Here is a 72,089-nt window from a genome sequence, read left to right as displayed (position 1 = left end):
ATGTTATAATAAAATTTCGGTTTTTCGAAAATGTATGTACATATGTAATTGAATAGACTAGGGCAACAGAGTGTTGTGTCAACTAGATGTGTGGGGTCTTCTTAGCCTATCCCCAACATTGAATGAATGGGTTGTCTGCCATAGATATGGTCTACTGTGCTTGTTGTGGGCATTCATAATAAAATAAAAAATTAAAAGGTATTTGAAAAATAATGTTTTAATATAAGTTTAATTTGAAAAGGTTGCAGGAGTGACAATGTGTTTTATCATAGGTCAACTCGGTTTCTAGTCGTGCGTATCCTTTTCTCCTTTTATGTCGATGAACTAAGAAAATTATAAATATTATAATTTTATTTATGTAGTTATTTATGTAGTATATGGTTTAGTGATAGTCACAAATTTAATGCGTAAGCCTAAAAAAGTTTTATATTTAAGTTTTGTAGATTTCGCTTTGTAGCAAGTGCGAGTTCTATAATTAACTTTCAAGTCAAATATGCAAATGTAAAGATTCGAATAAAGAAAATTATTGATAAGGAAAGTAGGTTAGGGTTTCGACAGAGCAGATTGTGAAAGCAATCTATAAGCATAAATAATGACATTTTTGACACCGGTAGTTTATAAGTCTTAATTTTATCTAAACTTAAGGAGCGATACTATTGATATAAAAGAAGTCATTTTATACAAATTTAATGTGCTTTTAAAGTTAGTGGTAAAATTAACTTTTTACCAAAATAAAACCAACCTTTTTAAATAAAAATTAACAAAACAACTTAAATTTAAAACACAAATGAGTGACTTAGGACAAAATATTAATATGTTGACTATTTATATGTAATTACCTCAATATATTATATCTATGTATATGTGTTTGTAAACTTTATATAAAACATAAAAATATGTCTATATATGATAAAATCGAAAAGATTTCATAACTTTAATTTATTTATGTGATTTGTCGGGATTTTCTTTTAAACATAAATTTGGTAGACTTTATACTTTTTTGTTGTCTGCGAAAAAGAAAAGGTAAGCGGGTCACCCATTGACGAGCCGTAAAAAAGTATATTGTGAAAAACTTTATGTTTTTATCAGGTATATTAATTATATTACTTATTTTATTTTTTGTAATGAAACTACGCTAGTTTAAAATTGTAGAGTGATAGATAATAATTAATATATTTATTTATACGCTTAGTATGTTAACTTTATTTGTATCAAATCTCATCTTTAGTAATTTTTTAATACATTTTGAAAAATTATTAACTTGTTTTCACTATACTCATTTTTAACAAACTTTTTTTTATGTTACTTGTTTAACCTCTTATATACAAATTAATTATAGCTCATGTTAATTTACATGTAATTAAAAGTATAATGTATATAACAATATAACTATACATATTACAATATTTTATAAGCTAATGTTTTCAACCTTATTATAAGCAAAATTTTGGCATTTCTACATGTGAAAAGCCAGGTTTTCTTACCACTTATTAAAGTAGCATATATATTTACAAGCAAAGGTGGAGGATGAGGAATGGGCAAATCTTATCACCCCCACACCCAATCAATCCACTGAAACGAATCCATGCCAGTGGGATTTTTAAATTGTAAGTTTGATAAATGTGAGATAAAAATTAAGTTTGTACCAATTACCAAATGCAAGGCCACGTCTTATGGAAGATCTGAAATGTGAGACATGAGTTCGTATCATAGGCGTCACATAGATATTTGAAATGTATAAGATATGTGTTTGTAGTATAGGCGTCACATAGATATGTGAGACTTTCATATTTTACATTAAGTTACTTGTGTTCTAACAATTTGAGATGTGATAATGAGATCAATTGAAGATATATATATTATTAATATATATTTTTTAAAAATTAAAAAACTACATATAGGTTAAGCACGGACACCCCTCACGCCTGATCAGTTCTCCATGCCACCGCCCCCATGGCGCCCTTGACGTCGCGATGTGTCACACGTCAACCATCGATGTGGCACTTCCTCGCACCCTCTTACAGTCTTCATAACACATGACCTAATAATAATAAAACAATAACCTGACAATATGACATGACACGACACAAATCAAATATAGATATGCATGGTGGAGTTTTGTAAGAATGATTAGGAAGAGCTTGACATAATAATATGTTTATATTTTCAGATGACGTGAGTAAACCTCTCTAGTTTATTTCTAAAAATATGTTATCACTTGTCAAGGGTGGACCCACCCTTGTAGTACGAGGGTCAGTCTTCCCCTATGAAAAAAAGTTAGTACTATTGAAGAGGTAGGTCCCAGCAGAGACCAGTTGGTCCCGCAAGACTCACCTTGAATAGGGACGTCTGCGCAAAGGCCATCTGCTCCCGCAGGACCCACCATGCTCATAGAATCTTACGCGCAGTACGCAAGCTGTACACGCAGGGAAAGCCTCCCAATGGTGAAGTACCCCGCCTGTTCCCGCAGTTGCGGATACAAGCCATCAGGGAAGGCTACCCGCAGACAGCAGGGCTACACGCACAAGGTAATAGCTACTTCAGTAGTCACATGAAGGAATGAGCAAGGCGGGAACAATCCCGCCAAAATGAGCCAGTCCGTATGATTCTGAAAGATCTTTTGTACTATACCTACCAAGGTATGGATAGGACAGACGATCTGACCAGAACAACCCATGAGCCAATCACAGGGTGACAGCTCACCGACAACAGTACGAGGAGGAGCACCCTCTAGTACTGTTTGTCACTATTAGCCGCTGCCTACTCACCAACTCTTACTGACGGGCGTGCTTAGCCTACAGTTGGTAGAATAGTGTTACTGTTGGCCGTAACCTATTCACCAACCAGCATGGCCTGCGTATAATCCACAGTAGGTGGGACGTGCATAATCTACAGTTGGTGGAATAGTGCAGCCGACTTTGTTACTGTTGGCCGTAACTTATCCACCAACCAGTATGGCCTGTGCATAATCCACTGTTGGTAGAACAGGAATACTATTCAGCCGGCTGTACCTGCTTGGAAACCTACCTTCGGCTATAAATACTCCAACACCTTGGAATGGTAAGGACATCATCTGCTATCCAGTTATCTAGCAATCTCTTAATATACACTTATATTCAGAGCAATCTAGTCTGATTCTCACGCCGGAGGGTGGTCACAAGGAGGAACCCCCCCCCCTTCTCAGTGACGAGCTTACGGTGTTTGTTTTGCAGGTCTCCTGAAGAACAGCCTTCTCAGCTAGATCTCATCCGTGGGAAACATTACTTAACCCCCAGATTATCTATAATCTGTCCAGGGTTCACTTAGTGTTTCTTCATTGGCGCCATCCGTGCATAAAAGCTAGAACTATTTTAGTTTTCACAATTTCTGAAGAAATGGTTAACGTTACTCCGGTCCAAAGGCCAGTAACCGACCAAGAAACCCCGGTAACAACCCCAGCAACTGGGGGGAACACCGGCGGTTATACAATCCTTACGAACACTACCCCGACTACCCAAGCCGGGGCAAGTGCAGTAAATATTCCACTGGGGTTCACCTACACCCAGTTGGAAAAACGAACAAGGGCCCCTCGCCAAACACTAGATCAAGTGAAGGCGTGGGCCGAAGCACGGCAAAGAGAATTCCAAGCCGAATTGGATGAACGCTTGCGTTCAGCTCAACAGGCTGACGAATTCGGCAGTACTCGCCAACACCTCAATATGAGCAGTGACTGCGAGTACTCAGACGACGAGTTGGAATCCGATACCGACGCAAACCCTCGCCATAAGGCGAAAGGGAAGCGTAAGGAAACGGAAGTCCAACCAAAAAGGAATTTTGGGGAAGCTTTTAAACCAATCGCGGAGAGAAACCCGCGTGACTTCTCCAAAACCTTTAGACCAACTGCTACAAATGCAGGAAAGTCAAAATTCGCAAGGGACATTGCGGAAGCAATCGCCCCGAGAAGTGCCAAACAGATGTCCAACATTGGCACTTATGATGGTCTATCCGACCCAGACGACCATTTGAACAGGTTCATTGCGGGGGCTACCGTCAGCAACTGGACGGAACCCACGTGGTGCTACATGTTCCAAATGACTCTGGTCGGAGCGGCCAGGGCATGGTTCGATCGTTTACCGATCCACCACATATATGACTGGGCGGACTTTCAGAACAAGTTCAGCCAGCACTTTAGCCAACAGAGGAAGTACACTGAAGAGCAGTGGACGATCCTCAACTGCGTGAGAGAGGAGGATGAATCTTTACTAGACTTCATCACCCGCTTCAACTCCAAAAAGCTAAGTCTCGGCAACATAAGTGAGGATCTGGTTCGCGCCGCCTTCATCCAAGGCGCCGAATACCCAGAACTTATCCGCACATTGACGGGTAAGGACGGCATGCCATCCACATGGGATGCCATCATGACGGCAGCCAAGCGCTTTGCCGAGACGGAGAAGCAGCTGGGAAGAGATCTTCCCCAGAGTACACACCTCTACACGCAGAGGACAAGGGAGAACAACGTTATGACCGCCCGGCAGAACAAAAAGAGGCGGCTAGGTATTTGGCAGTCAAGGGTAAACTTTGACACCTCATCCAGCTCTCGCCCTCTTGTTGGCGGAAGGGACAACACACACCCTTCAAACCGAAAACACCGGTGGACGCCACTCACCAAGAGCGTCACGGAGATATTTGCCACGGAAAAATTTCCAGGGCCAAAAGCCCCATTGATCCGGCAGAAACCTAATGCGGATCAAAGCAAGTCCTGTGATTTCCACGGGACAAAGGGTCATGGTACTGAAGAGTGCACATCCTTGAAAGACATTGTTGAAGCATTTGTCAAGGATGGAAGACTTGCACATCTCGTGGCATCAATCAGGAAGGGAGGAAGGAATGACAAGCGGTACAGAGGTAACGGACGAAAGCCCGTCGACATCAGCATCAACATGGTTCATGGCAAGGTCGGAGGAAGAAAAAGACGAGTGACAGAACCATGCGCGTGGAAGGAAGCTGAGGTGCGCTTCCCGCGAGTGCCAGGAGGCCCCAGCAAAGAAGGCCCCATCGTCATCAAAAGCCAGCTGGGGCATTACATCACTTCCCGCACTCTTGTTGACAACGGCGCTTCGTCGACAGTGATGTACAGGCAGTTCTTTGACAAGCTGGATGATGAAGACAAAGAACGCTTGGAAACGGTCTACGCTTCAATGGAAGGGTTTGACGGCAGCACAACCATCACCGAACCGGAAAAATGGGCCTTCAATGGCAAATACCCCGACCAGGCCGTTACCATTGGACCAACAATCGTTGATCCCACCCGCACCCTACTCAAACGCTTACTGCAGAAAAACGCTGACATCTTTGCGTGGGCACCAGCTGACATGACTGGTGTACCCCGAAGTAAGGCGGAGCATAAGCTCAAGTGCGATCCGGCTGTTACGCCAGTCGTACAAAAGCGCAGAGTAATGGGGCCTGAACAAACTAACGCGTGTAGAACCCAAGTCAAGGAACTCCTTGACGCAGGCATCATACGCGTTAGTAGATATCAAACATGGGTTGCAAATCCCGTAATGGTACCGAAGAATGACAAACAATGGCGCATGTGCATAGATTTCAAATATTTGAACAAAGCATGCCCCAAAGATTGTTATCCGTTACCAGAAATTGATCTTAAGGTGGATTCGTTGGCACCATTTCGCCTTAAATGCTTCTTGGATGCGTATAAGGGGTACCATCAAATCCACATGGCCGTAGATGACCAGGACAAAACCGCATTTCGGACGCCCGATGGTACATTTTGTTATAAAATGATGCCATTCGGACTTAAGAATGCAGGGTCCACGTACCAACGACTGATGGACAAAGAGTTTCATGCCCAAATCGGGAGAAACTTGGAAGTCTATATGGATGATTTGGTCATCAAAAGCCCCGAGCCAGAAGCGATGTTGAAAGACATTGAAGAAACTTTCAACACGCTCAGAAAGATAAACATGAAGCTCAACCCGAGCAAGTGTTCATTTGGGATGGAAGAAGGGAAGTTCTTGGGAGTCATTGTTACTAAAGATGGCTTCAGAGCGAACCCTGAAAAGGTCGAAGCCATTGTTAAAATGGAATCACCTACCACCATCAAGCAGGCTCAGACACTGAATGGACGACTAGTCGCACTTAATCGCTTTTTGGCAAACCATGCGGATAAGTCGTTTCCTTTCGTGTCAACATTGAGAAACTGCTTAAAGAAAACGCACTTCCGCTGGACACCAGAAGCGGAAGCAGCTTTTCAGGAGATTCGGCCACGCCTGATCGAACTCCCAACACTTACAGCACCACAAGCGGGAGAGGAGTTAATCCTATACATTTCCGCAACAGATAGAGCAACCGGGGCAGTCCTGCTAATAGAACGAAAAGGCATCCAGATGCCAATCTATTATGTTAGCCGTGTACTAACAGACGTAGAAACCCGGTACTCTACCCTCGAAAAATTGGTCTTAGCACTTATACACGCTTCACGCAGGTTAAGACGATATTTCCAGGGCCACCCAATCACCATTCTCACCAACTTCAAACTCTCAAACGTTCTAGGCAAACCCGAATTATCGGGACGTCTAGCCAAATGGGCAATTGAATTGGGAGAATATGCAATTAAATACAAGCCAAGACCAGCCATAAAAGGCCAGGTCCTGGCCGATTTTATTGCAGAAGTCCCCGCTTCGCGGGAGAAAGAGTGCCAGGAGGAGGCTCAACCCTCCCCAGCACAGGACATCAATGATGTCTGGCGACTCTACACTGATGGAGCAGCCAGTAACGAGGGTTCAGGCGCAGGGTTAAAATTAACCAACCCAGCAGGCCAAGAATATACTTACGCTATTCGGTTGGATTTTCCAAGTACGAATAACGAAGCCGAATATGAAGCATTCTTGGCCGGATTGAGAATTGCGCGTAAGATGGGAGTGAAAAACTTGGAAGCCCACGTGGATTCCATGCTGGTGGCCAACCAAATAAATTGGACGTACACGGCTGTAAACGACACAATGGCCCTGTACCTCGCCCATGCAAAAACCCTTATGCGTAATTTTAATGATTGTAAAGTCATACACGTCAAGCGCAGCGAAAACAAATCTGCGGATGCGTTAAGCAAGCTTGCATCACTAGCCTTCACCCATTTGGGAAAGGACATCCGCATCGAACTCCTCGAAGCACCATCAGTCCCGCACAAGGAAATTTGTGTCATCCAAACCGGTACAGAAACGTGGATGACACCAATAATAAATTACCTTGCAGCAGGAACACTACCAGAGTCAAAAACACAGGCAAGAAAACTACGCTGTAAAGCACTGAATTATCAACTCGTCAATGACATCCTTTACAGACGTAACTTTCTTGGCCCACTCTTAAGATGCGTGGACAACCAAGATGCTGACTACCTCCTAAGGGAAGTACACGAGGGCATCTGTGGGGTACACGCAGGTCCCCGCGCTGTTGTAGCCAAGCTAAACAACGCGGGATACTTTTGGCCGGGGATGCATACGGATGCACTGGCATACATCAGAAAATGCAGGTCTTGCCAGCTTTACGCACCCAACACGCACCGCCCGAAGAATGAACTTGTTCCAGTCACTTCTTCATGGCCATTTCAGAAATGGGCCATCGATGTGACAGGCCCATTTCCTACAGCAGCAGGAAATGTTCAGTTCCTAGTGGTAGCCATCGACTACTTCACCAAGTGGATAGAAGCAAAACCTTTAGCCCAAACAACCGCGAAACATATCAAAAAATTTATTTGGGAATTTATTATTTGTCGTTTTGGACTTCCACAGAATTTGGTGAGTGATAACGGCACCAACTTTGCTGACAAAAAGCTACAACAGTGGCTAAAAGAACTTCAAATCACCCACACCTTTACCTCAGTGGCACACCCGCAAGGTAATGGTGAGGTGGAAAGAGCAAATAAGAGCATTGTCGAAGGCATCAAGAAGAGACTATCGGAACACAGATCCGGCTGGGTGGACGAGCTTCCGCACGTCCTTTGGGCAAACAGAACGCTGAAGAAGGCCAGTACGGGAGAAACCCCGTTCAGCCTCACTTATGGCACTGAAGCCATAGTCCCGGTCGAAATTGGTCTGCCCTCACCAAGGGTCTTGAGTCAGCCAGAAGACAATGATGCAGAAAGACGGTTGGATCTTATGCTAACCGAGGAACGCAGAGACTTAGCCGCAGTGCGTGAAGAGAACTACAAACGACAAATGCAAAAGTACTACAACACGCGGGTAAAACTCTGCAACTTCAATATAGGAGACTACATACTGCGTAACAACGAGGCTTCAAACCAAGAGCGCCCGGGAAAGCTGGCCCCGGTCTGGGAAGGGCCATACATTATCAAAGAAATCCTGGGAAAGGGCGCATACCGGCTCGAAAGGCTCGATGGCACTCCCATCCCAAGAACATGGAATGGAGCTCAATTACGCAAATGTTATATGTAGATCAATTCCAAAACTTGTACAGAAAAGGCCTAGAGCCACTTCTAATGGAAATGATTCTCCTTTCATAATGTGTTTACCTTTATACTTATGAACTTCCCACTGATACCGGTATTCAACGCATAAACGGGAAGAAGTAAGTCGTTACGTGTGGAAGGCGGAAAAAACCCGCATAAACACAACGTTAATAAGGGAAACCTACACGCAGGTATGATGAAAGTAAAGTTTAGCCATCCTTGTAAGTGCAAGTGACGGTCTTACCCGCACAATCACAAACAAGGAAGCAAAACTTCAACCTATCATCTACCACGTTCAAAGGTTATCCTAAAAAAAAAAAAAAAAAAAAAAGATAAGGAAAACCTACACGCAGGTCAGATATGGGTAAAGTTTAGCCATCCTACTAAGTGCAAGTGACGGTCATACCCGCACAATCACGAAGGAGGAAGCAAAACTTCACACCGATTATCTACCACGTTCAAAGGTTAACTTATCCTCAAAGATGAGGAAAACCTACACGCAGGTCAGATATGGGTAAAGTTTAGCCATCCTACTAAGTGCAAGTGACGGTCATACCCGCACAATCACGAAGGAGGAAGCAAAACTTCACACCGATTATCTACCACGTTCAAAGGTTAACTTATCCTCAAAGATGAGGAAAACCTACACGCAGGTCAGATATGGGTAAAGTTTAGCCATCCTACCAAGTGCAAGTGACGGTCATACCCGCACAATCACGAAGGAGGAAGCAAAACTTCACACCTATCTACCACGTTCAAAGGTTAACTTATCCTAAACACTTGGAAAATTGCTAATTTAAACTAAAGAATGCAAGTCATATAAAGTTTATAAAGCAAGGAATCCAATGAATCAAGCGGTCTTAGCCGCACAAAGATTTACATTTCATAAATATTCGTTACAATGGCTGGGTGACTACCCGCCTACAAGAAAGTAAATCTATACAAACTAAATCTATCCTAGCAGCGGGAAGGGATCTTCAGGATCAGGCTTCAGGGCCACTTCCACTTGGACCAGCGCCGTCAGTAGAGCGTGGCTGTTCAAGGAAAGCCTTAAGGATAGGCAGCCCATCATCAGCAGCAGCAATTTCATTCACCTTCTCCACCACCGGATGCGGGAAGGCGGCGTATTGATTTACTGCTTGGTCATATATGGCTTCGGTATCTACATTGTACAAAGGGAAGTTGGATGGCGGGACGCCTTTCTCAACAAACCCTAGACCAAGCAGGAAGCCGACCCGTTCCCCATCCTCGTGAGAAGCGTTGAGGGCTGCGCTCATTGCATCGTCGTAGGATGTCTCTGAGAAGACCCGATGCACAACCTACATAAGAAAATATACAAGTGTCAGCACCCTATCTACAAAGAAAAGCGTGAAGACATGAAGATAGACTTACCTGAGACAACGCTTCTCGAAGAAGCCATTCCTTGGCAACCAGAGCTTCTTGAAGGGCGGCTTGAGCTTGGGTGCAGGCGCGTTCGGCTTCGGTTTTGTTAAGATTGGCAAGTAGAACTTCCTTTGCGGCAGCCTCTTCGACGCCCTTAAGCTTCCGCTCGGTATGGTCAAGCACGCCCCTCTGGTCCAAGATCTCCTGGAGCTTCTTGGCATCTTCCATCGCCAAGGCATCATGAGCACGCTGGAGAGCCTCTAATTTGGCCTTGAGCTCCTCATTCTCCACACGCAAAGGCTCAGCAACGGCTTCAGCCTTGGTGGCCCTCTCGGTTGCGTTCCTCGCAGTCTCCTTAGCCAGCCGAAGCTGTTCGTTAACAGCTTGGGCAGCCTTGGAGCGGGCCTCGAGTCGCGCTTGAACCTCAACCTCGAGGGCCTTGAAGGCCTTCTCCTTCTCCGCAGCAGCTGCGGACAGCTTTTGGTTCTCCTCCCGAAGAGCCCGCGCTAGGGATACTTCCTTGGCGCGAGCTACTTTCAACTTGTCGTTTTCACGACAAAGCAGCTCGACGCGCGGCTGCATCCGGGCTTGGAGAACTCGAAGCTCGTTGGTTAGCCTACCCTCCTGGTAGCTAGCCATGGCTTCCCCCAACGCACCATGGGGAGCAGCGTGGCGAGCCCATTCCACGCACTCCACAGGGGTACGAAGGGTTGTTCCTCGGCGTATGTTCCATCGCGGAACATACACTTCATTGGAATCCGAAACTGCAGAAAACAAAAAGCAGTTAGGAAAAGATGATAAAATATATAAGTGAAAAAGGGCCAAAGGAACCCTACGCACCTGTAGGGTCAATTACAGGCCGATAGCCGCCGAACCCATCACCTGAACCCAATGGAAATCCATCCAAGAGGTCAGGCAGATGGGAAGGTGGTGGAAAGATGCGAGAAGCCCCACGCGTACCTGAGGGACCGGCCGTCGTTGCCGGGGGCATGGTAGCAGCCGCCGCGGTCGCTGCCGCAGAATCCGCGGCAAAAGTAACCGCCGGCTCTGTGAAGGATGCTGTAAAAATCGCACTCACAGCCGGCGGTGACGTCATCTCGGCTGGAACAGTCGGCTCAGAATGAGCAACTGAACTAGCGGAAGCAGGCGCAGGCGCCTGGGTCGACGCCTCAGGTAGGCTGACCAAGCCTACCGTCATTGGCGGAGAGGTAGTACTCGGCCCCTCACCCTGGAATGCGCCAACATCCACACCTGCGTAAAGAAGAAAAGTGTTAAAAAGACTTGAAGATTAAACTACGAAGATAAAAGCTAAGAGAGTTGTACTTACGGGTTTTCTTGAGCTTGAACGTACGGACGGGCGGGGACGAACCTGATGGAGCCGGTCTCTTGATGCCGGTCACCGTCGTCGTCATTGGTTCTCCGGAGGTAACAGTCGTAGCCTCCGGAACAGTGGTCTTCTCACCACCGGGGTTCCCCGCCACCTCTTCACTATCTGACTCAGTGTCAGATAAGAGCACTGGATCGGCTGTGGAGGCCGCCTTCTCCTTCCCTTTCCCGCCGGCAGCCCTCTTCTTCCGCACTAACGGAGGACCATCTGCGGATTCCTCAGAAGAAGACAGGGTGTAAGGAATTCCAGCAGCGGGTACAGCACTGAGGGGTGGAGGAGAGAATAACGCCTTACCTGGCCGCCGGTGGCTCAGGATCTCGTGGCCCAGCGGATAGACCTCCACAAACCGATCCGCTGTTTGCTCCAGGATGGGCAACTCGTTCTCGTCAAGAGCACGAGTACCCACCCGCACAGGATCGTCAGCTTCCCGCGGGTACAGGAGCGACTCCAAATTGTTCCCCTCTGAAAGAAAAGAAACAGTTAGAAGACAAACTCATATCAGCAAGAAAGACAAGACATACCATAAGGAGTAGAGTTCAAACCGTATTCGAGAAGGATGGGAACCTGAGACGCCTCCTTCCATACCCGGCTCATCCCCAGCATCACCATCCCGGACTCCGCAAACCGGTAAACCGGAGATTGGACCCGGGATATCTTTGCAAACCATTCCGCCTCCTGGTAGTTGGTGGCGTGGTGGCTCGGAATTGCTTGGCCATTTTTAAACTTCATGGCAATGGGGATGGCGCGGGCAGAAATGTAGAAGAACTCCCGCTTCCACGATCGGAGACTGCGCTCGGTCGCGCAAATCTTCAAACCCTTGATCCGGGTTGTCAGGGTGTACCACCCCTGGATGCACCTCCAAGTATAGAAGGTCATCAGGCGGTCCACATAGGGCTCAATGCCCAGAATCCGGCACACCCACTCGAAATGGCGAATCTTGGCGATCGCCATGGGGTGCAACTCGGTCAGATGAACACCGTGCCTCTCAAGGACACGGTAAACAAACTTTGTCAATGGGAACCTAAGATTCCCATAGACAAAGAATGCTGCATAAACCCCGATCTTGCCTCTGGGGGCATCGTACACGGTCTGATGGGGTTCAGGAAACTCAGGCTCGAAAGGATCGAGCATGAACTTCCTAACAACATACCGGTACTGATCGCCGGGCAGAGCACACTGGCACTCACCAGCAGTACTCCTGTCATCGGTGGTAGACTCGAGATCATGTGAAGACATCTTGCAGAAAGAAAGCGATTTCGGGAAAATGCTTGCCTGAAAAGGGGAGTATTTGCCGGAAATCGCTAAGAAGAAGAAGAGAAGGGTGAAGGTGTGAATTAAAAAGGACCATCTCCCCCTTTATATACTAATCGCAATTAATGCGGTGAATTTAATGCGGAGGAGAGAGAAATCGAGGGTGCAATGAAACTATGACGCGTGGCAAAAAACAAGCTGGCAACAGCTGTAAAAATGACGCGTGCCAGAAATTTCGCGGCCACGCGCCCGAAAAATCGCGCCCACGCGCCTGAAAAAGCGTCTGGAATGACCATGTACTGTCACGTCACCATAACTTCCTGCACGTCCTGACACAGTCAGAAGAAACCGTCGCACGACGTTTCAGATGTTTGGACTGTTCTTATCCTCACCAACCTTTCGAATTTCAAAATTCAAAATTCAAAAAGATTCAAAAGTATGCGGGAAAATACCCCTTACCTTGGCAACCAAGTAACCATAAGACGGATGCGGGTACAGTGTTAAGGCAAAACCCTTCACATACCTAGCACCCGCAGGGAATTGAAGCCAAGAATACCCCGGCAACAAAGTAACTATAAGGCGGGTGCGGGTACAGTGTTAAGGCAAAACCCTTCACATACCTAGCACCCGCAGGGAATTGACGCCAGGGGTACCTTGAAAGTAAAGTAACCGTAAGACGAGCGCGGGTACAGTGTTAAGGCAAAACCCTTCACATACCTAGCGCTCCGCAGGGAATTGAAACCAAGAAGGATCTTCTGGGCAATGCTTGCGGAAACGGAAATAACATCCCCGCATAGCGGGAACGTCGAGAACTACATTGTTTGAGGCTCCAGGATGGAATTGGTGGTTTAAACATAATTGATCACTATGTTCAAAACCACTAAAACCTCAAGGAGAATCCACACAAGTGAGACTCAACGCTCCTGACTTGCGAGAAGGTTACATACCTACCCGCATCATACCCAAAGATCAAGCAAAAAAATCGGGAATTTTTGCAAGTGACATTAGGAAACCCGCGGGAAGAATCCCCACGGAGAACCTTAAAACTAAAAACCATTTTCAAAACCCCTTGCTTAAAGTCCAAAAGTTCACCTCACTTTATTAAACATTCATGAGAAGAACATTGGACTGGGGGGACTTGAAGAGGTAGGTCCCAGCAGAGACCAGTTGGTCCCGCAAGACTCACCTTGAATAGGGACGTCTGCGCAAAGGCCATCTGCTCCCGCAGGACCCACCATGCTCATAGAATCTTACGCGCAGTACGCAAGCTGTACACGCAGGGAAAGCCTCCCAATGGTGAAGTACCCCGCCTGTTCCCGCAGTTGCGGATACAAGCCATCAGGGAAGGCTACCCGCAGACAGCAGGGCTACACGCACAAGGCAATAGCTACTTCAGTAGTCACATGAAGGAATGAGCAAGGCGGGAACAATCCCGCCAAAATGAGCCAGTCCGTATGATTCTGAAAGATCTTTTGTACTATACCTACCAAGGTATGGATAGGACAGACGATCTGACCAGAACAACCCATGAGCCAATCACAGGGTGACAGCTCACCGACAACAGTACGAGGAGGAGCACCCTCTAGTACTGTTTGTCACTATTAGCCGCTGCCTACTCACCAACTCTTACTGACGGGCGTGCGTAGCCTACAGTTGGTAGAATAGTGTTACTGTTGGCCGTAACCTATTCACCAACCAGCATGGCCTGCGTATAATCCACAGTAGGTGGGACGTGCATAATCTACAGTTGGTGGAATAGTGCAGCCGACTTTGTTACTGTTGGCCGTAACTTATCCACCAACCAGTATGGCCTGTGCATAATCCACTGTTGGTAGAACAGGAATACTATTCAGCCAGCTGTACCTACTTGGAAACCTACCTTCGGCTATAAATACTCCAACACCTTGGAATGGTAAGGACATCATCTGCTATCCAGTTATCTAGCAATCTCTTAATATACACTTATATTCAGAGCAATCTAGTCTGATTCTCACGCCGGAGGGTGGTCACAAGGAGGAACCCCCCCCCCTTCTCAGTGACGAGCTTACGGTGTTTGTTTTGCAGGTCTCCTGAAGAACAGCCTTCTCAGCTAGATCTCATCCGTGGGAAACATTACTTAATCCCCAGATTATCTATAATCTGTCCAGGGTTCACTTAGTGTTTCTTCAACTATTATAATATAAAAATCTCAATTGACCCTTATGAGTTTACGGAGATTATTAACTGAGAAAGTTTTCCAGATCCGCCATTGTGTATGATATGGGACATTTCAGCCAACCTTCACTCCAAGCTACTCTAGATCATTCAAAACATCAACCCACTATTCTGCTAAAGCTTCTTTCTCTTTGATCGACCAACGTTGAGCGTCATTCGTTTGCTTAAATTTCCAAACGGATCGTGACGGTCCTTGGGCTTCGGCCACCCAAACTATCACTCCAATATAATGAGGATATTTTTATTTTTTACTCCAATATAATGAGGATTTTTTTTTTCTTTTTTGCAATTTAAAAATCAATATGATTATTATTATTTCTTTTTTGTCCTGTGTACACTTTTGGCAAAGTTCCCTTTATATTAAATTGGGTTGTTGTTCTTATCTTTAGAAAAGGTGGATCCCGCAAGATCAAACATCGTGGGCCTTATGTTTTTCTAAGGCTTAGACTGCAAAATCTTTTGGTAAAACTGAGATCGGATCAATTTCCCATCACTAAACCTTTTTCATATTATATGTAATCAATTAGTCACCATAATAAATTAAAAGGATATTGATTTTAAATAATTCAAATTATGATATATTGAAGAATAATAGTTAAAATTTTATTCTTAGCTGGTGACAGTTCCAACTAAAGATGCATTGTTTACAACGGTTTGTGACTAACAAAAGACTAATTCCGTTAGTTGTAGATCGTCTGAAAAATGCTTTTTGACCAGAAAACACACTTTTTGCCAAAAAAACTCAACCTTAAACTATCACCGCCACCAACTGACTCACCACCAACCACTCATCACAGCATGAGTACCACCAACCGATTCCGACGGTGGTCCTAAGGTTCCGGTTACCTTAATAACCAGGACTTTTAATAAAAAAAAAATAGATTCCTAATGATTCGATCTAAGGTTATAAAGACGTTTTAGACGAAAAAGTTGAGTTTCCGGCAAAAGGTGAGTTTTATGGCCAAAAACGTTTTTCTGGCAACCTGCAATTAACGGAGTCAGTTATCTGTTAGTCGCGGACCGTTATGAGTAATGTACTTTTAGTTGGGACTGTCACCAGCCAAGAGTAAGGTTATGACTATTATTTGCCATTAAGACATAGTTGGAATTATTTAAAACCAATATTTCTATTTTAAATTCATCTTCATTCACAGAAGTTTTACTAAATAAAATATACTTACACATGAGATGATAATAATAACTAGCCGAGCTACTTGAGCTCAGATCGGTAAAAAGCTCGAACCGAGCCCTAGCCTCAAATAAAGTTCGTTTAGGCTCGTTGAGCCTTATCGAACCTTATGTATTTTTAAGTTTTAATTCTGACCTATGTGCATTAATTTCACACTACACAGCCGAGCTAGAGGCGAGCTTTGGCTCCTTTAAGGTACTACACGAGATCGAGCCAAACATTGGCTCGTTTAAAGTTTTTCTCAAAGTAGATAAAAATAATTTAAAACGTATATAAATTAATTAATGAATATTAAACAAGTCGAGCCTGTGATAACGTAAGTCAAAACGAGCGGAGCTAGAGTCTCCTCGAGTTGGACTCGTCTCGTTTATTCATTTATATCAGAATATATACTTCATCTGATTCATTAATTGGGATAAATGCAAACCAATTAACTACAAATAAAGAAAACAAAAAAAAAGTATATTGATTACCTTTGAAACAAAGCGTCCCAAACTAATAATTTTGAAACAAAACTATATGCATACTACATTGTCCACCACTAACTTAAAAGAAGGATTCCAACTTTTGGTTTTGGTGAAATGATAATTTGTTTGTGTGTGTGTGGAGGGGGGATTGGTGGCTCAATAAATGAAGACAAGGATGTTTGTGATATTTGCTTCGATCTTGAGGGCGTTCGGGTTTTATCATTAGTGGGCCTTCGGGTGGATGAGTTTTCTTCAAAATTGGAGATAAATTGGAGGCACTTACAGCTAGGTTTGGCCAGCTGGCGGTGGCCTTTTGCCATCAAGTCACCCCGTATAAAGTATTTAGGTAATTTTTGTTTGTTGGCCGTTAAAAAAAATTATATGTCATTTATTTCTTTACAACAAAATAAATATGTAATATTGATTTTTAAAGAGCAATAGTAAATTCTTTAAAAAGATTGAAAAGACATCTCAATGAACTCAGCCATCCACTGTTCACTCTATAGGTTGTCTGCTATGCTGCAATGGGCCCATTTTAATTTGTGATAAACAACAATATATAGGTTTTATACATTTTTTAATTAAAAATAACTGAAAAAAATCTTTTTATGCATGTTTTGATGTTACTAAAACTATGTATTGTGGAACGTCATGAAGATGGAGGCACCAAAAATCCAGTCATTCATCAAAAGCCGACCCCAACCCACAACACACAAACATCTTGATGGCACATTGGTGTCTTTACCCCCTCCCCGTTATCTTGATGATGCCCATAAGGGCTTAAACGGTGGGGTTCATCCCCACAAGTCTTTTTAAAAAAATATATATATTTATTTAAATATAGTTAACCAAAAACGTTTAAATTAACAGGTGGCTAATTGTTACCTTATTGTCTGCGTGTCAATAACATCACGCGATAACTAGTGCTAGTTATCTTACAACACAAAGTTTAAACTCTAAAGAAACAAACTACTATTATGTATTCTTAAATTGAGAAATATAAATTTTATCCAATTTCTTAAAATATTTTAGGGGTACAAAAATGATAGTGTTGCTATTTCTAATAGCTTAATTCTGAATAAACAATATTATCTTGCTGCTGATTTACAAAAACTACCCATTTTATTTACTCAAGTTGCAACTTCTTTAATACAAATACATAAAGCAGAAATATTCTTTACTAAATTTATATATTCTTACTTGAATAAAGAGCTTATAATCTCGTGTAGATATTCTTGTAGTTTTATAACTATACAAATGATGTCATATAGATATAGATTACATTCATGATATGGTACTAAGATTAATCTATTTACCCTGAATGGTTATGCTTAACGTGACTTATTTTAATTATTTTTAGTTTATTATTATTAGTTTTACTTTTTGGATGGCAGTATTATTATATTTTATTTTTAAAACAACCAAATGATTTACAATGAAGTGACAGGTAAGCGGGCAACAAGCTGCGCCGCAACTCCCTTTTGGATAGCAAATCCAATATCACTTTAGTTGTATAATAATGTGACAAGATCAAATGATGCAGCGGTTTATAGTTCTTGTTCTTCAGTTTATCCAAGTCGTGACTTGACAGTTGTGAGTTAATGGTATCCTTAGTTCTTTATTACTCATCATTTTCTATAAGAGAATGCATTTGCTAATTATGTACCTGTCAATTCCTGACACGACCCGAAACCCGACATGAAAAAATATAGGTTTTGGGTTGGCTGACACGACCCGTTTTCTTAAATAGGTCAACCCGACCCATCTAAAAAATGGGTCAACCCGAACCCGACATGTCAAAAAATGGGTTGACATGTTAACTTGTTTATAGAAGTTAATATTTTGATTTTAGAGATAAGAAGTGTTAAATTTTAAAGTTAAATACTTTAATTTATAATTTTTCATATATCTATTAATTTTTATAAATTAAATTAATTACTTTTTAAATATTTTATCCACTCTTCACTTCCATTATTTATATTTTATTAGTCTTAACCATCTATTCTCTTATTATTTCCACTCGTTTATTCTTATCTTAAGCAAAATATGTGAACCTAAGTTTGTTAATTGGAAATGAAAGATAAATTGACAAAAACAATTAGATCTATCACAAAATTGTTAAAAATGCTTTATATGAATAAGAGTAATTGATTGTCTAGGTTAATATTAAGCCACTAGATATTAATTATATTCGTAAATGAACGTAAAATGGGTTGACCCGAAACACAACCCGAACACGACATGAATTTAAATGGGTCGACACGACCCGACACGAATAAATATATGGGTTGGGTTAGGGTTGAAGAACCTCGACACGCCAACCCACCAACCCAAAACCTATTAACCCGATAACCCGCCAACCGGACACGATTGACACCCCTATGTGTAAGATGCGGAATAAACAAATTTGTTGACACATATTTTAAGTTATGACAAAGTCAACAATATTTACAATTTCTTTTTTTTTCTAAGTTAATATTTGATGAAAGTAAAATTAAGTCATTTCATTTGGTTTATTTTCTTATTATAAAATTTAAACAATAATAAACTTATTTTTGTAATCACCCAAATTGAAGATAAAGTTCATAAGTAGATATGGGCCTGATATCAAGATGTTTTGGAAGTATTTTATAGGCTTTTAAAAAGACTTAGGCTTCAAGGCCTTTGGAAACAATACTAGTTTTTACTGGGCCTGTTTTGATTTCACTTCTACACTTCTACTACCTAATCTTTAATAACTTGGTTTTTACTGGGCCTGTTTACAAATGGGCCATGACCATATCACATACAAGTATACAACATTACAACCTAAATTGCTATTTGCACATTTCATATTTTACCCAAACACTGTATTTTAGGGGTTTACCCTGCTTGCGGTGCGCGCATATAATGAATATGTGTGTGAGCCCTCGGGTGGGCAAAAGTAAAATTGCACTAATTTTGACGTTATTTTACTAATCTCGTGAAAATAACGTTAAAAGTGGCGGAAGGTTAATCAGGCATCATGTGGTGGCGTTGATAGCCGAAAGACAAGGGCACATGCACCAATCAGCCGGTGTCCCGATGATTGAGTGCTATGTGCCTTATGTCCAAAGCTTGATGCAAAACTACTATCAAGCCGGGGGTCTCACCGGAAGCAGCCTCTCTATCCCTATGGGATAGAGGTAAGGCTGTCTACATCTTACCCTCCTCAAACCCTACCATAGCATTGCTATTGGTGAGATATACTGAGTACGATGATGATGATGATGATGACTGTATTTTAGGGGTGAAAGAAACACATTGGTTTCTTAATCGAAACCGGTTATTTAGGTCCCAGTATTTAACGTTTAAAAATATATTGGTTATATAGATGTCGGGGAACGATATAAATCGAAAATATGATCGTCATTTTTTCTTTTACTCAACACTGCAGAAAATCTGACTTTTGGAGGCCTTCGCTTTAGCCTAAGTGTCTTAGGGGATTTGTAGGGTCTTAATAACATCTACTAAACGCTATCGTCTCCCTTAAACTTCACACATAATTAAACATAAAAAAAGCATGAATCACTTGAAGCAAGCTGGTCAAAGACATGTAAGTGTTATTTGTTTTCAAATTTGATAAGTTAGAGATGCTGCATGTCAATTCATAACGAATAAACCATAATTAGTGATATCTTGTGATTTTAAATACCTACAATATAACTGGATGGTTGTTTTAGCCAGCAGCCCTCCAATACATGCCCTAGATAGCAAACCAATGCATCATGTTTTCATTTATATTTTATATACGCATATCATAGATATGGAGGTCACGTATAACATGTGTTTTAGTTTGACTTAATTCAATTGGAATTTGATATGTGAAGAACCACCAAACCAAAGTAACTATGGGATTAACCCATTTGGCTAGAGTTTTACTAAAAACGATCAGATCCGTATCTTGTAAAGCGCTTATATTTTACAAAATCAACCACCGTTAGTCTCGCCACAAGAATTAGGTTTTGCCAGTGACTTAACTTTCAGCACAAAATCAGTATAACGATGTGGGAGTGAAGTAAAAATAGTAAGTTGAGTGTTAGGAGGCCATACCTTGATCGATAACCTTCTATTTGAAGCTGATGTTGATAAGCGTCACTCTCATTGTAATTGAATGGTCCAACGTTTATCACATGAATTAAGCCGTAGATATGATGGGGCATGAGATTACCTTTGAACTGCCTTCTCATCGTGTGACACTTGGACCCGAGTTTTGACGGGATTCAAACTAACGAGTTGAACCATATGTGACTCGTATATTGCTTGGGTCATTATAACTCTTCAATATAGATAATTTTTTGTAGTATAAAACATTTGTAAGATAAATATTATGTACTAGGGAATAAATGAATAATATTTATAGTTTAATGTCGCTGAGTGTAAAAAAGAGCTTTAGCTCAATTAGCGAAACCAACATAGTTTATGTAACACCCTAGGGAGTCTCACATCGGTCAATGGATAGAAGATTCTTAGTTCATAAGTAAATACCCCCCCTTTCTTAAAATTATCAACGTGTTTTGCAGTTGCGGATCTAGAAAATTTTCTCACAGGGGTCGGAAGAAAATTTTTGGGTGAGTACACAGTTATATAGTTTTCTTTTTCCAGTCCAGTTCGGTCATTCGGGCTGGGTCAAATCGGTATTACTTTCTTTCTGGTCCGGTTCGGTCGTTCCGATCAAATCGATTCGGGTTGGGTCGTATAAAAATATAACTCAACAAAATATCATTAGAAATGCATAATTAAAAGACAATATTATCTACTTTTAACAATTGTACATAAGTTTTTCTCAATGAAACAAATACAACTGTCGTTTAGATTCTCATCACTTATCGAGTTCTTTTAGCCTTACGTTATTTGTTCTTTTAGGATCTGATAAATGTTTCATCTAAAAAATATTTAGTAAACAATATCTTTATATACCAACAAATATTGTTCAAATATTATAAAAAACAAAGTTTTATAAAAAAAATTAAATTAATAGACAATATATAAACTAACGGACAAATAAATTATTTAAAAATAAAATAAAATGAAAAAGGCTCATGTTAAAGAAAAAATATAACAAAAAAGCTAATTTGTTTATACTTAGTGAGATAAATATTTGTGAGCTGTGATTTTGAGTTTGAAAAGGCCCAATACATACTAAGCCAGTATTAGGTTAAGTTGTCTTCTTCCTCTCTTATGTAGCCTCACTGTTCAGAGAACGCGAAGGCCGGAAAAACAAGGCAAAGTTTCACCTGTTGTTCCGCGGATGCTCATCACCATTATGATTTGTTAATTCCAAAGGGGTAGGTGTTAAAATTTCGCTGTGGTCGATTGGAATTTTAAAACTCTAATAGCACTAAAAAAAATTTTTCACAGGGGTCGGCCGACCCCCGTACCTGAAGGGTACCTTCGCCACTGGCGTTTTGGACTTAATGCTAGTGGACAAGTGAGAGAGCTTCACAATTAAAAGTGCTCAGGTTAGAGTAAGACTATGATAGGTGACCTCATGAAAGTCTTCGTCGAGGTAACCAAAAAACAGATATGTGAATTTCTAGATGGGTCATCAATCGGGTGCCGGGATGTTATAGTTTACCACAGTGGGCCTATAGGTAGAAAGTTTTATCCCAACTAGAGATCGTTGGCTGGGCTATCTAGCGCTGCCTGTGATCGTAAACATATGGGTCTTCTTTTGCCATCCGATTCTCCGGTATCCGGACTTTATTTTATTAGTTAAAAATAATAGTTTTGAGTTACTTTCGGTACGGTGGGAATAATGTTAAATAGTTTAATAGTTTAATTCCACCGAGTGTCACATTAGAACTGTCAAACCGTTGTATATTGACATTGGATAACGTGTAATAATAATAAGTAGGATCAATAGAGACGGCTGCATGGTTAAAGTGACAGGTGGGTCACAAAAAGATACTCAAAACAATGAGCTGTCATGTTAACAAAGGCGGCTGCCGACTTAGCAGAGGAACCGAGGCTGTGAGTTTAGCATCACTCGGCACCTCAAACAGTTGCCAGCCAAAATTTGAACAGGAAGCACTTGTTGTCTTTTCCAACTCGGATTCCTCTGAACTGTCTGCTGTTTTGTTATGGATAATGTTATTATTTTATTATAATAATAATAATGATAATAATAATAATTATTATTATTATTATTATTTAATATAATAAGTTTTTGAACTATTCTAGTTGTGTTTATTAAGGTATTTTAATCTTGAAGTAGGTAAGCTTAACTAGGCTATTATTTAATGAAAAAACATGTACTTGTAAACCTTTATTTTAGGGGAGTTAAGTAAAGTGGTGAAATGGTAAGAAAAAGACCTGATATTTTATGTGTTTTATGTGATCTAGGTTTGATTTATGTCTCTAACATTTAGTTTCATAAATAACAAGGTTATGATGGGAAATTTTAGTGTTACCATATGGGTTCAAGGCTTGCTATGAGTTGCCCGGTCCACTTTAAAAAGAATTTACATGTTGATTTAGAGGTTCTAGTTTTGTCACTTACTGTACAACCATATATATATATATATGGGAGATTTCAAATGAGAACCCCTTTGAGTTTTAAGAACTCGAAAGAACTCAGTGTAACGGTTTTTTTTTACACATGCGCTATATATCTTATTTCAAAGAACTCAGTGTCACTTACTGTACAACTATATATATATAGGGGAGATTTCAAATGAGAACACCTTTGAGTTTTAAGAACTCGAAAGAACTCAGTGTAACGGTTTTTTTTTACACATGCGCTATATATCTAGGTTACATACACGTAAAAAAATTATATAATTTTTTATGCACCGAGTCGACTTTTTACACATGTGTAACGGATGTAAAAGTTAGTGTAACCACTTACATCTTTATTTTATCTCCTAGTTTGACTTTTTTGACAGATTTAATCTCAACCACATATTCCTATCTATTTAATTAAATGTGTGGCATAGAATGGAGTTCTTAAGTTCTTAAAACTCAATATGGTTCTCAAAATATCCCTTCCCTATATATATATATATATATATATAAAAGAGCATATAAGACTTGGTAATTTTAGTGTTAAGGCTAGCTGAAATGAATTTTATTGTGCCTCAAGTAGTGCTGCTTTTACTAAATTCAAGCAACACCACTTACTTTTTATTGTGGTGTAATGGTAAAAACATGAGTTTTTCAATTGAGATCCAAGTTCAATCTCAATAGACAAATATTGGGGATAACATGGGTGACTCAACAAAAAAAGACCGTGATCTTGTGATATCCGGTTCGATTATGAGGGTGTTCGGGTTTTACCATCAGTAGGCCTTCGGATGGGTGGTGTTCTCCGGAACTCAAGATTACTTGAAGGCGCTTAAGGACTCCGTAAAACTAGGTTGGACCAGCTGACGGTGAACTTTTACCACTAGATCACTCTATACAGAATACGCAAGAACAAGATAAACTTTCCAACTCGAACTTTGGTAGTCACTGTTAGAAAGTAGAAACTTAGAATGGGACTCTTTTGTCTTTCTACTACGTGGCATGTTCTTAGTGGAACAATAATAATTTTATTTATTAATACTTAATATTCAAACAAGAATAGATAAAATAATCCTGATCACGGAGTTAAATTTTAGTCTTATTACTTTAATTATCTATACATTGTTGTTTTCGTCCCTACGAGAGAGTTTTATCTTTGAGTTGGTATCACGTCAAGATGACGTGGAATTTCTCATTAATTAAGTCAATATAAGTTAATACCTCAATTATTAAAAATATATTTTTAAAAATAGCAACATATGCACGAATTAATAAGAATCATCTAAGCTTTTAAAAATATTTTTTTAGATATATATAAATCTATACTTGAATTTGAACAAGAATAAAATGCTATTTTTATAGTATATTTTCCTAAATAATAAAGCATACAAAGATAATTTACATTTAATTAAATAAATGATTAACAATATAAAAAGTTCAACAATCGTGTTTATTCATCTTTTGTCCCTTACAACAATAACAAACTTTCATCGAGTTATAAAGTTGACACCCCTTTCTTAGAAATTGATTTGACAATATTTCACATATATATCTTTTTACATTTTTCCTAAATTAAAATCAATTGCAAAAAATATAACCAAGAAAAAAAATACATTCTCAATACACGGGTTTCTATAATAAAACTATTAAACAAAATATTTTTATTGTAACTAGTTTTAGAATATTATCATAGTTCGATTAGTTATTTTGAATATGGTGAAATCATTAAATATAGAGATTTTTACATAGTTCTCCTTCCTAAACTATGTTAATTACATATTTCTTAAAAATATAAGTTTTTAATGCAAAATGTACAATGCTCTTTAAGCATTGTTTAGGAAAATATATAATTTCAAAGTTTAGGAAGGAGAAATATGTAATGCCCTAATATATATAACAAAAACAAAATTTTAACCAGCATTATATATGATTTAATATATAAACTACCTATAGATACAGCCTAAAAAGTATATTGTACGATATTTTGATACCTAAAAACCACTTGTGTACGAAAGGTGAACGCATCAACCTCGTTTTAGGTCGCTTTTTGCCTAAAAATGTCGCCTTAAGCTCGGCTTTTAAACATTGCTCGCATTGACTAGCCTTAAGTGAAGACACCCTCCCCTTAGGTCGCCTCTCGCCTCGGATATCCTCAGGTGCGCTTTTTAAACCAGGCATGTGTTACATCACCACCCTTCTTTCACCGCCTTCTAACATGTAATACCCCTCATTAATCTTTCACCATCTCAACGTCAAAATCACCCCCCCCCTCACTCATTGATACAAAAGTTAAGAAAAAATAAAAATTAAATATATTTGCGTATCTGATTCAAAGTGACGTTTATAATATCTCAAACAATCAAACAGGGTAACAACGAATCTCATGTTCGTCCACCACCAATATTTCAACTTTTAGTTATTTTTAGCAGCTTCCAGTTTTTTTTACCATCCCCAACTCCTTAAAAGAAACCTAAACCTACACTCATCTAAAATTAAACCATATTTTATCGTCTTTCAATCTGTGGAATACCCTCATTTAAGACCAACGTCCGTGAACACTCATCCGAAGCTACAACAATACGGTGAGATAAAACTCGTTCAAGATCAAACTAGTGAATACCACATATTCGTTTAGTCTCTCATTATCACCCTAATACTTTAAAACTAAATGCTGAGAACATGAATCAAACCTCGGTAACATGGCATTTAATTCCTAACACTGTATTATTTAACCTTACTTTAATATTTTAATAATATTAAACACCTACCATTTAATAATAATAATAATAATAATAACAACCCATATTTACGGCGGTCATTCCATATATAAATACCCGCACGGATTCACCAACCTTAACGAATTCATTAATTTCAAGCAATTGAAAACCATTCTCACGAAACCCTAACCCTCAAATCCCAAATCCAATTTCTCAAATCCACCTTCAAATTCATCAAATTAACAATCACCCAACACCAATTCCATCTTCCCGAATCCAAAAACCCCAAAACCCCCAACTTTCACCCACCGAATCGATCCAATTTCAATCCAGTTTCAGTCCAATTTCAATCAATTCAACTTCAAATCACCACAATAAACACTCACCCACCACCAATTCAATCAACTAGATTCCAAAAACCCCAAAACCCCCAATTTTCACCCACCAAATCGATCCAATTTATTCGATTTCAATGTATCAGCAACCCGGAAACTGGAGTCGATACGAAAACAAGGTGTTCGAGGAGGCGTTGGTGATGTATCCGGATGACGTAATCGGCCGGTGGCAGAAGATCGCCGGAGCAGTTCCCGGTAAGACGCCGGAGCAAGTTCGGGCTCATTACGAGGTCTTGGTGCATGATTTGGTCCAGATTGATTCGGGTCGGGTTGAGCTGCCGAGTTATGTGGATGATGATGAGTCGATGGTGAGTTGGGATCCGGAGTTACGAGCGAGTCAGATATCGTTTGGGAATAATAAAGGGGGGAAGCACGGAGACGGTGAACGGAAGAAAGGGACGCCGTGGACCGAAGAAGAACATCGGTATGTATGTTACGAGCGTTTTTTTAAAATACCAATACCCGAAAATAATTGGTGCATGTATTTGTTTTTTTTGGTTTCGGTATTTTTATTACTTTTAATGTTGTACCAATACTAAAAATACTGATGATGATAGATATTGTACTGAACCGGTACAGACGGAAAATATTTATTTATTTGTTTTTTTGGTACTTGTACCATTTGGTGTCATTGGTGCTGGACTGAAAAAATCGATACCCAATTCAATATAAATTTACTCGTTTCTCGATATTCGTACTTTTGGAATGGTATTTATTTGTACTTTTGGAATGGTATTGGTCGGTACAGGTACTTGTTTTTTCATGTTTTTGGTATCGGTGCCATTTGGTTTGGGGTTTTGGTTATTTTCAATGTTACCGATACCGGTTGGTATCGAACCGGATAACTTGGTGCGGTACTCGCTATATGGTATTATTCATTTTATGTATCGGTATCATTGAAAATACTGAAACCTGACTGACTGAACACAATTGGTACTGGTATCTCGGTATAAGTTTTTATTTTCATGTTATTGGTATCAGTGCCGTTTGGTTTCGTTATTTTTGGTATTTTCATCGGTACTGGTACCGAACTAAAAAATGGGGCCGGTTTACCTTTCGGTTTCATTATTTTCGGTATTTTTATCGGTAATGGTACCGAAATGAAAAAAATCGATATTTGGTATATGGTTTTATTCATTTTCAGTAACCTATTTTTCGATCGGAAATTTATCTGTAGGCTATTTTTAATCGGACTTCAACGATACGGCAAGGGGGACTGGCGGAGCATATCACGAAACGTTGTTGTTTCTCGAACACCAACGCAAGTCGCAAGCCATGCTCAAAAGTATTTTCTCCGACAAAATTCGATGAAGAAAGATCGGAAGCGGTCGAGCATTCATGATATCACCACCACGGCTGACACAATGGCGGTGCCGCCACAGCTGCCGGCGAATTTTGGAGGAGGAGGGTCAGCAGGACATTTGGGGTATGAACAAAGCTATGGGTATACTATCTAGAGAGTACATAAGAGGGTTATTTGTAAATATTATATATATATATAGAATAATATTATTAGAATAATATTATTTGAATTTACAAGTTAACAACCCATTGCCATGTGGTTTAGGTTTAGATAATGTTTGGGTTATGTAAGTACAATTTGATTAAAATAATTGATGATCTGATAGATATTTTATCAAAGATGTCTTATTTCGTAGTTTTTAATTTTGAGAGCTTTTAATGAGTCATGGTTGGTGTTATATATGTTCTCTTTTTTAATTCCAAAGAGTTTCATGAGTTGACTTGCTCAAAGGTTGCGTGCTGAGTCGACTTGATTATAAGTTAGCTTGTTAAAAGTTTGAATTGAGCTGAGATATGTCTGATGCGAGTTGGGTTGCAATTCGACTTGATTGCAAGTTAGCTTGCTAAAAGCTTGAATTAAGCTGAGATACGTGTGATGAGTTGGGTTGCAATTGATGTAGATATTTTATTTATTAGATCTAATGGTTTTAATGACCCGTAATTGATGTTATTAGATACTTTTATTAAATTTATGGGTTTGAGTGGAGTTTTCTCGTTTGCGATTAACTTGTTAAAAGCTTGAATCTAGCTGTTATATCTTCTTGCTTGTAAGTTTACTTGTTAAAAGCTCGAATCTAGCTGTTATAAGGCCATGAGGCATATTCTGACTAATCTTAACTCCATTAGCATCATATCACTTATTTTTCTCTCTTTCACTTCATCTCACCTAAAGAAAATAGTTTAATCCATTTAGCTCCATCTCACTCCTATTAATTTTTTATTTAATATATGGTTCTTTGTCTTTTAACCCGTGAAAAACATAATCCATGATCTTTTTTAAACAAATTTAACAGAAGTGAGGAGTGATTTAATCCATATTTAAAGTGTCATATCATCTTAATTTATGTTGGGCGTTAAAGCATACCAGTAATAGGCTTAAGTGTGATATGAGTTGGATTATAATTAATGATATAGATATTTTATTTCTTACACTTAAGGGTTTTAACAAGTTATTAAATTATAGATAAATTTTTTTCTTAAATCTTAAGGGTTTAATGAGTTGACATGCTCGTAGGTTGCTTGATGAGTCAACCCGCTTGTAAATAAGTTAGCTTGTTAAAAGCTTAAATTAAACTGATATAAGTGTTATATGAGTTGGATTATAATTGATGTTGTGGATATTTTATTTATTAAGCCTGAAGGGTTTTTTAATGACCCATAATTAATGTTAAGATATCTTTTCAGTTTAAATGTGATATATTTTCTTTCTTAAATCGATTCAAATGAGTCGACTCACTCGTAGGTTGTGCAATGAGTCAACTTGCTCGTTAATAATCTTGCTAAAAGCTCGAATCAAGTGGTTATGAGTGTGATATGAGTTGGATTATAATTGATGTGGATACGTGAATACTAACACATAAATGAATATGATGTTTGACTATTTTGGTTGAGTTTTTTGACTTGTGAAAGTGAACCATCTTTAGTACATTCCACCATTCACAAATCACTATCAGTACTTCCTTGTAAGTACTTCATGATTGGTAGTTTTTCATTTTCATGATGTAGTTGGTGGGCTGTTTAAATGAAATGGTCACTAATTTTGGGTTTATCTTGTTTTTTTTTGTCTTTCTCATTTTCAGTATTTGTGATCTCATTTTTTCATTCTTGTAAATGAAAATGATGTTTGACTAATAAAATGTTTGCAAGAAGATGAGTTTAAATAAAATGAATATAAAAAAATTTGAAGTTACAGTTTTATTGACATTAAATTAAAACTATAGCTTGTTTGAATGCTCATAAACTATTCAAAATAGTCTTCAAAGGTTTTGATAAAGTTCATGTTGAACATTTGTGTTGAATCATTCCCACTAATAAAATGAAAGTACACGCAATGATAGCGTTGAACAAAGAAAATCGCATGTTAGATTCGACTCACTAAAGTCACTTGATGAGTCGACTCACTTGTAAGTCACTTGATGTCACACCCCGATCAAAGGCGGCGGAACATGCCGAGGTGTAACGATTGTCCATAAGCACATGACACTAATTAAAGTGACAGTATTTAATAAACTCATTTCATTTCACAATCGAAAATGTCACATAACAATTATCCATAAAATAACCATAAATAAGATATCACAAAATATGGCAAATTTGATATTGTTCATTTTACTAATATCCTAAGGTCTTTGATGTCTCACAATCATAAATCAACCAAGATGCAAACCTGCAACATTTCATAAAATAAAGTTTGTCAACACAAAGGTTGGTGAGCAATTCATAAGTTTAATCATATTAGTATATAATAAAGATAGCCACAAAACTTGCATACGAAACGATAAATAAAAGTGGTAATTTGGATAAATAGATATCGCTAAACACATTAGCGACATCTAGCTATAAGGGGATGCCAAATAGTCTAGGATTTTATAGTTATCGTTAATTGCATTACGTTAACGACACCTTGCTATAAGGGGATGCCAAATAGTCTAGGATTTTATAGTTCCACCAACCAAAAGCGATAAACACATAGGCATATAAGCATAGAACACCAAATCGAGCAATTATTTAGGTAAAGTATACAACTACGTTTGTGGTTTAAGATTCAAATATAAAGCATTTTGTTGAATAAATATGAAACGTCACCCCCAAAATAAAAGATGGAAAATGGGGTATGAAGTACTTACCTTTAAGTAGTAAACTTGAAAGATGATAATTTGGAGATTTGTCGGAACGACGAGTTTAACGCACAATGCCTAAAAAGAAAAGAAGTCTTGAATTTAGAAAGGTTGTCTTGAAGGTCTTTAAACAAAATAAATGTTGAGAAATGTAAATAATTAAAGTTCAAGGTTTAAAATGTAACTATTTAAGAATTTATAATAATAACCCTTTTAAAATGTAAGTTTGCTCGAAAACGGGTGAAAGTATCTAACCTTAATATTTACTCAACCTATGTTAAGTAATAAGGTGGGTAAAATGCAAGAATGCAAATCCCTTTGGAATAAAGATACTAAAACGGTTTTTTTTATCGAGTGTTCGGGTTGTCGGTTCGGGTCTTGATAATTGGTCAAACCCAAAGTCAACTTTCCAAAATATTGAATGTTATGAGATAACTCAATAAAATTTAATAAGACTTAACAAAGTATGTAGTTCCATTGTTTTAGAACTAACAACGCATGTTAAGCGAGTGTTCGGTTTTGCCGGTCCAAACTTTGTTATGAGATCAAGTTGGATCCAACATTTCCAAGTACTTAAGAAAATATTTAAAAATCAATTTGTAACTATTTTTAAAGAAATATACAAGTCTTGATGGCTAAAAAAAACACACTTGTGTGTCTTAAGCGAGTAAGAATCGGTTTGGTTCGGTTTCCATCTCACAACAAGTTCATAGATGGTTTCCACATGTCCAAACACTAAAGAACTTATATAATAATGTACAAATAAAAATACTTTAAGTTTTACAACCAAAAGTTAACAATAAAGTCTTTAAACAAAAGTTCGGTTTTCGGTTAGGATCGTGTTTTGGGTTAAGACCGAGGTAAGATTCTACAAACCCATAACCATAGAATTTGTAAAAATGATTTTAGAAACTTAGATTTAACAATAAGTATGTTTAAACAATTATTTAACAAAACTAGTAACAAAGTTCGGTTTACGGTTTAGAGCTATTTACGGTTAAACCGAAGCATAGACTCTTAAAAACCCATAACCATGGAACTTGTAAACATGACCAACAAACTAAAATAAGCAAGATTAATATGTATGAACAAGTTATATAGATGTATATATATCAAGGACACGAAGTCCTCCATGAAGCCTTGCCTTATGAGGTCCGAAACCTTACCGACCGGAATCGGAGAAGTAACTAGCAAAGATAAACAAGGGGTGTATATTATATATATGTTGCACAACCATAAACAAGTATTAATAAGATTACATAAACTAATTAAGATGAAAGACTAAAAACCTTCAAGAACACTTAAGAAGATAACCTTGAATCTTTGATGTTTGAGAGAGTTTTTTTTTTTGGAGTTGTAGCAAGGGAAAATGAAGAGAAAGGTGGCGTATATATAGGGTAATGTTGGTGGTCAAATATGGGTGTGAGACACAAGAGTTTTCATGCGAAATGGATCAAGACAAAAACACAAAACAACAAAAAAAATAATAAAAAATAAAAATTAATAATAAATAAATAAATAAATAAAAATAAAAATAAAAATAGGATGTTTTCAAGACCCAACAAGTGTGAAACAATATTGTAACATAAATCCGTCATTTTGATTATTACATAAGCTTCGGTTTACAAATCGGGTCGATTTACATAATAAACAAATACCAAAACGAATACAAATAAGACCCGAAATTAACGAATGTCACACTTGAGTTGAGTCAGTCGTTAGTTAACTTGCTAAAAGTTCGATATATCGAATCACACAGTTATTAATATGACAAGAATTGGATTATAACTGATGTGGATGTGTGAATACTAACACATAAATGAATATGATGTTTGACTATTTTGGTCGAGTATTTGGACTTGTGAAAGTGAACCATTTTTGGCTATGCAATTGGCCAAGTAATCTCTACGTTTGTTTGGTCAATCATACCGAGTAAAATCACACCCATAAAAAAATTATATGCAGGGTCAAAGGCAGGTGAAATGTAGGCAAACCATACATCTATCCAAAGGGATAGAGAAGTTGCTTTCAGTGAAACCCTCCACTCTATATATGACCCTCGGCTCATAGTTCCTTAATGATGGTATGAATTCATTACTTATTGATGTAACTATTATAATTAAATAGATGTCTTATTAAAGTTAAAGTAATTAATCAACTACATTATGATTTTAGAGCTAAAGACATGATTTTGTTAACATCTCATTAATTTTCATGTCACGTTGTATATTAACGTCAACAAGATATTAAAGGAATTTAGGTCTCACGCGTGATGAACCGATTTCATGATAAAGAAAAAGTACGTGACATGTTTTACCATCATTGTTGTATTGTTTTTATACCAAATAAAATGTTGAATAAAGAAAATCACATGTTTGATCAAACTTTTATTTCATGAAAATGACTCAAAATGATCAATTGTTGAGCAACAACAAACTATCCCTTGAGTCCGTCTTCAGTCCTTCTAATTGTCACTCGAGTGGCATGAAAGGATGCATCTAAAACACCCTCAAAGATACTAGTGTTGAAAACACTAGTAGGAATAGATTAACTTCTAGCGTTGGCACTTCCAAAAGCTGAAGTAGCTAACACTGGTTCCGTAATTTTGCTATTATACCGAAAGTGTACAAGTCTTTTAGGAAACACGAAATATCACTAATTTGTAGGCTTTGTTTGAAAAGTACGTTATTAGTATCCATAAACCCTACTTGACGAGATCATGAAACAAGAAACATAAGCCCTGAGATGTTTGTGGACTGGCTTAATTGATCTTGTAGGGAACTCGAGAATCACATATGAAACACTTTGACCATTAAGCGTCGGAAACTCATTCATGGTCACTTTCAACGCCTTAAAAGTTGTTGGGTAGTCACCACCCACTGGTTGTCACATCTCTGTGAATGTGAAATACCAGGCGTCGACGGTGTTTTTTGGTGTTACAAAATTCGTAGGGATGTTGGGGTTTCCTACATTCGCTGTGCAAAATAGTGCAAAATCGAAAACCAAATTCAAAATCATCTTAAAATTTAAAAGGAATTTAGAATTTCAACTCAAAACTTTTTAAATTTGGGAGTTGATTTTTATATCATGTGACATGGGATTCAAGAATAAACTTTTGGCAAACACAATGTTGTTCATCAAGGTTTTTAGCTAACAGTTGTCTAGGAATTTATGTTTAAATTGTCATGTTCATAAAATACATTGTTTATGGTTTATTAATTTATTGTTTTTTTAACCTTTTTTATTGTCTTTTCTTATATTATTGTGTCATTTTTTTATAATTTTGTTTGTGTTATTAAATGAGTAATAATTTAAAACTCAGGGCAAATAATATTGAATTTAAATAAACAGATGTCATGCCTCTATGCACTTTTGTCTCTATTAAGATTTAAACCCATAACTAATTATTTAATATTGTTAGGCAAAGTGCCAAACATATGTTTGGATTTATTAATAAGATCAATTTGTGTTTTTTAATAAGTTTTAAGGTTCAAAACGTGTACCATCTCTTGTAAAAAAATATCATATTATGTTATGCCTCTCCTTTCATAATGATTTTCTTCTCTCATATTTATTTACTTTGTGATTAAAAATGATTATTAGATGGTGTGATAATATAAGACCATTTGGTATACACCATTTCGGGTCATTGGGGAATGGGGATGCTGAGGTGGCGCTAACAAGCTCATTAGCACACCACGCCGTCCCCCTTGTTCGCTGGTGACCCGTGCCATTTGCCCACTCAACCAATCATCTTATTTGTTTTTTTCTTTATCATTTCTTTTTGTTATTTAATTATATAATTAAAAAGAAATTGTGAAGAATGGTGTATAACATGTGTTTCTTGGTGGACTTGAATGATGGCGGAAAAGCTGAGATGATGCTAACCTGACGAATGATGAAAATGAGGAGAATTGTGGATAAGGCATAGCCTAATAAGAACACGATAACTACATGAATGTGTCACGATACACATATAACATCAAACACAAATAATACATGAATCAAACATATACCCGAGCACCATATAACACGTTACGACACAAATTCTGATGCTGTCTCATTTGCTGACATTAGTAACGATATCTGGTATGTACTAACATAGTAGTCACATCAAGATTTAGGGGATTCTCGAACGCGAAAAGGATCCAATAACTTCGAAAGCATTGAACGAGGAGCCGCGTGAGGTGAAAATCTTATGTACAGAGCAATTCTATAGAGTTGCAGTAAGCGTGACTTATCTGCCAACTTTTCCACTACCACTCAAAAAAAAACAAAGTTTGCTTTACGTAAAGTTATATAAAAATCCAAGAAACTCATACGCTTGAAACATCTTGAATTTCATGTTTTCACAGTGAAACTTTGTTTTTATATTTTTGAACACGGCATGAGTTTTGCGAGTTGTGAAAGCAACGTTTTTAGTTCCTTTTTTTTCCATCGCATTTTTTTATTTAAGCGTTAATTTTTAAATTATTCAGCTAAAATAAATGTTACAGTAAAGTGGCAGGTAAGTGGGCAACAAGCTGCGCCGCAACCCCATTTTGAATAGCAAATCCGATCATACTAAAAACGAAGTTTTGGGTTTTAGGAGCCGAAAAATTACTATGCCCACTGAACCCTGATAAAAGAAACCAACAACCTCCGTGGCCAGGAAACTTAATACATCAAAAGCAAATGAGAGAAACACGTGTTAATACTTTCAAATTTCCTCCGTAACACGAGTTGGCCCCAACACAACTAGTTTAGCTAAGCATAACCCAAAACTGACCGGGACCCGTTTAGTCTAAACCAAATACAAAAAATTTCGTGTTAGATTCCTCTCGTGTTTTCATGTCGTCTTAAATTTGAACCCAATTGATAAATACTAAACTGATGATTGAGGCCCATAACTTTGCCAGCCCAATTATCAACAACAAAATTTATTCACCATATCATAAACACTGTCTATGTTCAAAATCCACAAACAAGACACGAAAGTCGAAAACAACCTAATCTAGCCCGAAAGACCGGGTTTAATCTTTTGAATGGTATCAACATCCGTTTTAAACGACGAGAGCGCGCCAACATCCGGCATCCGATATAGCTTGTTTAAGATAAGCTCAACTCTATTTTACCGGCAGATCTCGAGTATCTCACGAATGACTCCACTTGTTTACACGGGTAGAGACGCAATATGAGAGTTTCACGTACGAGATCGTTCGGTATTAGCAAAGATAAGATATTGAAGTATAAGAAAAATACCAAACAGGCAATTTAACAACCATCCAAGCTAAAATAGACATTGACTTTTAACCCACTAAACGTAAAACACTATGCCTTTTAAACGGGACAAATGAAGCCGTTTTAACATAGATTTTCAATAGTAAACGATCATAAAAGTTCCATGTATGTTATTCTATTATACAATACAATAAATTCGGAATCGAGTAAAAATCTCAACTGTAACAAAACTCACAACCAAATTCTCAACAAAGGATAATAACCCGACACCATTTTACGATCACCCCATCGCGTTATTCTTCAACAACTTCTTTATTATCACCGAAAGCGCAGCTGCACTAACCCCACATTCATCCCGACCGAAACACGACTTACCTTCTTCAGCCGCTTTACACAACCTAGGATCCAACGGTACTTTCCCGAGAAACGGGACACCCATTTCCACGCACATCCTCGCAGCACCCCCACCGCTACTATCAAACACCTCACTACGTGCAACCAAGCCCAACAATTCAGGCGCCTTTTCCTTCAAAACCCCCATCGCCCACTCGGTTACATCCTCGGGCTCTTCCCCGTTCTCAGCCCGTTTCAGATACTTAAAATCTGTAACGGGCTGAGTCAACCCGCTCATGTTTTCAACCACCCCGAGAACGGGAATCCCGACCTTTTTACAAAAGCTAATTTCTTTTCTAACGTCGATTAACGACACTTGTTGTGGGGTCGTGACGATTATCGCACCGTCAATTCCCGTTTCTTTTAAAAACTGGACGATGGAGATGTGTTCGTCTGACGTCCCGGGCGGGGCGTCGACGACTAGAAAATCGAGCTCGCCCCAATATACGTCTTTTAGGAATTGTTTTATGATGCCGTTTTTTCGTGGGCCTCGCCAAATGACCGCGTCGTCGGGGTCTGGGAGCATGAACCCGATTGACATGACTCCGATTGAATCTATGTAAACGGGGGACCAACCGAGGTTGCTTTGGTGGATTTCTTGGCCTTCGAGCCCGAGCATTTTTGGGATGCTGGGCCCGCATATGTCGATGTCGAGTAGACCGACTTGGAAGTCCATGTCAGCGAGAGCGAACGAGAGTTGGGCTGAAAATGTGCTTTTTCCGACCCCACCTTTGCCAGATAGAATTAGGATTTTGTGTTTCACTGTTGCCATTCTTTCTGCAATTGCAACCAAATCTGTTGCACAAAAAATGAAGATTATATAAACAAACAAATATATACTATCAACATGATTTCACAGGGAATTTCTAACAACATTTGAAGCAGAAAGTGTTTCATTTTTCTGTTAATGGTTGGTTTTTTGATTAACTAAGGAATGGATTTCATGAACTAATGCATAGGTTCATCTGTTATCACTAATCTGAGATTACTTCACAGTATAGTATCTAAGGGTGCAAACAAACGAGTCAAGCTCGGCTTGTTTTGACTAGCAAAAGCTCAAGATCAGTTTGTGAGTTTTTTTACAAACCCATGCTCGCCTCGGGCTCAGCTCATCTTTTATTTATTTATTTATTATATTTACTTATTAACTTTTAACATATTTAATTATTTTTATATATTTCAAGAAACCTTAAACAAACCTCAGCTCGAGTTGAGCTCTTGTGCAATACCTTAAAAGAGCCAAAGCTCGGCTTGAGCTCGTTTTTGTAGCGTTAAATAAATACATAGAAGTCCAAAAAAAGCCAAAACTTAAAAATACACAAGGCCGTTAAGACTTGATGAGCCTAATCGATCTTCCGATACAAAGCTCGAACCGGGCTTGATAACTAAGCAAGCTTTGTTTCAGCCTAGCTCGGCAAGACTCGGCAAGTTTCGAGCTTTTTGTTGATCCGATCTCAAGTAGCTCACGAGCGACGCATCCCCTAATAGTATCAATTTCTGAATGATTTCTACTTCAACTTGATGAAGATTTAATATGTAAAACTAAACCTTGAATAACAACTTAACAAGTGCTAGACTGCTAATTCTAACTATTGCAGCTACGAGTCTCCTTGAGGAAACTAAACCAAAAGCATAACTAATTCACATAAAAACTAATCAGAAATCAACGATAAATCACACGACTTATTTCATTAACTCCATTTGTCGCGTCAGTCAGTATTATATGTTCTGTATCAGTTTTTAGTTTCATACGTTCTGCTCAGCTCAGGCTCGATAAACCTCAGCTCGTTTTGAGCTTTTATCAATCTGATCTCAAGTAGCTCGCGATCGGCTAGGCTCATTTTCACATGTAAAACTTAACCTAACTAACTCACATAACAACTAACTAACTAGCTTGATATGATACGTCAGTTTTCGCTCTGAGCATTCCTTTGAATACATGACTTACAGAGTTATAGGAGTGCAAACAAGCCGAGCCCGAGCTTGGCTCATTTTGACTTACGAGAGAAAGAGCTTGGCTCGTTTCGAGCCTCAACTCACGAATTGTTTTTCAAGCTCGGGCTCGGCTCGTTTATTATCTACTAATTAATTTATTTAAGCTTTTAATTATTTTAGAAAAACCTTAAAACAAACCAAAGCTCGACTCGAGCTCGTGTAGTACCTTAAACAAGTCAAAGTTCAGCTCGAGCTCAGCTATGCAATATAATATTAATAAATAAAAGTCCAAAATAGCTCAAACTTAAAAATAAATAAAGGCTCATTAAGACTAAGCAAGCCTAAACGACCTTCCCATACAACACTCGAGCTCAGACTCGATAACTAAATGAACTATATTTGAAACTCAGGCTCGGCTCGTGCTCCAATAAACCTCGTCTCGTTTCGAGCTTTTTATCAATCCGAGCTAAAGTAGCTTGCACGCAGCTCGGCTCGTCAACTTATTTCACTAACACCAGTTTTCGTGTAAATCGGTCAGTATTATATGTTTGCATATGTTCTGTATCATTTCAGTTTCATATTTTCTGCTCGGCTCAGGCTCGATAAACCTCAGCTTGTTTTGAGCTTTTATCAATCCGATCTAAAATTGCTCGTGATCGGCTAGGCTCGCTTTCACTCCTAATTAATTACATGTAAAACTAAACCTAACTAATTCACATAAACTAACTAACTAATAATAATAATAATAAAACAGAACCTGGATCAGGTCCTTTAGGAGCAGAAGCACACGCCTCTTGATTCGGGCAACCGGCACACGCGTCGGCTTTACCGGCATCTTCCGATTGAGTCCCCGGGCAATCTGTAACAACCGGAACAATAAAATCAAATCAATTAACTCAAAATCAACAAAAATAGCAAAAAAAAAAAAAACTAATTGATTGACTAATAATGATAATAATAGCAATAATAATAACAATAATAATAATAGGTTCTGATGGATTGATGATTATACGTTCGTTGGCGTCTGCAGGCACTTCTTTGTGGTTTCCGTTATCCATTTCGTTAGTTCCGTTAGGGTTGCGTGAAGAAGAAGATGTTAGTGTTGGTTAACGGCGGCTGTAGGGTTTATAGAGTTATGTTATAACCGACGTTAATGTGTTTAGACTAGAGATTGCTGATTTAATAAAAGGACCCTTGTGATATATATTTTTTTTAATAAACTTTTTACTTTTTCTTTTTAAAAACGAATTGTACAAATAGACTACTGGCTAAATTCACTGCATCGGGATAGACTTGTTTTTTGAACGGGGAAAACCCTCACCTAAGGCCAGCGCCCGTGAACACTCGCCTGAAGGCAGATAGTATAAAATCCGTTTAGTTAAAGGATCTAACTATTGAACGTCACCTACTCGTCTAGTCTCGCATCATCACATAGTGCCGCTGAAACTAAATAATGGGGTAATGAGTCAAACCTAGGTTATATAAAACTCCAAGTCTCTTCTTTACCACTCAACCTCCAACTTATTGCTTTTACTTTTACTTTAAGTAACATTTATTTTTATTTTTGTTTGTTATATAAAATAATAAAAAGTCGCTCGAGAAAAGTTTCATATTTTAATAGGTCAAGGAGGATATCCTTCTCGATGATATGGTATCGGGAAAATGAATGGAGATTCGTCAAGTGGTTGAAAAGTTTAGTAACATCAACAAAAAAAAAACGGAACAACTGTCAGAGTGGTTCAAGTGTGATCAATATCAAGTTAAAATAAAAATTGCATTTCAGTAGTGGTTTCATTGTGGAGGCCAATGAGGCCAACACCCCCACCCCTTAGTTTTGAGGTTAGTTTTGCAATGCATCGTTGTGTACATAATGGTAGTTAGTGAGAGTGAGAGAGAAAAACGTAATGATTATAAGGAGGTTTTGAGTGTTTTTTATAACTACATCACTTTTTGTAAAAATTTTCGTTGCTGACTTGGACACCACATGCCATATAATGCCTCTGTGTGCTCAATTACCACTGCACATGGTTTTTAAACCAGTCTAGAAGGTTGTAAGAAAATCAACAGAGTGTTTGTCCTGTTAATGGGCCAATCAATCATCAAAACCAACATCTTGAGGAATATAATACACGGTGCTCTATCCTAGTCTGTGTTGCAAAAATCCCGATTAGGCACCGATTAATCGTTATTCTCTACTTCACTGATTAATTTTGGGCTAGTCGACTAATTAATCGGTCAACTGTTAATTCCGGATAAAATCGGTGGTTTCCGGCAAGATTCTGACCAAAATCAGCGGTTTCTGATGAGATTTCCGACCAAAATCAGCGGTTTCCAACGATATTACAGCCAATTTCTGGTCAAAATATGTTTGTGTATGTATAAAACAAAAAATTACATATAAACATGTGTGTGTGTACATATAAAACCGAAAAATATACATTAAAGTCCAATTCGATTAATCTCGATTAATCGCTAGTACTCAATCAGCCGCCCAACTATCGGCTGACGATTTTTATAACTCTGACGCCACTACGAGGGATATAATACGTCGGAATAAAAAAAATATCACGTAATTTGTCAATTCATTTCACATGTTAGTTTCGGTTCCTTCCAAAAATAATAAAAACAAAAGGCAGAAAGCAACCATTTCTCCACACAAAATATAAACCAAACTTAACTTTATTTATCCGATCAGATTCATTCATTCAATCAATCAATCAATCAATCTCCATTGCAGTTGCAGGTTTTCTCTATCTTCTCATAGTCTATTATTATTATTATCTGTTTACTCGCATTGCCTGTTGTAGATTCTAGATAATCTGTAGCTCCGTTCACTTATTAGATCTCAAATTCAGGAATTATCAGCTCATTTTAAACTAGTTCGTTACTCTAGGGTTTAATATTATCACGCTCTGAATCTACTAACTGCTAATTTCAGTTTCTCACCTAATTAATTACAAATTCACAACTGATACTGTTTATTCGTAGAACATGTGGCGAATTATTTAGGTTTTTGGATGAATATAGAGACGATTGATTACGATATAGTTCTTTTAACTTGTTATAGCTTGAATTCACACATTTTCATCGATTAGGCTCGAGTTTGGCTCATGTTGACTTACGAGAGTCGAGCTAGGCTAGTTTTGACTTACGAGAGCTCGAGCTCGGCTGGTTTTGACTTATGAGAGCTCGAGCTCGGCTGGTTTTGACTTATGAGAGCTTGAGCTTGGCTAGTTTTGAGTTATGAGAGCTCGGGCTCGGTTTGTTTAGACTTACGAGAGCTCCAGCTCCGCTAGTTTTGACTTACGAGAGTTCGAGACTTCGAGTTCTGTTTGTTTTGACTTAGGAAGAGAGCTCAAGCTCGGCTAGTTTTGACTTATGAGAGCTTGAGCTTGGCTAGTTTTGAGTTATGAGAGCTCGAGCTCGGCTTGTTTAGACTTACGAGAGCTCCAGCTCCGCTAGTTTTGACTTACGAGAGTTCGAGACTTCGAGTTCTGTTTGTTTTGACTTAGGAAGAGAGCTCAAGCTCGGCTAGTTTTGACTTATGAGAGCTCCAGCTCGGCTAGTTTTTGACTTATGAGAGCTGCAGATCGAGTTCGGCTCGTTTATTGTATGTTAATTATTTTTTTTTACGTTTTTAATTATGTTTTATATATTTTGACTAAAACCTTTAACGGGCTTAAGCTCGGTTGTGAAATCTAAAAGAGGTCAAACTTAAAAGTACACAAAACTCGATGAGCCTAAACGACCTTCCCATACATAGCTTGAGCTCCGGCTCGGTAACTAAACGATCAAAAAGGAGCTCAAAAAGGCGAGGGCTAGACGCAAGCTCAAAAAGGCACGGCTCATTTCAGGCTTTTTATCAATCCGATCTCAAGGAGCTCTCGAGCTGCTCGGCTTGTTTGCACCCCTACTGATACCGTTTACTCGTGGAATATATCATGATTTGATATGTTACTTTTGTTTTTGGCATGAATCGAATAATTGATCTAGGATTTGCATTTTTTTTAGGTTTTTGGACGAATCTCGAGATGAATCCGAGACGATTGATTTACAGCTTCGTTGCAAAAGGAACTGTTGTTCTGGCAGAACACACGACTTATTCAGGGAATGTTAGTACAATTGCAGTTCAGTGCCTGCAGAAGTTACCTTCTGTTAGCAGTAAATACACCTACTCATGTGATGGATACACCTTCAACTTCTTGCTTGATTTAGGGTTTGGTATACTCACACATCTTTACTTTAGCTCAGAAACTGTGTACAATTAGTTGGGCTGTACACTATCAGAACCGAACAAGGCCTTGTTCATTTCGGCTATTAAGTTTTTATCAGCAAGCAGACGGTTCATGAACACCTAACCGAACGAAATTTCTTGTTCGTGTTCGTGAACAGTTCACGAACACAAACAATGTTATATTTTATTTGGCTAACCGAGAATGGTCGGTGTCAACGGTTCGGTCCAGCTACCAAGTTTGTGTCAGTGTTTTTTTTAACATTCATATGTTGATTTACATTTTAATTAATCACATAATACTCGGTATATTTTTGTCTTTTATAGTTAATAATTTCGCTTAAATCTATGATAAGATTAGAAAAATCATTAATAATATTAACAACCTTTAATGAACAAACATAAAGAAACAAACATTCACAAACATAAACGAACATTAACAAACACATTATCGAACGTTCACGAACACTATTGAATGAACAATGTCTTATTCATTTAGGGTTTATAACAAATGTGTTTATGTGATCCATTTATTGCAGTTTTTCTTGTGGTTGCCGATGATTCGATGGGGAGGTTTTCCCATTTGTGTTCCTTGAGAGATTAAGGGATGAGTTTAAGCAGCTTTATGGTGGGAGTATTGGGAATGATAATCCACTTGGAGATGATCGTGATGATGATTTGTTTGATGATCGGTTTAGTATTGCGTATAATCTTAACCGAGAATTCGGGTGTGCTGACTTTATTCTTTTTATGGAAGTTTGTTTTGATTATGTTTGTTAATTTAATGTTCTCTTATGTTCTGTGTTAATAGGCCTAAGATAAAGGAACAAATGGATTATTGTTTAAATCATCCGGATGAAATGAGTAAGCTCTCTAGATTAAAGATGCAGATAAACGAGGTCAAAGAGATTATGATGGACAACATCGAGAAGGTACTTTTTCTTTTCTTTTTTCTTCTTTTTCTTTTTGCTAAAAAGCTGTATATATGCATGTTGTTTTAGTGATACATTAAGCAAATATTAATATAGCAGGATACGTTTAACCTTTCAGTGTGGATGAGAAGAGTTATAAATTACCAAAGTAACCTCATCTATAAGCTCATAATAATATAATTTTATTAATTTCCTGATCTTTATATCTGGTATATGGAAACTTTTTGTTAAATGCATATACCTATCCCAGTTCAGAAACAACTGCATTTTTCTATCTCTATTCTGGCCGACCAAGTGGACCCGACCTTCCTCTGGGTGGGACCCACGTATGCGTGAGTCTTGTGCACCGGGTTTGCGCTAGAATAAATAAATTTGAGATGCTACGCTAAGACACGATCAACACGTGAAAATGAGCACAGAGCAAAAAGGCTAGATTAATGGACTTCAAATGCATAAATGTTTCAGTTGCAAAAAGAACTTTAATCTAGTCAACGCGCTTCTTTTTAGAAAAAAAAATAACCTAGAATAAAAACCTTTGAGATTCTTAACAGATACGCTAAGACACGATCAACACGTGTAAATGAACACAGAGCAAAAAGACTAGATTAATGGACTTAAATGCATAAATATTTCACTTGCACAAAAAACTTTAATCTGGTCAACGTGCTTCTTTTTAGAAAAAATATAAAAAGTAACAGGTCTTTGAAAGACGGGTTATCTGACAATCATACTTATTAAATGCAGCACAAAACACGCTGTAAGCGTTGAACACCTGAACTAATTAAAACCCTAAAGTTATCTATCTAGTATCTAATACATATAACACACACAATGTATAGGTACGGTGTGCCTACATCCCACCCTCCCCAGACCCTACCTATAGCTCTGCTGTCGGTGGGATTTTACTGGGTATGATTGATTGATTGAAGTGCTCGGTTAACATATTGTTGCTGCTATTTTTAGTATTACATAAAGATTTTTGAACTGTTACGTTTGGCAGAGATATGCTTATGCAATATAGGCATTTATGCCTTTACACTGAGTTTTATGTCAATGCACACTTTTTTGCTTTTAAACTGTTTAATTGTTTGTATAATACGACACAGTAACCAGAAATTGCGCGTCACCCTTTAAGTAAATTATCTGTTGGGATTTAGTGAATATTAGAACAACTAAGAAATAATATAGAAAATCAAACTTAAACCTAAACGCTTTTTGGTAAAGTTTTTACTCGTTTATGTTCCATATTCATTGCAGAACGGCTAATCTTTATGTTTCTTATTTATTTTTTCATGGTTGGTATATAAAAGCCACTTTTGATACTATAACCAATTGGAGTATTAAAATAATATCTGTTTTTCGCAACTATTCAGGTTTTGGACCGCGGTGAGAAGATCGAGTTACTAGTTGATAAGACAGAAAATCTTCAATTTCAGGTAACAGTTTTACTTTCTTTTCCTGAAAATGATACTTAAAAAATTACTAGAGTCGTCAATTTCGACTTATTTACTTACGGATGTTCTGTTTTATCTTTAACGGGTATAAAAATCAGTTAGCTAACAAGGAAAAATGTCATTTTAAACTCTATTAAATTTGTTTTTAGATCTTATGAGATGATGTAGTTTTTAGAAATTATTAATTTTTTTATTAAGGTATATTACTCACCCGAAAGTCGAAAACCAATTTAAGATATCAAATACTCTACACTTTGGGTTCGGGTTATCATGTGGGTATCACCTAATATCATACATGTCCCAAGATACCCAACCTGACACTTGAATGCCATACATCTATAAGGGCATTTTTGTCATTACACATTTTTGGCCCGTTTTAGACATTAGTGGCTTTACATACATCATCGCTTTGTGTAATCATATTTGACACATACTTCATATAAAAAGTTAATAATTCTGGGCAAAAAGTGTTTCGACCCGACCCAGCCCGACCCAATTTGAACCGTTATACGACCCGCCCATTTGGATGCAGGCCGACAGCTTTCACATACAAGGAAGGCAACTGAGAAGGAAGATGTGGCTGAAAACTGCACATATGAAGCTTATGATTGGGGCATCCATAGTTACTTCTATCATAATTGTTTGGCAATTAGTTTGTGGCGCGTTTAAATGTTAAACTAGTTTGTGGCGCGGGTTGGTTCACGCATTCCAATTCCTTCAAAAACATTCAGGAAACCAAACGGCGTCTTTTATCCTTATATTTGGTTTTCGTGTACCTTTTGTTGTAAAAATCACATGTAATGATACTCGGTTCGTTTTAATTTAACCACTAATAAAAAGATGGTATTCAAAACAGTGTGTTGGTACATGGTTTTTCAATAGCAGTTATGTTAATCTTTTTTTATATTTATTGTGTTCCGAATGATGAGACAATAGGCGAATATTTATATTCTACGTCGAGAAAATGATATATCTTTGCAACACCGCCAACTTTCTAGCTATCTTAGAAAAGACACGAATTAACAAATAGATAGAGCGTGAGCTTCACATCATTAGCGTTGATACTAACGGTATGAAGAATCAGACGATAACAAAGGACTAATCAAATTTTCAAACAAACTTGATGCCATAAATACTCAAATTCTATGTCAGGGTAAACGATAAATCTTTGCAACACGGTCAACTTTTTAGCTACCTTAAAAAGAAAGCACGAATTCATAAATTGACAAATGGGAGCTTCTTGTAGGCAAATAAGACATTATTAATGTTGATACTTGATACTAATAATATGAGATGACATGACAAATTTTCAAAGAAAATTTATGTCACAAATCTCAAATGTATGTCTAAATGATAAATTTATGCAACACCGTCAACTTTCTAACTACCTTAAAAACAAAAACACGAACTAACAAAAAAAAGTGTGAGTTTTTTATAACAATGTTTTCATAACCAGATTGGACAGCGAACCTGACGAACTACCGGTTGAACCGGTCCGACCGGCCGAGCAACTTTTATCTCAAAAATGCTGTTCAAGGTTAAAAAAAATGTAAATTTAAAAAAAATAATTTTTTTCATGGTGAACCGGTTCAACCAGTCCGGTTCTCCGGTCGAACCTTACCGACCGGAATCGGAGAAGTAACTAGCAAAGATAAACAAGGGGTGTATATTATATATATGTTGCACAACCATAAACAAGTATTAATAAGATTACATAAACTAATTAAGATGAAAGACTAAAAACCTTCAAGAACACTTAAGAAGATAACCTTGAATCTTTGATGTTTGAGAGAGTTTTTTTTTTGGAGTTGTAGCAAGGGAAAATGAAGAGAAAGGTGGCGTATATATAGGGTAATGTTGGTGGTCAAATATGGGTGTGAGACACAAGAGTTTTCATGCGAAATGGATCAAGACAAAAACACAAAACAACAAAAAAAATAATAAAAAATAAAAATAAATAATTAATAAATAAATAAATAAAAATAAAAATAAAAATAAAAATAGGATGTTTTCAAGACCCAACAAGTGTGAAACAATATTGTAACATAAATCCGTCATTTTGATTATTACATAAGCTTCGGTTTACAAATCGGGTCGATTTACATAATAAACAAATACCAAAACGAATACAAATAAGACCCGAAATTAACGAATGTCACACTTGAGTTGACTCAGTCGTTAGTTAACTTGCTAAAAGTTCGATATATCGAATCACACAGTTATTAATATGACAAGAATTGGATTATAACTGATGTGGATGTGTGAATACTAACACATAAATGAATATGATGTTTGACTATTTTGGTCGAGTATTTGGACTTGTGAAAGTGAACCATTTTTGGCTATGCAATTGGCCAAGTAATCTCTACGTTTGTTTGGTCAATCATACCGAGTAAAATCACACCCATAAAAAAATTATATGCAGGGTCAAAGGCAGGTGAAATGTAGGCAAACCATACATCTATCCAAAGGGATAGAGAAGTTGCTTTCAGTGAAACCCTCGACTCTATATATGACCCTCGGCTCATAGTTCCTTAATGATGGTATGAATTCATTACTTATTGATGTAACTATTATAATTAAATAGATGTCTTATTAAAGTTAAAGTAATTAATCAACTACATTATGATTTTAGAGCTAAAGACATGATTTTGTTAACATCTCATTAATTTTCATGTCACGTTGTATATTAACGTCAACAAGATATTAAAGGAATTTAGGTCTCACGCGTGATGAACCGATTTCATGATAAAGAAAAAGTACGTGACATGTCTTACCATCATTGTTGTATTGTTTTTATACCAAATAAAATGTTGAATAAAGAAAATCACATGTTTGATCAAACTTTTATTTCATGAAAATGACTCAAAATGATCAATTGTTGAGCAACAACAAACTATCCCTTGAGTCCGTCTTCAGTCCTTCTAATTGTCACTCGAGTGGCATGAAAAGATGCATCTAAAACACCCTCAAAGATACTAGTGTTGAAAACACTAGTAGGAATAGATTAACTTCTAGCGTTGGCACTTCCAAAAGCTGAAGTAGCTAACACTGGTTCCGTAATTTTGCTATTATACCGAAAGTGTACAAGTCTTTTAGGAAACACGAAATATCACTAATTTGTAGGCTTTGTTTGAAAAGTACGTTATTAGTATCCATAAACCCTACTTGACGAGATCATGAAACAAGAAACATAAGCCCTGAGATGTTTGTGGACTGGCTTAATTGATCTTGTAGGGAACTCGAGAATCACATATGAAACACTTTGACCATTAAGCGTCGGAAACTCATTCATGGTCACTTTCAACGCCTTAAAAGTTGTTGGGTAGTCACCACCCACTGGTTGTCACATCTCTGTGAATGTGAAATACCAGGCGTCGACGATGTTGTTTGGTGTTACAAAATTCGTAGGGATGTTGGGGTTTCCTACATTCGCTGTGCAAAATAGTGCAAAATCGAAAACCAAATTCAAAATCATCTTAAAATTTAAAAGGAATTTAGAATTTCAACTCAAAACTTTTTAAATTTGGGAGTTGATTTTTATATCATGTGACATGGGATTCAAGAATAAACTTTTGGCAAACACAATGTTGTTCATCAAGGTTTTTAGCTAACAGTTGTCTAGGAATTTATGTTTAAATTGTCATGTTCATAAAATACATTGTTTATGGTTTATTAATTTATTGTTTTTTTAACCTTTTTTATTGTCTTTTCTTATATTATTGTGTCATTTTTTTATAATTTTGTTTGTGTTATTAAATGAGTAATAATTTAAAACTCAGGGCAAATAATATTGAATTTAAATAAACAGATGTCATGCCTCTATGCACTTTTGTCTCTATTAAGATTTAAACCCATAACTAATTATTTAATATTGTTAGGCAAAGTGCCAAACATATGTTTGGATTTATTAATAAGATCAATTTGTGTTTTTTAATAAGTTTTAAGGTTCAAAACGTGTACCATCTCTTGTAAAAAAATATCATATTATGTTATGCCTCTCCTTTCATAATGATTTTCTTCTCTCATATTTATTTACTTTGTGATTAAAAATGATTATTAGATGGTGTGATAATATAAGACCATTTGGTATACACCATTTCGGGTCATTGGGGAATGGGGATGCTGAGGTGGCGCTAACAAGCTCATTAGCACACCACGCCGTCCCCCTTGTTCGCTGGTGACCCGTGCCATTTGCCCACTCAACCAATCATCTTATTTGTTTTTTTCTTTATCATTTCTTTTTGTTATTTAATTATATAATTAAAAAGAAATTGTGAAGAATGGTGTATAACATGTGTTTCTTGGTGGACTTGAATGATGGCGGAAAAGCTGAGATGATGCTAACCTGACGAATGATGAAAATGAGGAGAATTGTGGATAAGGCATAGCCTAATAAGAACACGATAACTACATGAATGTGTCACGATACACATATAACATCAAACACAAATAATACATGAATCAAACATATACCCGAGCACCATATAACACGTTACGACACAAATTCTGATGCTGTCTCATTTGCTGACATTAGTAACGATATCTGGTATGTACTAACATAGTAGTCACATCAAGATTTAGGGGATTCTCGAACGCGAAAAGGATCCAATAACTTCGAAAGCATTGAACGAGGAGCCGCGTGAGGTGAAAATCTTATGTACAGAGCAATTCTATAGAGTTGCAGTAAGCGTGACTTATCTGCCAACTTTTCCACTACCACTCAAAAAAAAACAAAGTTTGCTTTACGTAAAGTTATATAAAAATCCAAGAAACTCATACGCTTGAAACATCTTGAATTTCATGTTTTCACAGTGAAACTTTGTTTTTATATTTTTGAACACGGCATGAGTTTTGCGAGTTGTGAAAGCAACGTTTTTAGTTCCTTTTTTTTCCATCGCATTTTTTTATTTAAGCGTTAATTTTTAAATTATTCAGCTAAAATAAATGTTACAGTAAAGTGGCAGGTAAGTGGGCAACAAGCTGCGCCGCAACCCCATTTTGAATAGCAAATCCGATCATACTAAAAACGAAGTTTTGGGTTTTAGGAGCCGAAAAATTACTATGCCCACTGAACCCTGATAAAAGAAACCAACAACCTCCGTGGCCAGGAAACTTAATACATCAAAAGCAAATGAGAGAAACACGTGTTAATACTTTCAAATTTCCTCCGTAACACGAGTTGGCCCCAACACAACTAGTTTAGCTAAGCATAACCCAAAACTGACCGGGACCCGTTTAGTCTAAACCAAATACAAAAAATTTCGTGTTAGATTCCTCTCGTGTTTTCATGTCGTCTTAAATTTGAACCCAATTGATAAATACTAAACTGATGATTGAGGCCCATAACTTTGCCAGCCCAATTATCAACAACAAAATTTATTCACCATATCATAAACACTGTCTATGTTCAAAATCCACAAACAAGACACGAAAGTCGAAAACAACCTAATCTAGCCCGAAAGACCGGGTTTAATCTTTTGAATGGTATCAACATCCGTTTTAAACGACGAGAGCGCGCCAACATCCGGCATCCGATATAGCTTGTTTAAGATAAGCTCAACTCTATTTTACCGGCAGATCTCGAGTATCTCACGAATGACTCCACTTGTTTACACGGGTAGAGACGCAATATGAGAGTTTCACGTACGAGATCGTTCGGTATTAGCAAAGATAAGATATTGAAGTATAAGAAAAATACCAAACAGGCAATTTAACAACCATCCAAGCTAAAATAGACATTGACTTTTAACCCACTAAACGTAAAACACTATGCCTTTTAAACGGGACAAATGAAGCCGTTTTAACATAGATTTTCAATAGTAAACGATCATAAAAGTTCCATGTATGTTATTCTATTATACAATACAATAAATTCGGAATCGAGTAAAAATCTCAACTGTAACAAAACTCACAACCAAATTCTCAACAAAGGATAATAACCCGACACCATTTTACGATCACCCCATCGCGTTATTCTTCAACAACTTCTTTATTATCACCGAAAGCGCAGCTGCACTAACCCCACATTCATCCCGACCGAAACACGACTTACCTTCTTCAGCCGCTTTACACAACCTAGGATCCAACGGTACTTTCCCGAGAAACGGGACACCCATTTCCACGCACATCCTCGCAGCACCCCCACCGCTACTATCAAACACCTCACTACGTGCAACCAAGCCCAACAATTCAGGCGCCTTTTCCTTCAAAACCCCCATCGCCCACTCGGTTACATCCTCGGGCTCTTCCCCGTTCTCAGCCCGTTTCAGATACTTAAAATCTGTAACGGGCTGAGTCAACCCGCTCATGTTTTCAACCACCCCGAGAACGGGAATCCCGACCTTTTTACAAAAGCTAATTTCTTTTCTAACGTCGATTAACGACACTTGTTGTGGGGTCGTGACGATTATCGCACCGTCAATTCCCGTTTCTTTTAAAAACTGGACGATCGAGATGTGTTCGTCTGACGTCCCGGGCGGGGCGTCGACGACTAGAAAATCGAGCTCGCCCCAATATACGTCTTTTAGGAATTGTTTTATGATGCCGTTTTTTCGTGGGCCTCGCCAAATGACCGCGTCGTCGGGGTCTGGGAGCATGAACCCGATTGACATGACTCCGATTGAATCTATGTAAACGGGGGACCAACCGAGGTTGCTTTGGTGGATTTCTTGGCCTTCGAGCCCGAGCATTTTTGGGATGCTGGGCCCGCATATGTCGATGTCGAGTAGACCGACTTGGAAGTCCATGTCAGCGAGAGCGAACGAGAGTTGGGCTGAAAATGTGCTTTTTCCGACCCCACCTTTGCCAGATAGAATTAGGATTTTGTGTTTCACTGTTGCCATTCTTTCTGCAATTGCAACCAAATCTGTTGCACAAAAAATGAAGATTATATAAACAAACAAATATATACTATCAACATGATTTCACAGGGAATTTCTAACAACATTTGAAGCAGAAAGTGTTTCATTTTTCTGTTAATGGTTGGTTTTTTGATTAACTAAGGAATGGATTTCATGAACTAATGCATAGGTTCATCTGTTATCACTAATCTGAGATTACTTCACAGTATAGTATCTAAGGGTGCAAACAAACGAGTCAAGCTCGGCTTGTTTTGACTAGCAAAAGCTCAAGATCAGTTTGTGAGTTTTTTTACAAACCCATGCTCGCCTCGGGCTCAGCTCATCTTTTATTTATTTATTTATTATATTTACTTATTAACTTTTAACATATTTAATTATTTTTATATATTTCAAGAAACCTTAAACAAACCTCAGCTCGAGTTGAGCTCTTGTGCAATACCTTAAAAGAGCCAAAGCTCGGCTTGAGCTCGTTTTTGTAGCGTTAAATGAATACATAGAAGTCCAAAAAAAGCCAAAACTTAAAAATACACAAGGCTCGTTAAGACTTGATGAGCCTAATCGATCTTCCGATACAAAGCTCGAACCGGGCTTGATAACTAAGCAAGCTTTGTTTCAGCCTAGCTCGGCAAGACTCGGCAAGTTTCGAGCTTTTTGTTGATCCGATCTCAAGTAGCTCACGAGCGACGCATCCCCTAATAGTATCAATTTCTGAATGATTTCTACTTCAACTTGATGAAGATTTAATATGTAAAACTAAACCTTGAATAACAACTTAACAAGTGCTAGACTGCTAATTCTAACTATTGCAGCTACGAGTCTCCTTGAGGAAACTAAACCAAAAGCATAACTAATTCACATAAAAACTAATCAGAAATCAACGATAAATCACACGACTTATTTCATTAACTCCATTTGTCGCGTCAGTCAGTATTATATGTTCTGTATCAGTTTTTAGTTTCATACGTTCTGCTCAGCTCAGGCTCGATAAACCTCAGCTCGTTTTGAGCTTTTATCAATCTGATCTCAAGTAGCTCGCGATCGGCTAGGCTCATTTTCACATGTAAAACTTAACCTAACTAACTCACATAACAACTAACTAACTAGCTTGATATGATACGTCAGTTTTCGCTCTGAGCATTCCTTTGAATACATGACTTACAGAGTTATAGGGGTGCAAACAAGCCGAGCCCGAGCTTGGCTCATTTTGACTTACGAGAGAAAGAGCTTGGCTCGTTTCGAGCCTCAACTCACGAATTGTTTTTCAAGCTCGGGCTCGGCTCGTTTATTATCTACTAATTAATTTATTTAAGCTTTTAATTATTTTAGAAAAACCTTAAAACAAACCAAAGCTCGACTCGAGCTCGTGTAGTACCTTAAACAAGTCAAAGTTCAGCTCGAGCTCAGCTATGCAATATAATATTAATAAATAAAAGTCCAAAATAGCTCAAACTTAAAAATAAATAAAGGCTCATTAAGACTAAGCAAGCCTAAACGACCTTCCCATACAACACTCGAGCTCAGACTCGATAACTAAATGAACTATATTTGAAACTCAGGCTCGGCTCGTGCTCCAATAAACCTCGTCTCGTTTCGAGCTTTTTATCAATCCGAGCTAAAGTAGCTTGCACGCAGCTCGGCTCGTCAACTTATTTCACTAACACCAGTTTTCGTGTAAATCGGTCAGTATTATATGTTTGCATATGTTCTGTATCATTTCAGTTTCATATGTTCTGCTCGGCTCAGGCTCGATAAACCTCAGCTTGTTTTGAGCTTTTATCAATCCGATCTAAAATTGCTTGTGATCGGCTAGGCTCGCTTTCACTCCTAATTAATTCACATGTAAAACTAAACCTAACTAATTCACATAAACTAACTAACTAATAATAATAATAATAAAACAGAACCTGGATCAGGTCCTTTAGGAGCAGAAGCACACGCCTCTTGATTCGGGCAACCGGCACACGCGTCGGCTTTACCGGCATCTTCCGATTGAGTCCCCGGGCAATCTGTAACAACCGGAACAATAAAATCAAATCAATTAACTCAAAATCAACAAAAATAACAAAAAAAAAAAAACTAATTGATTGACTAATAATGATAATAATAGCAATAATAATAACAATAATAATAATAGGTTCTGATGGATTGATGATTATACGTTCGTTGGCGTCTGCAGGCACTTCTTTGTGGTTTCCGTTATCCATTTCGTTAGTTCCGTTAGGGTTGCGTGAAGAAGAAGATGTTAGTGTTGGTTAACGGCGGCTGTAGGGTTTATAGAGTTATGTTATAACCGACGTTAATGTGTTTAGACTAGAGATTGCTGATTTAATAAAAGGACCCTTGTGATATATATTTTTTTTAATAAACTTTTTACTTTTTCTTTTTAAAAACGAATTGTACAAATAGACTACTGGCTAAATTCACTGCATCGGGATAGACTTGTTTTTTGAACGGGGAAAACCCTCACCTAAGGCCAGCGCCCGTGAACACTCGCCTGAAGGCATGATAGTATAAAATCCGTTTAGTTAAAGGATCTAACTATTGAACGTCACCTACTCGTCTAGTCTCGCATCATCACATAGTGCCGCTGAAACTAAATAATGGGGTAATGAGTCAAACCTAGGTTATATAAAACTCCAAGTCTCTTCTTTACCACTCAACCTCCAACTTATTGCTTTTACTTTTACTTTAAGTAACATTTATTTTTATTTTTGTTTGTTATATAAAATAATAAAAAGTCGCTCGAGAAAAGTTTCATATTTTAATAGGTCAAGGAGGATATCCTTCTCGATGATATGGTATCGGGAAAATGAATGGAGATTCGTCAAGTGGTTGAAAAGTTTAGTAACATCAACAAAAAAAAACGGAACAACTGTCAGAGTGGTTCAAGTGTGATCAATATCAAGTTAAAATAAAAATTGCATTTCATTAGTGGTTTCATTGTGGAGGCCAATGAGGCCAACACCCCCACCCCTTAGTTTTGAGGTTAGTTTTGCAATGCATCGTTGTGTACATAATGGTAGTTAGTGAGAGTGAGAGTGAGAGAGAAAAACGTAATGATTATAAGGAGGTTTTGAGTGTTTTTTATAACTACATCACTTTTTGTAAAAATTTTCGTTGCTGACTTGGACACCACATGCCATATAATGCCTCTATGTGCTCAATTACCACTGCACATGGTTTTTAAACCAGTCTAGAAGGTTGTAAGAAAATCAACAGAGTGTTTGTCCTGTTAATGGGCCAATCAATCATCAAAACCAACATCTTGAGGAATATAATACACGGTGCTCTATCCTAGTCTGTGTTGCAAAAATCCCGATTAGGCACCGATTAATCGTTATTCTCTACTTCACTGATTAATTTTGGGCTAGTCGACTAATTAATCGGTCAGCTGTTAATTCCGGATAAAATCGGTGGTTTCCGGCAAGATTCTGACCAAAATCAGCGGTTTCTGATGAGATTTCCGACCAAAGTCAGCGGTTTCCAACGATATTACAGCCAATTTCTGGTCAAAATATGTTTGTGTATGTATAAAACAAAAAATTACATATAAACATGTGTGCGTGTACATATAAAACCGAAAAATATACATTAAAGTCCAATTCGATTAATCTCGATTAATCGCTAGTACTCAATCAGCCGCCCAACTATCGACTGACGATTTTTATAACTCTGACGCCACTACGAGGGATATAATACGTCGGAATAAAAAAAATATCACGTAATTTGTCAATTCATTTCACATGTTAGTTTCTGTTCCTTCCAAAAATAATAAAAACAAAAGGCAGAAAGCAACCATTTCTCCACACAAAATATAAACCAAACTTAACTTTATTTATCCGATCAGATTCATTCATTCAATCAATCAATCAATCAATCTCCATTGCAGTTGCAGGTTTTCTCTATCTTCTCATAGTCTATTATTATTATTATCTGTTTACTCGCATTGCCTGTTGTAGATTCTAGATAATCTGTAGCTCCGTTCACTTATTAGATCTCAAATTCAGGAATTATCAGCTCATTTTAAACTAGTTCGTTACTCTAGGGTTTAATATTATCACGCTCTGAATCTACTAACTGCTAATTTCAGTTTCTCACCTAATTAATTACAAATTCACAACTGATACTGTTTATTCGTAGAACATGTGGCGAATTATTTAGGTTTTTGGATGAATATAGAGACAATTGATTACGATATAGTTCTTTTAACTTGTTATTGCTTGAATTCACACATTTTCATCGATTAGGCTCGAGTTTGGCTCATGTTGACTTACGAGAGTCGAGCTAGGCAAGTTTTGACCTACGAGAGCTCGAGCTCGGCTAGTTTTGACTTATGAGAGCTCGAGCTCGGCTGGTTTTGACTTATGAGAGCTTGAGCTTGGCTAGTTTTGAGTTATGAGAGCTCGGGCTCGGTTTGTTTAGACTTACGAGAGCTCCAGCTCCGCTAGTTTTGACTTACGAGAGTTCGAGACTTCGAGTTCTGTTTGTTTTGACTTAGGAAGAGAGCTCAAGCTCGGCTAGTTTTGACTTATGAGAGCTTGAGCTTGGCTAGTTTTGAGTTATGAGAGCTCGAGCTCGGCTTGTTTAGACTTACGAGAGCTCCAGCTCCGCTAGTTTTGACTTATGAGAGTTCGAGACTTCGAGTTCTGTTTGTTTTGACTTAGGAAGAGAGCTCAAGCTCGGTTAGTTTTGACTTATGAGAGCTCCAGCTCGGCTAGTTTTGACTTATGAGAGCTCCAGCTCGGCTAGTTTTTGACTTATGAGAGCTGCAGATCGAGTTCGGCTCGTTTATTGTATGTTAATTATTTTTTTTTACGTTTTTAATTTTGTTTTATATATTTTGACTAAAACCTTTAACGGGCTTAAGCTCGGTTGTGAAATCTAAAAGAGGTCAAACTTAAAAGTACACAAAACTCGATGAGCCTAAACAACCTTCCCATACATAGCTTGAGCTCCGGCTCGGTAACTAAACGATCAAAAAGGAGCTCAAAAAGGCGAGGGCTAGACGCAAGCTCAAAAAGGCACGGCTCATTTCAGGCTTTTTATCAATCCGATCTCAAGGAGCTCTCGAGCTGCTCGGCTTGTTTGCACCCCTACTGATACCGTTTACTCGTGGAATATATCATGATTTGATATGTTACTTTTGTTTTTGGCATGAATCGAATAATTGATCTAGGATTTGCATTTTTTTTAGGTTTTTGGACGAATCTCGAGATGAATCCGAGACGATTGATTTACAGCTTCGTTGCAAAAGGAACTGTTGTTCTGGCAGAACACACGACTTATTCAGGGAATGTTAGTACAATTGCAGTTCAGTGCCTGCAGAAGTTACCTTCTGTTAGCAGTAAATACACCTACTCATGTGATGGATACACCTTCAACTTCTTGCTTGATTTAGGGTTTGGTATACTCACACATCTTTACTTTAGCTCAGAAACTGTGTACAATTAGTTGGGCTGTACACTATCAGAACCGAACAAGGCCTTGTTCATTTCGGCTATTAAGTTTTTATCAGCAAGCAGACGGTTCATGAACACCTAACCGAACGAAATTTCTTGTTCGTGTTCGTGAACAGTTCACGAACACAAACAATGTTATATTTTATTTGGCTAACCGAGAATGGTCGGTGTCAACGGTTCGGTCCAGCTACCAAGTTTGTGTCAGTGTTTTTTTTAACATTCATATGTTGATTTACATTTTAATTAATCACATAATACTCGGTATATTTTTGTCTTTTATAGTTAATAATTTCGCTTAAATCTATGATAAGATTAGAAAAATCATTAATAATATTAACAACCTTTAATGAACAAACATAAAGAAACAAACATTCACAAACATAAACGAACATTAACAAACACATTATCGAACGTTCACGAACACTATTGAATGAACAATGTCTTATTCATTTAGGGTTTATAACAAATGTGTTTATGTGATCCATTTATTGCAGTTTTTCTTGTGGTTGCCGATGATTCGATGGGGAGGTTTTCCCATTTGTGTTCCTTGAGAGATTAAGGGATGAGTTTAAGCAGCTTTATGGTGGGAGTATTGGGAATGATAATCCACTTGGAGATGATCGTGATGATGATTTGTTTGATGATCGGTTTAGTATTGCGTATAATCTTAACCGAGAATTCGGGTGTGCTGACTTTATTCTTTTTATGGAAGTTTGTTTTGATTATGTTTGTTAATTTAATGTTCTCTTATGTTCTGTGTTAATAGGCCTAAGATAAAGGAACAAATGGATTATTGTTTAAATCATCCGGATGAAATGAGTAAGCTCTCTAGATTAAAGATGCAGATAAACGAGGTCAAAGAGATTATGATGGACAACATCGAGAAGGTACTTTTTCTTTTCTTTTTTCTTCTTTTTCTTTTTGCTAAAAGCTGTATATATGCATGTTGTTTTAGTGATACATTAAGCAAATATTAATATAGCAGGATACGTTTAACCTTTCAGTGTGGATGAGAAGAGTTATAAATTACCAAAGTAACCTCATCTATAAGCTCATAATAATATAATTTTATTAATTTCCTGATCTTTATATCTGGTATATGGAAACTTTTTGTTAAATGCATATACCTATCCCAGTTCAGAAACAACTGCATTTTTCTATCTCTATTCTGGCCGACCAAGTGGACCCGACCTTCCTCTGGGTGGGACCCACGTATGCGTGAGTCTTGTGCACCGGGTTTGCGCTAGAATAAATAAATTTGAGATGCTACGCTAAGACACGATCAACACGTGAAAATGAGCACAGAGCAAAAAGGCTAGATTTATGGACTTCAAATGCATAAATGTTTCAGTTGCAAAAAGAACTTTAATCTAGTCAACGCGCTTCTTTTTAGAAAAAAAAATAACCTAGAATAAAAACTTTTGAGATTCTTAACAGATACGCTAAGACACGATCAACACGTGAAAATGAACACAGAGCAAAAAGACTAGATTAATGGACTTAAATGCATAAATATTTCACTTGCACAAAAAACTTTAATCTGGTCAACGTGCTTCTTTTTAGAAAAAATATAAAAAGTAACAGGTCTTTGAAAGACGGGTTATCTGACAATCATACTTATTAAATGCAGCACAAAACACGCTGTAAGCGTTGAACACCTGAACTAATTAAAACCCTAAAGTTATCTATCTAGTATCTAATACATATAACACACACAATGTATAGGATCTATTTGTGCTCTAAAGAATATTTGTTATCAAGTGCTCGGTTAACATATTGTTGCTGCTATTTTTAGTATTACATAAAGATTTTTGAACTGTTACGTTTGGCAGAGATATGCTTATGCAATATAGGCATTTATGCCTTTACACTGAGTTTTATGTCAATGCACACTTTTTTGCTTTTAAACTGTTTAATTGTTTGTATAATACGACACAGTAACCGGAAATTGCGCGTCACCCTTTAAGTAAATTATCTGTTGGGATTTAGTGAATATTAGAACAACTAAGAAATAATATAGAAAATCAAACTTAAACCTAAACGCTTTTTGGTAAAGTTTTTACTCGTTTATGTTCCATATTCATTGCAGAACGGCTAATCTTTATGTTTCTTATTTATTTTTTCATAGTTGGTATATAAAAGCCACTTTTGATACTATAACCAATTGGAGTATTAAAACAATATCTGTTTTTCGCAACTATTCAGGTTTTGGACCGTGGTGAGAAGATCGAGTTACTAGTTGATAAGACAGAAAATCTTTAATTTCAGGTAACAGTTTTACTTTCTTTTCCTGAAAATGATACTTAAAAAATTACTAGAGTCGTCAATTTCGACTTATTTACTTACGGATGTTCTGTTTTATCTTTAACGGGTATAAAAATCAGTTAGCTAACAAGGAAAAATGTCATTTTAAACTCTATTAAATTTGTTTTTAGATCTTATGAGATGATGTAGTTTTTAGAAATTATTAATTTTTTTATTAAGGTATATTACTCACCCGAAAGTCGAAAACCAATTTAAGATATCAAATACTCTACACTTTGGGTTCGGGTTATCATGTGGGTATCACCTAATATCATACATGTCCCAAGATACCCAACCTGACACTTGAATGCCATACATCTATAAGGGCATTTTTGTCATTACACATTTTTGGCCCGTTTTAGACATTAGTGGCTTTACATACATCATCGCTTTGTGTAATCATATTTGACACATACTTCATATAAAAAGTTAATAATTCTGGGCAAAAAGTGTTTCGACCCGACCCAGCCCGACCCAATTTGAACCGTTATACGACCCGCCCATTTGGATGCAGGCCGACAGCTTTCACATACAAGGAAGGCAACTGAGAAGGAAGATGTGGCTGAAAACTGCACATATGAAGCTTATGATTGGGGCATCCATAGTTACTTCTATCATAATTGTTTGGCAATTAGTTTGTGGCGCGTTTAAATGTTAAACTAGTTTGTGGCGCGGGTTGGTTCACGCATTCCAATTCCTTCAAAAACATTCAGGAAACCAAACGGCGTCTTTTATCCTTATATTTGGTTTTCGTGTACCTTTTGTTGTAAAAATCACATGTAATGATACTCGGTTCGTTTTAATTAAACCACTAATAAAAAGATGGTATTCAAAACAGTGTGTTGGTACATGGTTTTTCAATAGCAGTTATGTTAATCTTTTTTTATATTTATTGTGTTCCGAATGACGAGACAATAGGCGAATATTTATATTCTATGTCGAGAAAATGATATATCTTTGCAACACCGCCAACTTTCTAGCTATCTTAGAAAAGACACGAATTAACAAATAGATAGAGCGTGAGCTTCACATCATTAGCGTTGATACTAACGGTATGAAGAATCAGACGATAACAAAGGACTAATCAAATTTTCAAACAAACTTGATGCCATAAATACTCAAATTCTATGTCAGGGTAAACGATAAATCTTTGCAACACGGTCAACTTTTTAGCTACCTTAAAAAGAAAGCACGAATTCATAAATTGACAAATGGGAGCTTCTTGTAGGCAAATAAGACATTATTAATGTTGATACTTGATACTAATAATATGAGATGACATGACAAATTTTCAAAGAAAATTTATGTCACAAATCTCAAATATATGTCTAAATGATAAATTTATGCAACACCGTCAACTTTCTAACTACCTTAAAAACAAAAACACGAACTAACAAAAAAAAGTGTGAGTTTTTTATAGCAATGTTTTCATAACCAGATTGGACAGCGAACCTGACGAACTACCGGTTGAACCGGTCCGACCGGCCGAGCAACTTTTATCTCAAAAATGCTGTTCAAGGTTAAAAAAATGTAAATTTTAAAAAAATAATTTTTTTCATGGTGAACCGGTTCAACCAGTCCGGTTCTCCGGTCAAACCGGTGAACCGGTTCGAACATGCCGGTTTTTAGAGAACTGAGCGAACTAAATAGAACCGGACTGATTTGGAGACCTAATCCTTGTTGAACCGGTCCGACCGGCCAAACCGGTTCGGTTTTGAAACCACTGTCTGGTAGAGAAAGGAGATAGTATTAGTGTTTGAACGATATGTTGATAGAAAACAAAAAAAAAAACTAATTCAAACAGTTAAAACTATAAATAGAAAACCCTAGATGGTACGAACGAAATCGATGGTTATTATATTTTTATTAAAATATAAACAAACTTATTAAAATCATGGTTTAGAGACACACATCCCACAAATTGGTCTTGACAACTCTTGACTTATTTATTCAACTTGTATCCTCAAGTCAAACACCCATTTTCCTCTTAACAAACAACACAACACACAAAGTACAATCTTTAACCCTTTCAAGACACGACATAAACAACCTTTTTACACCACCCGAGCCGTTACTCAGTGTAAGTTCTTGAACAACTGACTTGTCAAGCGGAATGTTGGTGTAGAGCTCTTGAAGCTCTGGCCTTCCTCTGTGGATTGAGTAGTTCCTAAACCTCGGGTTTGGAATAACCGTGCCATTGTTCTTCAACACGTCTTTGAGACTAATGTAGCTGTGTTTTGACATGTTGGAATCAAGAACACAAATTGTTATTAGTTTAAAGTTTCATAATAATAATAATAATAATAATGTTTGTATATATAGAGTATTGCATAAAGGTGTAAACATGTGATTTGAATTTGATGATGAATCAAATTGGTGAGTTTTGTTCCTAATGTTTGTTCATGAGTTTGATTATAATGTGTATAATACGGGTGGTGTATGTGTGTGAGATAATGTGAAATATATTAATATTTGTTTTTTTCCTAATATTTTGTTTGTCACATGATTAGTTTTCTAGGAATATTTCTTAATATATTAATAATTTATAATAGTTTTTTATTTTTTATTTTTTATTTTGTAATATGTATATATTTTGTTTTAGTTATGATTGTAACTTGATAATGTTCTTTTTTTTAAAAAAAATTGATTAATTTATTTTGTTGGATTGTATTTGGGACTAATCAATTTGATGTGTTTACTAGATAGCTAAAAGCCTAAATTTAATTTAATGCCCAAATCAAAGTGTTAAAAAAGTATTAAATCAAAGTGTTAAAAAAGTATTGAGGTGTTTGAGATTTAAGAGGATTTTATTTTAAAAAATAATAAATTAAAATTAGTTATTTAGTATTATTATTTATTTTCTTTTGAAGGAATAATTTCCTTTTAATAAATATTGCAAAAGTTGTTAAGGTCGGTTTTAAAATAAATATTCCATAAATAAAATTGACATGTTGATTTTTCAACTTTTAGTCGGTTTATATATTTACTTTATTATTTAAATAAAGTGTAAAAGTACTTAAAATTTAAATTTTGTAAGTTTATAGAATTAAAAAGATCTCACCACTAGGCCTGTAAACGAACCGAACGTTCGATGAACTATCATGAACCGTTCGGCGGGAAGTTCGTTTATGTTCGTTTATTTAATAAACGAACGAACATGAATAAAAAATTTGTGTTCGTTTAATTAAACGAACGAACATGAACACATGTTCCGTTCGTTCGTTTATGTTCATGAACGTTCGTTTATGTTCGTTCATGTCTGTTTATTTATGTTCATTTATGTATTAATATTAATAGAAAATAATTAAATATTATCTGGATAGGTCATCTGCTTAAATGTTTTATATTTGTTCATTTAAGTTCGTTTATCTTTGTGTTCATTTACGTTTGTTCATACATGTTCGTTTATCTTTATTTCAGTTATGTTAGTTTAGATTTTAAACAAACGAACACAAATGTCCTTTATAAATAAACGAACATGAACATAAATATTTGTTCGATTAAGTGTCCGTGTTCTTTTAAAGTTAAATGAACGAACACGAACATGCCCTTGTTCGTGTTCATTCGATTCATTTACAGGCTTTCATTATTCACATTGATGAATACATCGGTCTCAATCTCTAGGCTCTGCCGATTTTATTTGTGTTCGCTTGTGTTCGTGAACCGTTCGTGAACACATTAATTTCCTTAATGAACGAACACGAAAATAAAATCTCATTCAGTAAGTGTTCGTGAACACATAATTTACTTAACGAACGAACATGAACAAGGCCTTGTTCGTGTTCGTTCGGTTCGTTTACAGCCCTACTCACCACTGCACCTAGAATGAATAAACAATTTTTTAAAAAAAGTTTTTAATGTTTTGAAACAAGCCTAATAGCATAACAATATGATATAGAGAGATAGGGAGAGAGAGAGAGAGATTTCATTAATATGTGTATTACAATGATGTAAATAAAATGTATATATAGGAGAAGATTACTTGGAGAAAAAGCCTAATCTATATTAGGTATTGATAACCACAATAATATATTTTATAACACTCCCCCTTGGTTATCAACTTAATACGCTTGGAGATGCTGCCTCATTAAAAACCTTGCTAGGAAAACCCAGTGGGACAAAACCATAGCTAAGGGAAAAAGAGTGCAGCGCGTATTGTCTCCCCCTGATTTATATATCCGTTAAAATGGTAAATATTGATCTTCAATGAAAGCTTCAAAACTTTTGTACTCAATCATGTGTGCCTTCGTCCCTTGGCATGCGAATTGTTAAGTTGAACAATGTTGCATGATCTTCACGTGAAAACTTCTGTTGTGTCATCTCGTAACCATATACTATTGTATTGATACCTTGTTGTGTTTCTCTATATAACAAGACTAACAAAACTGGGTTTTGATGGGTTAGTAAAATATAAACGCATATCTTTCATACCTGAAATATATGTTTTAACCCATTCCGATGTCTCCTAACTAGATACATGCCGAATAAATAAAGAAAATAATAATCATATATAGCTAACAATACGATATAATGCACTTATGCATTTAATTGTGGTATTTCCGAATTAATAATATTTCATATTCATGTAGGAAATGATATATAGTGCATTGTTTGACATCCTTTTAGAATGAATCTTGTCTTTGGTAAAATGTCTCAACATCTTTTAGATGCACTTTGATGGTTTGATAAACATATAATTACAAATATACTCGAACTGCAGGTCAAGCAATAATCACATCATGTTAAGGTATTTCAAAAATTCCCCTTCTAAAAATTCTGCAGTTTCTCTCGATGATGTGTACATCATCACTGTAAACTGTGATTATATGAACTTTTAAGAGTAAAATTTTGATAAAAGTATGGCTAATGACATCCAGCTTATCTCCCTCCTTATCAAAATATTTCCTGATTGTACGTACCACGCTGAATCCGACTATTTAGTCCATATGCAATTTCTTAACCTTGTAGAACATTTATTGATGCTTTCATGCCGATGCTTAGGCGTTTTCAATCCATCACAAAATTCTTTCCATCTTAACCAATTATTGATGTGCATTCACTCCCCATGAGTTTCGCTATATGAGCTTGCTCATTTGACACATCAATTTATATATCATATATCAAAACCCATATTGTACCATTCTTTGTTTATTAAGATAAGATAGCCATTAGGTACAATTTCTTCTATGTATGCTTATTGGTACACAAGAATTACATCCTTAAGATGTTTCAATTAACCTTTTAAACATTCACGTGTTAGGAACTCTTCAGGAGTTCCAGCTATATTTAACATATAAAGTAATCATAACGTATTCAAATATGAATCTGTATACAACAATCATAGTGTTCTCGAGAACTTACTTTACATGATTTGATAATTTAAATCCTTTAGGGATGTTCATGTAACTTAATGTGAATTATAACATTTATTAGACGCTATCAATTCTCTCTTTGTATTCCAGACTATTTAGGTATCAGAAAGTAACTGCTTCTACCATTGGAGAATGTGTCTCCTCAAAATCAATCATGAATCTTTGCAAAATCCTTGTGCCATCAATTTTGCCTTATATCATTTAATTGAATTTTCATAACTCGCATAAAAGACCCGTTTGTATCTAACACATTTTACAAGTTCTGTTGTACAAACTATTGGTCCGGAAACTTTCTGTTATTTAGAGAATTCAACTCTGCCATATTTGCGTCTTTCCACTTTGGCCAATCATTAATATGTTTTTATTCATAGGCAGATCTTAAATCTTGATCCTCATCATTCCATAATTTTAAGCGCTATATTGTATACAAAAGTATAACGACGTTGATTTTATTTTGATTACATTTATCTCATAGACATGATAATATATATTTATTGAGAGCTCTTTGTTTTCAGGTATCTTAGGTTCTTCAAGAACCATCATGTCTATTGTCTTTCAAGAGACCTTTCTACTGTACCTCGACTTGACCGTCTTTATTACTTGCTCCAATTTTCGAGGAAATTTTACCTTTGGAACCGATTAGTCTACCACGCTTCATGCGTATGTTGGACACATTATCAATATGTGATTGCCCTTCTTGGACAATAATATTAATTGGAGCATTAGCAGCTAACATAGGTGTCTTAGCTAGACACTCTATTTTGGTCAGTGAATCGTCTGGTAATTGATTCGTTAAGCTTTATACATGAATTATCCGTTGAACTTTTAGTTCATATAATTTAGTTTGAGGATCAATGATAATTCATCCCAACTAAATTCATTTTTCAACTGCTTTATATCTCTCCCTAATGTTGGGAATGTTGTTTCACTAAAGTGAAAATCGATAAGCCATAAACAAATATCTCATTAATGGCTTAAGTATTTAATCATAGGTAATATTTAATACCGACATAAATTCCCAACTTTCTTTGTGGTCTCATCTTTGTGCGTTGTGATGAATTAATTTCAGCATATAACACACACGAAATATTAGATGAGAAATACTTGGTTACTGACCAAAACCAATTGCAATGGGGAGGAAGCACCATAACTTGTTGGCTCGATGTGAGTGCATATAAAATGATAAATACCCAAATAAAACATGAACCTTTGTTCTCATGATCATTGACGTTGCAACCAATTGTAGAGGTTTGATTATCGTATCAACAAAATCAATTTGTCTATTAATAGTGATTTACCAAAATAAATATGAAAATCTAGAATATTGTGCTTGCTATCTCATTAGCTAAGCAACAAATCACACAAACTTTATGTTGTGAAATAGATAACCATTTAGACGATGCATCGATTTAAAACACTAAATGGTACCATGTTAGGATATGTGTATCCTTTTCTCAATTCCATAACATTTAGGGATTCACACCCTCCTTTAGTTGGTAAATAAATAATTCCCCTTGAGAGCAATATTACATGTATAATTATTAGGAAGAATCACTTGGTTCTTCAATAAATTCACATCATTGACTCAGTGTGGTCTAACCGGTCTATTAGATAATCATGATCCATAAACTTCAGGTTTATGATTGTAAGGCCACGAACCCGGTAGCCCTACTTTAGCGTCGGATTTACTCATAAACACAGTTCTTACAAATCAGAGTTCATTAAAACTTTCGCGGAATATAAAAACTTTCATGAAACGTTACAGCAATCCAAAACTTGCCTTAATTAAACATTCTTGTCTTTCAAAATAAACGTCAATTACATTAAAACATCTTGAGTCTTCAGATGCCAGTCTCCTATTCGCCCACCATGTGCCCGCTCAAGCTAGCTGTCTCATTCTACTCACCTGCGTGCATACTAAAAGTCAGCTACGCTGAGTGAGTTCTAGTTAATCAAGCAACTTATCATACAACCACTACATACAATATATACGTATCCGAAGACACATAGTCCACAGTCTAACATGCCACTGCTTAACCACTTAATTACCCCTATAGCTTAGCCTCTTAGTTACCCCTACAGCTTAGCCACTTATGCCACTTTATGCCACTTGATGCCATTTTAATAACGAATATCGTTATGCCACTTTGCCACTTTAATAACGAAGTCACGTATAAGCTTACCCTACCACGTACTATCGTCATGCCACTAACACTCTTACTAGACTCTGCCACTTCTATCACAATCTACCCCTACTTGTCTACAACACACTTTATATCAATACAATATTTACATAATAAGCAAGTCACATCATAGAATACATACACACTAACAACCACTTGACAATCACTATCCTTGGCGATACGTGCAATATCCGAAGATCGTTCACGTACCGACAAGCATTACATAATAGCTACTTGTATAACATCTATACACTTACCACTTAAGGTAAGTGTATTCCCACTTTCACATCTAACCTGCTTACCTTACCACTTAGCCTCTTATTTACACCTACCACCTTGCCACTTTGCCACTTTAATAACGTATAACGTTATGCCACTTTGCCACTTTAATAACGTAAAACGTTATGCCACTTTGCCACTTTAATAACGTAAAACGTTATGCCACTTTGCCACTTTAATAACGTATAACGTTATGCCACTTTTCCACCTTAATAACGTATAACGTTATGCCACTTTGCCACTTTAATAACGTAAAACGTTATGCCACTTTGCCACTTTAATAACGAAGGCACGTATAGGCTTACCCTACCACGTACTATCGTTATGCCACTAACACTCTTACTAGACTCTTGCCACTTCTAACACGCTCTACCTCTACTTGTCTACAACACGCTTCATATCATTTACATAATAAGCAAGTCACATCAACAATCATACACACATAATAACGATGGCACGTACTGGCTTTCCCTATCACGCGCTCACGTTATGCCACTAACACCCTTACTAGACTCTTGCCACTTCTAACACACTCTACCTCTACCTGCCTATATCACACTTCATATCAGTTCAGTATTTACGTAATAAACAAGTCACATCATAACATTCATACACACTATCAACCACTTGGAATTTACTATCCTTGGCGATACGTGCAATATCCGAAGATCGTTCACGTACCGACAAGCATTATAAAATATATACCTCGTATAACATCTATAGCATACACTTACCATTTAAGGTAAGTGTATTCACACTTCACATCGAGTATGCACACAGCCCCGAAAACATAACAAGGAAATGGGGCTAGAAACTCACCTAAACTCTGCTTCTTCCTATGATAGTTGTAAATCCCTTCTTTAACTGTGCTCGGCTGACTGTATAAGTTACACGTATCAATACTCGCCTGATCTAATCTGGTGGCCTAGTATTAGCTTACTTTTACTTATCGTTTTAATCTATTCTCTAATCGAACTTGACTTTAGGCGAAGTTAAACCTTAGGCGAACTTAGCTTTAGGCGAAGTTAAACCTTAGGCGAACTTGGCTTTAGGCGAAGTTGTCATCAGGCGAACTTGGCTTTAGGCGAAGTTGTCAACAGGCGAACTTGGCTTTAGGCGAAGTTGTCATCAGGCGAACTTGGCTTGCAGGCGAAGTTGTCATCAGGCGAACTTGGCTTTAGGCGAAGTTGTCATCAGGCGAACTTGGCTTTAGGCGAAGTTATCATTAGGCGAACTTAGCTTGCAGGCGAAGTTCATCAGGCGAACTTAGCTTGCAGGCGAAGTTGTCGTCTGCAGCTACTGTTCGTTCTTAAATCCCTTAATCACCTTCGTTTCTTAACCAAATAACTCGATTTAGGTACCCACGGGATCGTTTGACCAGCGCCTACAAACCCCATCCATCAAATCGACCTAACATCGATGTTTAAAGGGTGCGATTTAGGCATATAGGTTACGGGTTCTTTTTATCAATCGATTAACCCATCAAATCATAACCATTTTCAGTAAGATTAGCTTTGTTGGATTCATTTTTACCATACAAACTCAGATCTATCATTTCTCAAATCAACCCGAACCTACACGAACGATTTCTAACTATAAACGTACCTTAAATGAGTCGAACTACGAACACGGTTAAGCCTTGATGTTGTTTTGGTCCGTCACAACGTTCCAGCACCAACAAGCTCGGGTTTTCGCCTTCGGATCTTGGTTCGGGTCGTGTGTGTTTTGGGTGTGTGTGTATGGAATATGTGAGAATGAGAATTAAATGGTGGTTAATGGTATTTATATTTAGGGATCATGGGCTTAAGCCCATGGACTCTCCTTCCTTCTTTCATAACCCAAGTCCATAACCCATATCCATTACCCAACACTAGCCCGACCCATACCAACTCCTACTCTATTTATTTATTTCCCGATAACCCGAGTAAACTTTCCCTCTATTATTAAGTAATATAATTAATATCATTTTGGAAATTTCGGGATGTTACAATGATCGTATATATATTATGCTTCTTTAATACAATACAAAAAATATGAGAGAACAATGCATTATCGTTTCAAGAGATCATGTTACGTCAATTTTGTATTTTCATATTTTGTTCTCGTATATGATCAATCTCTTTTCCACTTCTAGTGGTCAATCTCATTATAAACATCGATATCAATGAAATTCTAATGGTCGGTCTCATTATTAACATAACCATAAACAATCTCACTATCAACATGACCATAATTACAATTTACGATTGCCGGTCTCATTATTAATATGATCATCAATAGAAATCTTCTCAATTATGTTAATGATCACAACGATAAATATATAGTCACATTGACTTTAAGGGATAGAGTAAACCAGACAAGTTTCATGGTTTTTAGTACATTCTCGAACTCAATAATATGAAATCATCTCAAATACTACATATTTCTGCTTCAGGAGCATACTTGAGGCGTGACAAATAACGTTGATTGAGACGTATTTATATGTTCGAGTAATTTAATATTGGTCTATAACAGTACGACCTTCTGTAAAATTAATATTGAGAGTTAACGAGTATGACAATTCATATCATATCTATGCATGTTCATACTCTTACATGAGAGATACTAAACAACCATAACTTATTCAACACTAATATATGAATAAATAGCTCACGAATAGAATACATGGTATACATAAAGTCAAATATACCATACATGATGTTATAACATGTTATCATATATAACCGGCTATAATAAAACATAATTTAGATATATGTTTTTTTTTTCTCATAGCTTATTAGCAAGTACATATAGCCTTTTGTATTATCCTACTGAACAAATGACTTTTCTTATGTGTGACTCGATAATCAATAAGCTTACAAGTGTGAGCATAAGAAATTCAATCGTTATGCAAAAAGATTCAAATTAAATATAACCAATATAGTTTATATTAAACTTTCAAATTCAAAATTTATTATCAATAATTACTTATTATTAATTTTCTTTGTTTTGAATCACACTCTCAATGAATTGTCAAGGTTTGAAACTCACTTATAGATAAGCATAACAAAAGATAAAACAAGGAAAAAACCAACTATTTGAAATTCAAATAAAATATAAACTCAAAATAATCTGATGACAACTAAATTTGTTCCATATATCATTGTATATTTTTCATAAAATATATATTGAATGAAATAATAAAATTTTTAGATTTCAGGTTTAGTTTCGATCGAAAAAGAATTTAGTGTAAGATATTGTAAAATTTTTATCAAAACCATTAATATATATACAATGGTTTTCTGGATGATATATATATATATATAAAAGAGTTAAGTGCCATTTTAGTACCTGTGGTTTGGCTAACCGCGCAACTTTAGTACCGATTTTGAATTTTGTGCAAATGACCACCTCAGTTTCCAAAAACCTGCAATTTTAGAACTTTTTTTAACCCCCTTAGTTTTCTTCCGTTTAGTCAGGGGTATTTGGGTAATTTCATTATTTAAATCGGCGGTCTTTGGGTAATTTCATTATTTTCTTTTTCTCCTTTTCTCTCTCCCCGTTGATTAAACCCTCACCCTCTTATCATTCATTTTAAAACCCTAAATACCCAAATCCAAGCAAATCCTAATTCCTCAAACCATGGTGTTATGCTCTTGTGGTTCGCCAACCATCATTCGAATTCGAACGTCTTGGACATCATATAATCCTGGTCGACGATTCTATTACTGCGCTAGGCCGGTAAAATTTGTTTATTTTAACCTAATTCGTGTATGCTGCTTCAATTTCTGATCTAATTCATAATGTTTTTTATAAGGGACGAAACTGTGGGTTTGTTCTTTGGCTTGATCCTCCAATGTGCCAAAGAGCAGCTGCTATTATACCAGGCCTATTGAAGCCAATTAACGAACATAAAGAAACAGCAAGAACCATGGTTAAGAAGAACTTAAAGCTTGAAGCGGTTGGAAGAAAAATGGCAATGGAGAACAAAAGGCTGAAACAAATGTTATGTATTTCATGGTTGCTTTTTAGTTTATATTATGTATCTCATTGACTCTATTTGTGATGTAATGGGAGTTTTCTATGTACTGTTTATGTTTGTAGTCTATGTATCAAAACTAATGCAAGTAATCTAATGTGTTTTTTGGTTGTTTATTGAGTATGTTTGGTTGTTTATAATGGATGTTTGGTCCTTTATTATAGTCATTTTCACCTTTTCATGAAAAGGTTTCGCATTTACATAAGGCACTCTGTTTTGGTCGATTTGCATGATACGTAATGCAATTTGCAATCTGCAATCTAAATAATGCAAGAGTCATGAAATATTGCTATAGCAAAAACTTATTAATGCACTTTTGTCATGAAACAATATAGCCAAAACTGCAAACGAGCCGACCCGAGCCCGAACTCGACTAGGCTCGAGCTCGGCTCGTTAGTAGATTTTCAAGCCAGGGCCTGGCTCAGCCTCGTTTAGTTTTTATATAATTGTAATTGTTTTATATATTTTTCTGTTATAATTTTCAAGCCCGAGCTCATTTATTAAACGATCTTACTTTTAGGTTCGAGCTCAGGCTCGATCGAGCTTTTTAACGAGCCGATTTTGATTAGCTCCAAGGTGCATAAGACACTTTATTTTGCAATCTGCATATTGCAATTTGGAGATTGTAATATGCAACCTAAATAGTGCAACTTGCAATCAAAATGCAATTTACTTATTATAAGTAATTTTCAAGTGCAAACTGATTATAATTTTTAAAAATTTTTGAAGCATGAGTTCTTGATTCAGTTAGATATAAAAACTGTTTTAAAGTTGTAATTGATGAAAAAAGATTAGTCACTAATTGATTTAAGATCAAAAGGTACTAAACCTGTAGTCATTTGATGAGGTCACTAGTGAAGACAAACAATCATATATGAAATGCAAACCCGATCCAAAACCAAAAGACCGGAAAAACCGAACCCAAAACCAAAAGCTACAGTTTGATTTTATGTTTATGTAAAAATCGAACTTATGGTTCGGTTTTAGTATTACATGCGATAAAAACCGTAGAAAAAAAAGAACGCGGACTGACTTTATTAACTTTCATTTTATTAAGTTATTTATAATTTTCAAGCCCGGGCTCGTTTATTAAACGAGCTTACTTTTAGGCTCGAGCTCGGGCTCGATCGAGCTTTTTAACGAGCCGATTTTGATTAGTTCGCAGGCGCATAAGACACTTTATTTTGCAATTTGCAAACTGCATTCTGCAATCTAAATCATGCAACTTGCAATCAAAATGCAAGTTACTTATCCATAACAATCAAAAAATCAAAAATTTGAGTATGTTTGGCTGTTTATTAATTTAGGGGTGCAAACGAGC

General features: G+C 37.0%; 3 protein-coding genes and 4 pseudogenes across 5 annotated transcripts; 3 read left to right on the top strand and 4 right to left on the bottom strand.

Annotated features, from left to right (window-relative positions):
- Positions 1-25,989: 25,989 nt before the first annotated feature.
- On the top strand, positions 25,990-27,443 carry LOC143570237 (transcription factor SRM1-like). The gene is made up of 2 exons (XM_077055935.1): positions 25,990-26,410; positions 27,164-27,443. Exons 1-2 carry the CDS (start codon positions 26,064-26,066, stop codon positions 27,441-27,443), a joined length of 627 nt encoding a protein of 208 aa, XP_076912050.1. The 5' UTR covers positions 25,990-26,063.
- Positions 27,444-32,561: 5,118 nt separating this feature from the next.
- Positions 32,562-33,143, bottom strand: LOC143570246 (germin-like protein 9-3; annotated as a pseudogene).
- A 2,353-nt stretch (positions 33,144-35,496) lies between these two features.
- On the bottom strand, positions 35,497-38,772 carry LOC143570236 (cytosolic Fe-S cluster assembly factor NBP35-like). Its single transcript, XM_077055934.1, has 3 exons — positions 38,686-38,772; positions 38,431-38,532; positions 35,497-36,533 (listed from the first exon to the last, which is right to left on the bottom strand). Exons 1-3 carry the CDS (start codon positions 38,729-38,731, stop codon positions 35,626-35,628), a joined length of 1,056 nt encoding a protein of 351 aa, XP_076912049.1. The 5' UTR covers positions 38,732-38,772; the 3' UTR covers positions 35,497-35,625.
- A 1,624-nt stretch (positions 38,773-40,396) lies between these two features.
- Positions 40,397-44,966, top strand: LOC143570235 (vesicle-associated membrane protein 727-like; annotated as a pseudogene). The gene is made up of 6 exons (XR_013141891.1): positions 40,397-40,416; positions 41,685-41,894; positions 42,444-42,632; positions 42,716-42,836; positions 44,210-44,272; positions 44,823-44,966. The product of XR_013141891.1 is annotated as a vesicle-associated membrane protein 727-like (transcript).
- A 2,220-nt stretch (positions 44,967-47,186) lies between these two features.
- Positions 47,187-47,768, bottom strand: LOC143570245 (germin-like protein 9-3; annotated as a pseudogene).
- Positions 47,769-50,122: 2,354 nt separating this feature from the next.
- LOC143570242 (cytosolic Fe-S cluster assembly factor NBP35-like) lies at positions 50,123-53,398 on the bottom strand. Its single transcript, XM_077055940.1, has 3 exons — positions 53,312-53,398; positions 53,058-53,159; positions 50,123-51,158 (listed from the first exon to the last, which is right to left on the bottom strand). Exons 1-3 carry the CDS (start codon positions 53,355-53,357, stop codon positions 50,251-50,253), a joined length of 1,056 nt encoding a protein of 351 aa, XP_076912055.1. The 5' UTR covers positions 53,358-53,398; the 3' UTR covers positions 50,123-50,250.
- Positions 53,399-55,028: 1,630 nt separating this feature from the next.
- On the top strand, positions 55,029-59,574 carry LOC143570234 (vesicle-associated membrane protein 727-like; annotated as a pseudogene). The gene is made up of 6 exons (XR_013141890.1): positions 55,029-55,048; positions 56,348-56,557; positions 57,107-57,295; positions 57,379-57,499; positions 58,818-58,880; positions 59,431-59,574. The product of XR_013141890.1 is annotated as a vesicle-associated membrane protein 727-like (transcript).
- The last annotated feature ends 12,515 nt before the right edge of the window (positions 59,575-72,089 follow it).

Source organism: Bidens hawaiensis, unplaced genomic scaffold (assembly GCF_021521415.1).
Source record: "Bidens hawaiensis isolate Kalapana, Puna unplaced genomic scaffold, B.hawaiensis_p1.1 tig00024856_1, whole genome shotgun sequence".
Taxonomy (NCBI): Eukaryota; Viridiplantae; Streptophyta; class Magnoliopsida; order Asterales; family Asteraceae; genus Bidens; species Bidens hawaiensis.
This window is presented reverse-complemented; position numbering and strand designations above follow the sequence as displayed.

Coding starts and splice junctions, on each gene's coding strand:
- LOC143570237 (XM_077055935.1), top strand. CDS start 26,064: ATGTATCAGCAACCCGGAAACTGGAGTCGATACGAAAACAAGGTGTTC. Junction 26,411..27,163: donor TGGACCGAAGAAGAACATCG/GTATGTATGTTA, acceptor ATTTATCTGTAG/GCTATTTTTAATCGGACTTC.
- LOC143570236 (XM_077055934.1), bottom strand. CDS start 38,731: ATGGATAACGGAAACCACAAAGAAGTGCCTGCAGACGCCAACGAAC. Junction 38,533..38,685: donor GCCTGCAGACGCCAACGAAC/GTATAATCATCA, acceptor CGGTTGTTACAG/ATTGCCCGGGGACTCAATCG. Junction 36,534..38,430: donor TCCTAAAGGACCTGATCCAG/GTTCTGTTTTAT, acceptor TTTGTGCAACAG/ATTTGGTTGCAATTGCAGAA.
- LOC143570242 (XM_077055940.1), bottom strand. CDS start 53,357: ATGGATAACGGAAACCACAAAGAAGTGCCTGCAGACGCCAACGAAC. Junction 53,160..53,311: donor GCCTGCAGACGCCAACGAAC/GTATAATCATCA, acceptor CGGTTGTTACAG/ATTGCCCGGGGACTCAATCG. Junction 51,159..53,057: donor TCCTAAAGGACCTGATCCAG/GTTCTGTTTTAT, acceptor TTTGTGCAACAG/ATTTGGTTGCAATTGCAGAA.